The sequence below is a fragment of the Bombina bombina genome, chromosome 6 (genome assembly GCF_027579735.1).
Source record: "Bombina bombina isolate aBomBom1 chromosome 6, aBomBom1.pri, whole genome shotgun sequence".
Taxonomy (NCBI): domain Eukaryota; kingdom Metazoa; phylum Chordata; class Amphibia; order Anura; family Bombinatoridae; genus Bombina; species Bombina bombina.
In genome coordinates this window covers 316102944-316175032 of record NC_069504.1, presented here as the reverse complement: position 1 = coordinate 316175032, position 72089 = coordinate 316102944, and the positions used below count along the sequence as shown (strand labels likewise).

The window sequence follows — 72089 nt, the reverse complement described above, 5'->3', positions numbered from 1 at the left end:
GGAATGGGTATTAATGGGATTATCTTTCTTTTTAAACAATAACAAATCTGGAGTAGACTGTCCCTTTAAGGAATATGTACCAACAATGTTTTACTGTTCTGAGTTCAGTACAGCAAACTGTATCTCATTTCTTTTTTGCAATATGCATTTCTATGAATGACTTGCAAACTGTATCTAATCTTGTAATAATGGAGATGCACTTTCTTTTATTGCCAGTAAATATGTTTTTAGAATCCAAAACACCTGCATTCACTAAAGCTTGATTTTCCCACTTATTTAGTGAATATGCAGCTTACAATATAATAAAACTGGAGACATTTTACAGTGTGTTGCAGCCTTAGTGGACCATGAGATATGTACTAAAGGATGTGTGCAGGTTTCAGAAGGAAGTTCAGCATGGACTGTCATTACCATGGCTTTATGCCTAAATCTACAGAACAAATTGATTAGTCTTTTTTGGCTTTTAAAAGAAGTGGAATCATAGCTTTCCTTTGTGTAAGTGTGCAGTGGAACAAGTGGCAAACTTCTATGATGAATCTGTGAAATAGTTCAGGCACTCGTATGCCATAGTTCTCTAAACCCTGTAAGTGTGTTTAACAAAGAGCCTTACAAGGAGCCTTTATATAAAAAATAAAAATTTAGCAACAGCTGAAAGACAGATGACTGTTCCATACAAAAGGATAAAAAGAACAAGTGTCAAAGTGGACAGTTGGTGAACGTTCCAAAATATTTTAAAAGTTAGCAAAGGAGAAAGACTCTAAGATAATGTATATAAAATATATATATGTATTTTTCACCCCAATCGTAGCAATAAAATCTACCAAATGGCATGCACGTTTATGCTGCCTTAATGTTCTTTCTAAAAAAATTACTATGCATAAATATCTTTTGTGAAAGGTAAATTCAAAATTAACCTTGCATGATTCATATTGACAAACAGAAAGATAAGCAGTCTGCCAGGAACAGCAGCTCAATAGCTTGTTCTATGGCCCGGTTGCCACCTGGAAGTAGCTTCTTTCTCTCCAATTGGAGGAAAACTTTCCTGTAGTATATCAGTCTGATCCCTCTGACATGGTCAGTCCAGCCCCGAAATACCAGGCAATTCTCCTCTGCACAAGGAAAACTGCAACCCCAGATGATCGTTTCAACCTTCTCTGGGCCTCGTCAGTGAGATGCAGCCATATCCCTCTAAGCACATTGGGCAAGGAGTCCATGTCTGGTTTCCCCCATCACCTTAGGGAGACTATCCCCAGGGTCATATTACATATGCAAAACAGAAAGAGAAGCAGTCTGCCAAGAACGAACAGCAGCTCAATAGCTTGTTCTATGGCTTGATTGCCACCTGGACGTAGATTCATATTGAACATGCAGTTTCCAATTGACTTTGGTTATCAAACTTGCTTTGTACTCTTTGTATTGTTTGTTGAAGAGTAAACCAAGGTTGGCTCAGGAGCAGCAATTCACTACTGGGAGCTACCTGGTGTTTGGTGATTACACACATATCCCTCTTGTCATTGGCTCACTGGGGCCCTGATGATCGAAAGTGCCACAAGGCTGCAAGATATTCAACAGGGGTCCATCACTAGTGATGTCGCAAACCTAAAAATTTGGGTTTGCGAACTGCGAACGCGAACTCCCGCAAAAGTTTGCGAACCGGCGACCCGGGCGAACCCCCATTGACTTCAATGGGCAGGCGAATTTTAAAACCCACAGGGACTCTTTCTGGCCACAATAGTGATGGGAAAGTTGTTTCAAGGGTACTAACACCTGGAATGTGGCATGCCGGAGGGGGATCCATGGCAAAACTCCCACAGAAAATTACATAGTTGATGCAGAGTCTGGTTTTAATCCATAAAGGGCATAAATCACCTAACATTCCTAAATTGTTTGGAATAACGTGCTTTAAAACATCAGGTATGATGTTGTATCGATCAGGTAGTGTAAGGGTTACGCCCGCTTCACAGTGACAGACCAAACTCCCGCAGCGGGTACAACATCATCATCATCACACCGTACGTCCATGTGTGTAATGCTGCCTGACTGAGACATATCCCTGTTATCTACATCCTCTGGCAATAATGGTTGCGCATCACTCATTTCTTCCAACTGATGTGTAAATAACTCCTCTGACAGATCAAGTGAAGCGGCTGTGGTGCTAGTGTTGGTGGTGGCGGCAGGCGGGCGAGTGGTAACTTGAGAGGTGCTGCCCGAAGGTAAGCTGGAGGAGGATGGTGCGTCAAGGTTCGGAGCGGAAGCTATTGGGTGTCCTGTGTTAAAAAGTCAACTATGTCCTCAGAACTTTTTTGAGTTCATGGTACGTGGCCTCTGAACACTGGGCATTATTCTAGGGCCAAAGGGAATCACAGCACCACGACCACGACGGCACCTGCGGGTTGGCCTGCCTCTGTCTGTCATTTTTTTTTTTAAATGTACACTTACACTACTATTAAACAAGATATGAGTGGTGCCACTGGGCAAGTGGGCACAGTATACACTGTGAGCCTGACACAAAAAAGCAGACTGATGTTTCACAGTCCAAAAAGTTTTTTTGTTTTTAAATGTACACTTACACTACTATTAAACAAGATATGAGTGGTGGCACTGGGCAAGTGGGCCCAGTATAAGCTGTGAGCCTGACAGTCCAAAAAGTTTTTTTTGTTTTTAAATGTACACTTACACTACTATTAAACAAGATATGAGTGGTGGCACTGGGCAAGTGGGCCCAGTATAAGCTGTGAGCCTGACAGTCCAAAAAGTTTTTTTTGTTTTTAAATGTACACTTACACTACTATTAAACAAGATATGAGTGGTGGCACTGGGCAAGTGGGCACAGTATACGCTGTGAGCAGGAAACAAAAAATCAGACTGATGTTTCACAATCCAAAAAGTTTATTTTTTTTAAATGTACACTTACACTACTATTAAACAAGATATGAGTGGTGGCACTGGGCAAGTGGGCACAGTATAAGCTGTGAGCCTGAAACAAAAAAGCAGACTGATGTTTCACAATCCAAAACGTTTTTTTTTTTTTAAATGTACACTTACACTACTATTAAACAAGATATGAGTGGTGGCACTGGGCAAGTGGGCACAGTATAAGCTGTGAGCCTGACACAAAAAAGCAGACTGATGTTTCACAGTCCAAAAAGTTTATTTTTTTTAAATGTACACTTACACTACTATTAAACAAGATATGAGTGGTGGCACCGGGCAAGTGGGCACAGTATACGCTGTGAGCCTGACACAAAAAAGCAGACTGATGTTTCACAATCCAAAAAGTTTATTTTTTTTAAATGTACACTTACACTACTATTAAACAAGATATGAGTGGTGCCACTGGGCAAGTGGGCACAGTATACGCTGTGAGCAGGAAACAAAAAAGCAGACTGATGTTTCACAATCCAAAAAGTTATTTTTGTTTTTAAATGTACACTTACACTACTATTAAACAAGATATGAGTGGTGGCACTGGGCAAGTGGGCACAGTATACGCTGTGAGCAGGAAACAAAAAAGCAGACTGATGTTTCACAATCCAAAAAGTTTATTTTTTTAAAATGTACACTTACACTACTATTAAACAAGAAGATATGAGTGGTGGCACTGAGGATGGAAGTAGGCACAGTATATGCTGGGAGCCTGACACACAGGCTGGCACTAGGCTGACCTGGCAACTAAAATTCAATAACACTACCAGACTGATGTAAAAAAAAAAAAAAAAAAAAAAAAATTACACTAATGTTACAACAGATATGAGTGGTGGCACTGAGGAATTAATCACAGTATATGTTTGCTGTGGGCCTGGCACACAGGCCTGATGGGAAATTAAATTAGATTAAACTTGCAATTAGCAAACTAATGTAAAAGTTTTGTTTTTTAAATTTAAAATAATGTTACACCAGATATAAGTGGTGGGGGTGGCACAGAGCAATTAATAACAGTATATGCTGTGTGCCTGAGAGACCCATGCCTGATGGAAAATGAAATTAGATTACACTAACAAACTAATGTAAATTTGTTTTTGTTTTTAATTTACAATAATGTTCCGTTACACCACCAGATATGAGTGGTGGCACACAGCAATTAATCACAGTATATGGTTGCTGTGGGCCTGGCACACAGGCCTGATGGAAAATGAAATTAGATTAAACTTGCAATTAGCAAACTAATGTAAAAGTTTTAATTTTTAAATTTAAAATAATGTTACACCAGATATGAGTGGTGGGGGTGGCACAGAGCAATTAATAACAGTATATGCTGTGTGCCTGGGAGACCCAGGCCTGATGGAAAATGAAATTAGATTACACTAACAATCTAATGTAAATTTGTTTTTTTCTAAATTTACAATAATGTTCCGTTACACCACCAGATATGAGTGGTGGCACTGAGGAATTAATCACAGTATATGCTTGCTGGGTGCCTGGCACACAGGCCTGATGGAAAATGAAATTAGATTAAACTTGCAATTAGCAAACTAATGTAAAAGTTTTGTTTTTTAAATTTAAAATAATGTTACACCACCAGATATGAGTGGTGGGGGTGGCACAGAGCAATTAATAACAGTATATGCTGTGTGCCTGAGAGACCCAGGCCTGATGGAAAATGAAATTAGATTACACTAACAAACTAATTTAAATTTGTTTTTTTTTTAAATTTACAATAATGTTACACCACCAGATATGAGTGGTGGCACAGAGGAATTAATCACAAAATTAGATTAAACTTGCAATTAGCAAACTAATGTAAAAGTTTTTTGTTTTTTTTTAATTTAAAATAATGTTACACCAGATATGAGTGATGTCAGTGAGCAAGTTGGTACAATATATGCTGTGAGGCTCACACACAGGCTGGTGGCAGGCAGGCAAATGCCAAAAAAAAAAAAAATGACTGGGGTTCTAGCCCTATGCAAAAAAAAAAAAAAAGACTGAAAAAAAAGAAAAAAAAAAGACTGATGTAGCCCTAAAAAGGGCTTTTTGAGGTGCTGTCCTTACAGCAGAGATCAGATGAGTCCTTCAGGACTGTAGTGGAGACTGAATACACTAGCCTAGCTATCAATTTCCCATTAAAATCTGGAGCTGCAACACTAAACCTCTTCTCTATTCAAAAGCTGCATCACAATGATTCTAAAATGGCTGCTGCCCGTGACCTGGGAGGGTCTGGAAGGGAGTGTCTGCTGCTGATTGGCTGTAATGTGTCTGCAGACTGTGAGATACAGGGTCAAAGTTTCCTCAATGATGACGAATAGGGGGCGGATCGAACATTGCATATGTTCGCCTGCAGCGGGGAACGCGAACAAGCTAGGAATTGTTCTCCGGTGAACAGTTCGGGACATCACTATCCATCACAATGTTGAGAAAGCAGGCAAAGTATTCCAAAGGGATGACAATACTGTTTAAAGAGACAATGTACACTAGATTTTTCTTTGCATAAATGTTTTATAGAGGATCCATTTATATAACCCATCTGGTACTGTTTTTGTAATATTGTATAGTTTTGATTATTTTTAAATAACATTGTGCTGATTTGCAGACTGAAGGAGACTGAAGAGTCTACAGATTTTTGCTTGCTCCTGTTTGATTAATCTGTCTTTTCATATGCAGAAGAGGAGAGTCTGCTCTTCCTGCTTTACCAGCCCCTTTTACTGGGAAACTCAACCTCTTCAAGAGTGCTAAACTCAGAGCTACTAAGTAAGTTTTTAAAAGGTTTTATACTGGATTTTTAGATCAGTATCTGTGAATATTCTTCTTTATTGTTGAGTCTATTATATGCAGTTATATGAGAATTGGTGTATACAGTCCCAAGTTTAAAAGCAGCATTGCCGAGAGGCGTTTTACCACACATTTCAGTGGGTGCTGATACTTCTCTCATACTGCCAATAAATTCAAAGCAGCATTGCCACCTACATCGAAGGTGTAATGTAAATAATCCCTTTACACAGTACTGTATGACAATACAATTTACATGGGTTAATAGAAACTCAATCCCTGTTGATACAATACAATAGTAAATAAAACATATCAATAATACAGCTATAGGAGTAGGAGGATTGTGGGTATATGATATATATATATATATATATATATATATATATATATATATATATATATATATATATATATATATATACCAGTGATGTGTGGTGAGGTCAGTGGCTGATGAGGCACTGGCTAGTATCAGAGTCAGATAAACACACATATGAACCTGATAGAGATTCAACTGTTGGATACTTAAAAGTCTGCAGAAACACTCATGCACACACAAACAGACCATTCAAAGGCACATAAACACACACTTATAGACATATAAAAACAGAAACATTCAAAGGCACACACACACACACACACACACACTTAGAGACACACAGAAATACTCAGACACACAAAACATGTACTCACTAACAGGCACTCAGAAATACACACAAAACTCACAGAAACACTCATGAGACACTCATACACATTCAAAGGGGTACATTTATCATGGTGCGGACAGACATGATACGATATAGAGAATCATGTCCACCGCACATCTATAAATGCCAACAGCATATGCTGTTGGCATTTATCATTGCACCAGCAGTTCTTGTGAACTGCTGGTGCAATACCACCCCCTGCAGATTCACGGCCAATCGGCCGCTAGCAGAGGGTGTCAATCAACCTGATCCTATTCGATCGGGCTGATTGCTGTCCGCCACCTCAGAGGTGGCAGACGAGTTAAGGAGCAGCTGTCTTAGGACCGCTACTTCTTAACTTTCGCTTCAGGTGGAACTGAAGCGAAGTGGGTGGGAAGCAGCATCCGCTGCTTCATAAATCGACCCCAAAGACACAAAAACACTCACATAGAAAGACTCAGATACACAAACTTACACACAGAGGCACAAAGAAATACAGACTATTAAATAAAAAATAAAATAGCTATATTGTATTTATAGATGCACAATAATATGCCCTAATTGGATTTGTAGCAAAATAATAAATCAAATTTTGCTATTGTTTTTTTTTCTACAAATCCAGGAAGTGCATTTCATGCATCTGTACTATTATTTACAGTTTATCTATACTGCTTTTATAGTCTGTTGGGAGTACTGGATCAATTTGGAATATTTTATCACAAGCTTATAATGCTGTTGCTAAGCTTCTTTAAAACATATTTTTACCATTAAGCAACACTGCAGCAATATTTGTCAGTGCCCCTAGGCAACACACTGCTCCTTATGGTTCACAACACACAGCTGCCTAGGGATTTTGCGGAGAAGAAAAATCTGGTTATTTTTTAATTTATTTTTAAACTTCAGTGGAAAGTCTGATTCTGGATAAGGAATGTGATGTTTCATTATAAGTAACAAGGATTTCAGTTAGACAAATGGATTTTTATAGAGTAGAATTTATTTCTTGTGGAAATCGCTTTGTAAGTGATTAGAATAATTTAGGAGCCTCCTTTCTCTGGTAAAAATCCTTGGAGTTGCATTAAATGGATGCTCCTCTCTTTAATAAAATGACTCCACGCTGTGGAGTCATGTCCCTAATCACCATCACAGCTGTGGCAGTCGTCCTTTACAACCCCAGTGAACTATAAACCATCAGAAATCAGTTGGGCACAAACCTGTATTAATTTAAATTGTTTTGCTGAAACATGTTAGCATTGTTTAATGTGAAAAGGAAAATTCAGTTAATTTCTTTGCTTTATAGAACATTTTTTTTAAGTTTATCACCCTTTCAGTGAAACATATGGCTTAAGCTAATTCATTGGGGCATATCTATCAAGCTCCGGATAGAGCTTGAGGCCCCGTATTTCTGGTGAGCTTGCAGGCTCGCCAGAAACACCAGTTATGAAGCAGCGGTCTAAAGACAGCTGCTCCATAACCTGTCTGACTGCTCTGAGCAGTCGGACAGACATCGCCGCAATTCAACCCGATCGAGTACGATTGGATTGATTGACACCCCCTGCTGGCGCCTGATTGACCGCAATTCTGCAGGGGGTGGCGTTGCACCAGCAGCTCTTGTGAGCTGCTGGTGCAATGCTGAATACGGAGTGCGTATTGCCAGACTTTGATAAATAGAGGCCAATGTCTCCTATATCATTCCATTAGCAAGGGACATGATTTACTTTATTAACAAAAAGATGCAAGCACATTTTCTTTTCTGTTTTATAAATAATAAATAAACATGCTATGGTTAAAAAAAAAGTATTGTTCCTACACAATCAGTTAAATAAGTAAATAAATAGTAAATAATGTTCCTTAAGTAATTGTTAAAATACTATTAGTTACAAAATAGAGGCACATGGCTGTTTTAAGATAAGATGGAGAGAGATGGCTTAAAAAGATGACACATGCTATTTTTAAAATAATGCAGGTATTTTTTTAATGTTGTCAGTACACTCTGATTCCCTACCACAATGTTCTGCCACTCGGAAATCAAAAGTATAAATAAATATTGTGTTTAGTATAATTATATAACATTGTTTATGAAGACTTTTTAACACAAATGTTAAAAACAGCAAATACACTCTGAACATAAGGGGTTAAATGCTTGTAAAATAAATACTTTACCAAGGCTGTCCCTCCTTAGCACCTTCAAATGAGAGCTATCACAGCACCAGTGAGAGCTAAAAGCAGCACATCCCAGTAATGCACTGCCGATCTGTCTAGTGGAGGGAGGAAGTGAAAGGCTAACAGCTCTGCCCTATTAAGGCTACAGCTGCTGTTTGCTGCTTGCAGAACTTTTTAAAAAAGCACAGCCAGGCAGCCAGCAGCCAAAATAGAGCAAGGATTGCTGCTACCCTGCGTTGCACTCTCCAGCAGCCCTCTACATGGGGAACTGTATAAATGGAACCCAGCCCTGTCCACACAGGACACGCAGTGTAGGGCACAGAGAGGCACTAAGATATATACCTCTCCTACTGCTGATGCTGCAGACATTGCATTTAAAACAAAAATTGTTGTGCAACATTTTAAGTGGAAAGGCAGTTGCAGCACTATATTTCTGCCACCCAGATTTCCCTCTTCTATTAGTTCCCGCCCATAGCAAAGATTCTCAGTGCTTCTCTTACACTAATACTGTCACACCCTTCACAAGAGGCAGATATGAAACCTGAAATGTGACTCCTGATCTGACAGACAGTGGGTTGGTACTTCATACAGCACCTTCTAAGTTGTTGTGCAATTGAGGAAGGCTATTTTGGTCGCTGCCTCTCTCCATGTATTTGCAGCTAAGGTCAGACATTTTTTTTATTATTATTATTATTATTATTATTATTATTATTTTATTTTACTTTAACATTATTTTATTTTTTATATTCATGGCAGGTGAGGCTCTGCCTCCCCTGACTGGATGTCCCTGGAATATACATTTTTTAATGTATATGTATTGTATAATGTTAAAATATGTATTAAACTGTAAGAATGATTGTACTAATCGTCTATTATGTCCTTAGGTGTGTTTTAAGATTGCTATTGCGCAGTTTCAATATTTATATTTTACAATATTGTGATTGCAATTTTGCATTTGTAAAATTCATATTTCACAATATTGTGATCTGTAGCAAACGTGTTCTATATTAATATATACCCATATCCATATCTATTGATATATATTAATATACAACACATTTGCCACATCTATAGATATACATTAATATAGAATATGTTTGCCACATCTGATTCTGAGTCTTCATTTATAGAAGTAAACCCATTTGTATCCTCTTCCTCAGAGCAAGGGAATTCTGCAGTAGGTGAAGGAACTGGCAGTTGAGCTTTGATAGGTCACTCAGCACACTCAGCAGTAGCCACGTGGTCTGGTGAAACTGTCACAGGATTAGAAATACTGGAAACCCGCTGGAGACCAGGCTCCTTGATTTCTGAGATAATGCAGCACCAGCCTTACTCCAAGGATGATGCAAAAAGACAGTACTCACGCAGACTTCCATCTTAGGTGCATTTGTAGGAGCGTTAGAATTAATCTTCATCCCTCCTAACTTCACAGCCGGGCAACCAGAGGCACAGAAAGCAGTTGGTGATTTGTGGATAGGAGTCCGAGTAGAATTCTATGGAGGTCTCACAGGACAATAGGAGATGACATGACCATAGCCCCCACAAAAGTAGCACAATCCTTGAACTCTCCTCCTTGCCATCTCTGTAGCAGAAAGAGATGTTTTAGCAGCTTTGGGATTTCCCTCTGTAATTTTTTTAGATGTATAGGCCCCAAGTTATCAAGGTCTGTCGCACCTGATCCGACAGTGCGGATCAGGTCTGACAGACCTCGCTGAATACGGCGAGCAATACGCTCGCCGTATTCAGCATTGCACCAGCAGCTCACAAGAGCTGCTGGTGCAACGCCACCCCCTGCAGACTCGCGGCCAATAGGCCGCCAGCAAGGGGGTGTCAATCAACCCGACCGTACTCGGGTTGATTGCACCCAATCCAGGGCTGGAATCGAATGTAATGCCCACAATATGGCCAGGAACAGGAATGCCCACTCTTAGGCTAAGACTAGAAGGCCAACTTCAGACCCAGACTGGAATGCTCACTTGAGGCTGAAGACTGGAACAGAATACAGAAACTGGGTGGACACCCCTTTGCAGAACTTGGAAGCAGGAACTGGAGACTGGCACTTGGCAAATACCCTCTAAAGAGCTAGTGTACATTAAATATATACAGGAACTTGACAGACACCCTCTGCAGAGCTTGAGTGCAGTAGCTGGGGACTGTCACTTGGCAGATATCCTCTGTAGAGCTAGGGTATATGAACTGGATACAGGAACGTGACAGACACCCTCTGCAGAGTTTGAGTGCAGTAGCTGGGGACTGTCACTTGGCAAATATCCTCTGTAGAGCTAGGGTATATGAACTGGATACAGGAACTTGACAGACACCCTCTGCAGAGCTTGGGTTCAAGATTGGGATACAGGAACTTGACAGACACCCTCTGCAGAGCTTGAGTGCAGTAGCTGGAGACTGGAACTTGGAAAGTGCCCACTGCAGGCCTTGGGTACAGGAGCAGGATACCAGAGAAGACAGAACAGTGACACAGGATAACAGGTAGCAGTGGCAGGTTGGTAATGAGAGAATTTGTTTTACCATTGCACATCCAGTTGCGCACGCATTACAGATTGCAAGTAAAAATGTTGCGCTATCACAGTCACATCCTCATGCAGAAAAAAAGACTATGTGAAGTTGCGAAAGCAGGATCATATTCCCCCATAGACTTTAATGGAGCCTCCTTTTGAACAAAAAATATAACAGCCGCCAGGATTGCATTGAGATATATGAATATATTTCTATACATATGTATATTTTTATTTATATGTGAATATATGTATGTAAATATATATATATATACACATAAATATATATAGACATACATACATGTATATTTATAGACATACATATATTTATATGTGTGTTCCTATGGATGCCTATGTAAAACACTTTCGGACCATTTTTTTTTCTAATACCTGACATCTCATATTTTTGCGCTCTTATAACTTTTTAATGCAATATTTTTATGCAATTATTTTTATCAGACAGCGTTAATATGAATGTAACTGTACTGCTACACGTATGGTAGCTGTGTTCTAATTTGATCTTAGATAGGTTAAATAAACTTACCCAGGAGTTAAAATACAAGTAAAGTAAATATTGCTAAAACAGAAAGTAAAACAGGTTCTGAGGGTAGTTACTTAAAGGGCCATAATACCCAAATGATTAAACACTTGAAAGTGATGCAGCATAGCTGTAAAAAGCTGATTAGAAAATATCACCTGAACATCTCTATGTAAAAAAGAAAGATATTTTACCTCAAAAGTTCTTCAGAATACACATACCATTGTAAAGGATTTCTAAGCAGCATATTAGTGTGTCTGTCCTGGGACAACTGAAAGGATGAGCTTTGTGCACTCTCATATTATTTCACCAATCAGGTAAAGGAAGCTTACTATGAAATCTCATGAGAGTTAAGTCAAATCTCATGAGATCACAGTAAGAGTTCATGACCTCAGCACTGCTGATGCTGATTGGCTGCTGTTCATTTCTTAATTTTTTTTAATTTTTTTACCTGCAGCTGGGAGCAGCTGAGTATAACTTTTTACACAGAACTTTCTCTGGTGAGCTGAGGAAATTGTGAGGTAAAATATCTTCCTTTTTTACATAGAGATGCTCAGGTGATATTTTCTTGTCAGCTTTTTACAGTTATACTACATCAGTTTCAAATGATTTAGCATATGAGTATTATGTCCCTTTAAGTTTAGTTCATATCAAAGTCCTATAAACTGTAAACCATAGAACGTCATGCACTTCTAGTTGTGCTTTAAATATAGGCTTATAGAGAACACAGGGAAACACTAAGGCCTCTATTTATCAAGCTGTCAACCGCAAATACGCTGGAATTCCGCAGCGTATTTGTGGCCAGCTTGATTCGCCTTAGTTATCAAAGGCTAGAGACAGGCAAAAGTAGAATTTGGTGACGTAACATACGATCCGCTGGACTCAGTCCGACACAGATTGATGGTTACATCACTCCAGATGTTCCGAACGCAAGTTCTGCACAATCTGACTACTTTTGCTAGTTATCAAACAACTAGCAGGTACGCTCGCCACTTTTCCAGCCCAGCGTACCTGGTTTTCAATCTGCCGCCCTGGAGGCGGCAGATGCCATAGAAATCAATGAAAGTCTGACAGCAGCGAAAGCTCATGTTCGCTGCTGCCCGATATCCCATTGATTCCTATGGGAAATGTCTACACCTAACATCCTAACATGTACCCCGAGTCTAAACACCCCTAATCTGCTCCCCCCCTACACCGCCGCCACCTACATTATACTTATGAACCCCTAAACCGCCGCTCCCGGACCCCACCGCAACTAAATAAAGTTATTAACCCCTAAACCGCCGCTCCCGGACCCCACCGCCACCTACATTATATTTATTAACCCCTAATCTGCCCCCCCTACACCACCGCCACTATATTAATTTTATCCCTAAACCTAAGTCTAACCCTAACACCCCCGTAACTTAAATATTATTTAAATGAATCTAAATAAATTTACTATTATTAAATAAATTAATCCTGATTAAAACTAAATACTTACCTATAAAATAAACCCTAAGATAGCTACAATATAATTAATAATTACATTGTAGCTATTTTAGTTTTTTTTTTTTTAATTTTACAGGCAACTTTGTATTTATTTTAACTAGGTACAATAGTTATTAAATACTTATTAACTATTTAATAACTACCTAGTTAAAATAAATACAAAAGTATCTGTAAAATAAATCCTAACCTAAGTTACAATTACACCTAACACTACAATTAAATACATTAAATTAATTAACTACAATTACCTACAATTAAATACAATTAAATAAAATAAAATAAAGTACAAAAAAACCCCACTAAATTACAGAAAATAAAAAAAAATAATTACAAGAATTTTAAATTGATTTCACCTAATCTAAGCCCCCTAATAAAATAAAAAAGCCCCCCAAAATAATAAAAATCCCTACCCTATACTAAATTACAAATAGCCCTTAAAAGGGATTTTTGCGGGGCATTGCCCCAAAGTAATCAGCTCTTTTACCTGTAAAAAAAGAAATACAAACCCCCCAACATTAAAACCCACCACCCACACACCCAAACCTACTCTAAAACCCACTCAAACCCCCCTTTAAAAAACTCAACATTAACCCCCTTGAAGATCACCCTACCTTGAGCCGTCTTCACCCAGCCGGGCACAAGTGGACCTCCAGAGGGGCAGAAGTCTTCATCCGATCCGGGCAGAAGAGGACCTCCAGACAGGTAGAAGACTTCATCCAGGCGGCATCTTCTATCTTCATCCATCCGGAGCGGAGCGGGTCCATCTTCAATCCATCTGACGCAGAACATCCTCTTCCATCAACGTCCTAAAGAAGAATGATGATTCCTTTAAATGACGTCATCCAAGATGGTGTCCCTTGAATTCCGATTGGCTGATAAGATTCTATCAGCCAATCGGAATTAAGGTAGGAAAAATCCTATTGGCTGATGCAATCACCCAATAGGATTGAGCTTGCATTCTATTGGCTGATTGGAACAGCCAATAGAATGCGAGCTCAATCCTATTGGCTGATTGAATCAGCCAATAGGATTGAACTTCAATCGTATTGGCTGGTTGCATCAGCCAATATGATTTTTCCTACCTTAATTCCGATTGGCTGATAGAATCATATCAGCCAATCGGAATTCAAACGACGCCATCTTTGATTACGTCATTTAAAGGAACCCTCATTCTTTGTTAGGACGTCGATGGAAGAGGATGCTCCGCGTCGGATGGATTGAAGATGGACCTGCTCCACTCCGGATGGATGAAGATAGAAGATGCCCCCTAGATGAAGCCTTCTGCCCGTCTGGAGGTCCTCTTCTGCCCGGATCAGATGAAGACTTCTGCCCCTCTGGAGGTCCACTTGTGCCCGGCTGGGTGAAGACAGCTCAAGGTAGGGTGATCTTCAAGGGCGTTAGTGTTAGGTTTTTTTAAGGGGGGTTTGGGTGGGTTTTAGAGTAGGGTTGGGTGTGTGGGTAGTGGGTTTTAATGTTGGGGGGGTTGTATTTCTTTTTTTTGTTTTTTTTGTTTTAATATTTTTATTGAGGTTAAAACAGCAGGTTCATAACAGTCTCATCAAAAGGTAAGATTACATAAGACACATTCTACTGACATGACATGACATCTAAACACCTCATTTTTTGAGACTAATATATTCTCAAAGTCCTCAGATTAACAGGTCCAGTCAAGGGACCAGAAATTAAACAAGCATTTGAGGACATGTTGGCAGAGATAACAGTACAAATCACAGTTTCAGTGTATATGGGATAATACAAATTCTGGGCCAAATATACAACTTTCAAATAAAACAGACTTTAATTTCTATTCTGAATCTAACATCGGTTAACACTGAACCTGCATTAAAACATATGGAAGATTAGGACTATTATCTTAAATGGACTACAGAGGAGCAGGGAATTATAGCAAGGATGAATTACCTGTTTTGAAACCCCGAGAGCCGTTCTATGAGAATACAGGGAAAACTAAATCATGACTCTGCGGGTTGGACAGAGACTACCTAACTCTGTCAGAAAATGTGCGAGGAAGAAAGAAATCATCCCTAACCGCACGGGGGGGGGGGGGGGCGGAGGAATGCCGCAAATAATATGCTGTATTGTTATTGTGCACATCTAACAACTTTAATGTCTAGCCTAAATGACTGCTTCGAACCTATATGAAAGCTATGCTATGTGTAATGTGCTCAAACTACGGTAAAAACACATAGATATTTAATGAGGTACCTTAACAACAGTGAAACTGAGTGCAGGGAAGTAGTTAACGGAGATTCACAGTCCTAAGAGGTGAGAGCTGAATGTATTATGTTTACGTGCTATTTACAACTATTGGTAAGAAATCCCAGTTAAGGTCACTTACATCACTACACTATTAGCAGCTAGCACTGTATTTAGCTAAGAGAAGCAGACAACCCCTATTATACTCGCTGTTATCTCATATCAGGTTCATGAGGTATCATCTGACCTTTTCAGGCAAAGCAGCCCCTAAATATAATACTGATAGCTTAAAAGTATACATGTATTCAAGAGTTACTTGCAGAATATATAACCCACAACTGGAGTTCCCGGGCAAACAGACTCTAGCATACATTGCCTGTTAATGAGGCCATACCCCAATAGAGTTGTGCTAATCTGGTCTCTGAGCAGTATACATAAGAGAACGGATAGAAATATAATACAGCAGGGAATAAAATGCATATGACAAAAGGTAGCTCTCCCCTGTGTCACCAAAAGGTGTCAAACAGGGGACATAACATAGAAAATAGGGAGCAGTTCTTTTACATGAGTCCATGAGTGTTGTCGCAGAAACAACCCTAGGTGGGTCAATGAGTATGTATGTCAAAAAGTCCCCAACCGTTAAAACATGTAGCTTGTGTCCGTGAAAAAGGCCAGAGAGCAGGATCGCATGTCAGGCCCAGGGCCTTCATAGAGAGCCGCAGCAAGTGTGAGTAAGAGCAGAAGGTAATTCGGGGGAATAGCAATATAGCTCTAGAAGGGATATTGTGACCACAGCAGATCCGTAGACACCAGCATATCCTCAAAGACACAGTCCCTCTTTTAACCTATGCCGGTCCGAGGACCTCGGGAAACATGCCACCATAGCAGTAGTCCAAACAGCTGCACAGTAGAGTGGCAGCACTGTGGTTCCGGAGGATGGAGAGAAAGGACCCACCTGCTACGATAGTTTGCCTCTGGAGCTGCCGCCACCCGCACAGGCCCAGCCACAGGTTCTTCTCCAATCAATTCAATGACCACAGCAGCGGCACCTCTCTGAACCGCTGCCTCCTCCGACGAAAGACAGCAAGATGGATGCTCCTGGTTATCTTCTTTCGCATCCCGGCGGGTAACGGCTAAAATAAGGTGGTCCATCCTGCTCAGAAGTTTGTGATTATATTGCTCAAACAGGTCTAGAATAGCGTTGCGGGCTTCCGCCATGATCCTGTCACTTCGCAGCTAGGCTGCAACAAACTTCTCTGGGCACAGTCTGTTATATCGCTCCCGGGTCCTCCCCAAATCACAGAAGCTTCTCCGGATCTGATACAGGCCGCAACCGCAGTCTTTCCTAAATAAACTCTGGAAGTACCTGCACCATATGTCTGCGGTTCGGCTCTGACGCATATGACAGGCCAGATATCGACTAAGCCCATGTCCTGCTGCGGCTAGCTAGTAAATATTGCTGCTTGCTGGCAATTATATTAGGTTTAAAAAGGGTTTTATTTGCTTTTTATGCAGGAGCTCTAACCAGGCACAGCTTCTCTCTATGACGGCTAGCTCCGCCTGTATTTCTTTTTTTACAGGTAAAAGAGCTGATTAATTTGGGGCAATGCCCCGCATATTTGTAATTTAGTATAGGGTAGGGATTTTTAGTATTTTGGGGGGCTTTTTTTATTTTATTAGGGGACTTAGATTAGGAGTAATTAGTTTAAAATTCTTGTAATTATTTTTTATTTTCTGTAATTTAGTGTTGTTGTTTTTTTGTACTTTAGTTTATTTTATTTAATTGTAATTAATTGTAGGTAATTGTAGTAAATTAATTTAATTTATTTAATTGTAGTGTTAGGTGTAATTGTAACTTAGGTTAGGATTTATTTTACAGGTACTTTTGGATTTATTTTAGCTAGGTAGTTATTAAATAGTTAATAACTATTTAATAACTATTCTACCTAGTTAAAATAAATACAAACTGGCCTGCAAAATAAAAATAAACCCTAAGCTAGCTACAATATAACTATTAGTTATATTGTAGGTATCTTCGGGTTTATTTAATAGGTAAGTATTTAGTTTTAAATAGGAATTATTTATTTAATTAAAGTTATTTTATTTAGATGTATTTAAATTATATTTAATTTAGGGGGTGTTAGGGTTAGAGTTAGACTTAGGTTCAGGGGTTAATTTGTTTATTATAGTGGTGGCGGTGTAGGGGGGGCAGATTAGGGGTTAATAAATATATTGTAGGTGGCGGTGGGGTCCGGGAGCGGCAGTTTCGAAGTTAAACAATTTATTTAGGTGCAGCGGGATCCGGGGTCGGCAGGATAGGGGTTAATAACTTTATGTAGGTGGCAGCAGTATAGGGGGTGGCAGATTAGGGGTTAATAGGTATAATGTAGGTGGCAGCGGGGTCCGGGAGCGGCGGTTTAGCGGTTAATATATTTATTAGAGTTGCGGCGGGGTCCGGGAGCGGCGGTTTAGAGGTTAATAACTTTATTTAGTTGCAGGGGGCTCCGGGAGCGGGGGTATAAGGGGTAAACAGTATAGTATAGTGTAGGTGCTTATTGACAGGTTAGCAAGAAAGCTGCGAATAAGCTGAAGAGCAGCGAGATCGATGACTGTTAGTTAACAACAGTCCGCTGCTCATCGCTCCGTACTTGGTGCGCGGCTTTTTGACAGCTTTCTTGATAAATTTGGCGAACGTTTACAGGACCGTGGCAGCGATGTTAGACGATCTTAGGCGAGCGTATTGGGGCCGTCGAATGCAGGTAAGTAGACAGCTTGATAAATAGAGGCCTTTATACATTCATAAACATGTGCTGAAACTCCGATCCGTTTGTATAATAGAATTCCTCTGGATTGTGTAGAGATCTTCTCTAGTCCACGTCTGATCTACAGCCGGTCTGCATGCAACGGTAGGAATCCAATTTATCACATGTGGTGAAATAGAACCCCTACATCAACATATCAGATAGGTCTTCAGTTAACAGGGAAGGAAAGGTTCAGCCATCCAATTTCTCATCTCCCACTCCATATGTCTCCCATGTGAGAGGTAGGTACTCCCCTGTGCCCTGCCTCGGGAGTCGGCCGCACCTCCGCAGGACGTGCCCAGGGGTAAGTGATCAAGCTTCAGTCCAATCCAGGAGCACAGGCTGGGAAAGATAGAATGCTGTAGGGGCTGCCAGATGGAAATCGGAATAGATCTATCATCGGCATATCTTCAGTGAGGTATGGTGAGCTGTCGATGTTAAGTAGTGTCGTTTTGTTATGTACATCATTAGGTGCGGTGTGTACTGAAGTCCTTCTGGACATCTCCTCCTGTAGTGTTAGAGGGAGCTGTATGATGAACAGGTCCTCTATCAGCTTCGTAAGTTTAATTTCATTGCTCGTTAGTTGATCAGCGCCATTTTGTATATGCATATATTTTATAATGGTCCGGAGTTCATTAAACCTTCTTTCAGTTTTACATCCTAGTTCCTCTAGAAAAGTGGCTATGCTTTCATAACACTTTCATAACACTCCTCCATCATGGATCCAATGCAATCTAGATTGTAAGTTCCCACGGGAATAGGGTCCTCAGTCCCTTCTGTATGTGTTTGTAAATTTTTTCTTGTCTCTTACAAGTCTTGTATTGTTTTATTTAAATGAATTGTATCCATGGACAGCGCTGCGGAATATGTTGGCGCTTCATAAATAAAGTATAATAATAATAATAATAATAATACAGCTTTTACCCGGCTAGATATCAAACCGGGGGGGGGTTGTTTGTATGATGGACTAGGCCGTTAGCTTCTATCTCAGCCGGTTTGTGTCTTCTGGTGTCAGGATTACAGAGATATTAGTATCCTCTGACTCTAAATCCTCTCCTCAGTTAAGATTTAGAAGTGTGTTGTAGGATGGATATACCTATACTTATATATCTATTCTTTTTTCTATATAGGTATAAATATCTATTTTACATTAACATTATATATATATATATATATATATATATATATATATATATATATATATATATATATATATAATACAAATTACATTTTTTTCAATGTGAACATAGGAAAATGTATTTTTTATTATTAAATATATATTTCTAATTAAGTTAATGTAAAATATATATCTATACAGAGAGAGAGAGAGAGAGAGAGAGAGAGAGAGAGAGGGAGAAAAATATATTTACAATAAAAATAAAATGTTCCTGTATATGAAGAACATTGGAATGTTAAATATGTACAGTAAATATACAGTTACACACAAATACATGAAAACATATGCACACACATACATATATATATATATATATATGCATACATACACATATTTAGACATGTATATGTATATATATATATATATATATATATATATATATATACATATATATATATATATATATATATATACATATATATATAGCCCTTCTCAGTCATACACCTTGTCATATACCATATACCTTTTAACCCTTACAACTTTTTTATTAATATTTATGTGACTCATTTTTATCAGACAGTGTTTATATGAGAGTAACTGTAATTTTCAATGTATTATGTTGTGTTTGGTGTTAACGCACTACCCTTTATGCAAGGTTTTCAATCGCACTTACCTAACAAGCATAAAATGTGATTGCGCTCCCGCAATCACATGTATTTTGAACTTGTAATACGTGCGCTATTTCGGTTGCACACAAAAAGCTGATATTGCAGGCGCACAACAGTTAGTGCACCACTTGAAATCTAGCCCTATGGCTGTACTATCTTGGTTCCATATTATATGAAAGGGACGTTACATTTTGTAATTGAAAATGTTAAATTATATGTGGCAAAAAAGCTTTGAAATATATTTTTATTTTATTTTTTGTCCCCTTTTTCCTGAAAGTTGTGGAATTTTGTATTTCCTATTCCTGATAACAGTGGAAATGCAGACTTCAAACTTAAATGGACATGAAACCCAAAAATGTTCTTTCATGATTTAGGTAGAACATACAGTTTTAAATATTCCAGTTTACTTCTATTTTCAAATGTGTTTCATTCTCTTGGTATTATTTGTTGAAGGAGCAGCAATGTACTATTGGTTTCTAACTGAACACATGGGTGAGCCAATGACAATCGGTATATATATGCAGCCACCAATCAGCAGCTAGAACCTAGGTTCTTTGCTGCTCCTGAGCTTACCTAGATAAACCTTTCAGCAAATGATAACAAGAGAAGGAAGCAAATAAAATAATAGAAGTAAATTGTAAAGTTGTTTAAAATTGTATGATCTGTCTAAATCATGAGTCTAATTATGATTTTACTGTCCCTTTAAATATATTAAACAAAGTCATTAGTTGCCCATTTATAACTCTGCCTACAATTGGTTTAAGCAGAGACAGAAACTTAGGTTACAACATGGTGTTGCTCATTTCTTTATGTAAACTAAATCGTTATACTTATTGGTTATTCAATATTTAAACAACTAATCTAATTTTAAAAACACATCTCCAGAATTTGCAGGCTAATCTATGCTTTGAACATATAATTCTATTTTGTATTTATTTAGTATTTAATATTATTTAATAACAAATATCCTTAGTAAATAGCAAAGATTAAATTGTCATCTAAATGTGACAGGAAATTCTTAAACAGTACATTTTTAGGTGCACACTCTTAATCTATGGACCTCAATGTTACATCCAAGTACAACTACAGAGAATAACTATTTCTCCATGCTCAGAACAGCATTAGTTACAGCACAGCAGGATCAGAGCTATAGTAATTTCCTGGCTTTTGTATGTCTGAGTGAGAACTTAAACTCCACGGTTACATTTTTTTCTGCTTACATATAATATGCAAAGAAAATGTGAGCCAAGTAACTTAAAGGGACATGAAACCCAACAGTTTTTTTTTTCATTACTCAGATAAAGAAAACTATTTTAAAATGTTTTCCAATTTGCTTCTATTATCAAATTTGCTTCGTTCTCATGTTATTCTTTGTTGAAGAGATATCTAGATTGTTAGCGTGCACATGCCTGAAGCACTACATGATAGTGCTGACATCTAATGCTCTTGCTAATATATAACATTGTTGCAAAACTGCGTGCTGCAGACGTGCACACTCCTGGGGGTCACTTTCCTGCTTTTCAACAAAGGATAACAAGAGAGCAAATAAAATTGATAATAGAAGTAAATTGGAAAGTTGTTTAAAATTGTATGCTTTATCTGAATCATGAAAGCAATTTTTGGGATTTATGTCCCTTTAATAATAGATACACTGTACCCTATATGTACCACCACATGAGTTGTAGGTTTTTGTGCGTTTTGAACTTAATGTAATGCTCTATGCACTCAAGAATTGTTATTTGGTTTTGTTTTATCAAATCATAGCATATTTGTCTGCATCTGTGTTTATTTTCGTGGGACAGTCACAATGATTTTTGTCCTATTGTTCTGGGTAAAAGTGTCCCAGGAATCTGTTCCACAGAATACAAATCAGCCTTGAGGTGTGGTCTTGGAATTGATATCTGTGGTGTTGGAATGAGGTCCTGTTGGTGTGTGCTGTGGGTATTTCCTAGCGTGAAAGATAAAAAGCCCCAGACACAAGGGAATCTCTGCCCAACTGTAGTAGTTCCTTATCAATGATATACAACACAACATTTGACAGACAACATCTCAGTACACATTATTCATTTGAATATTGGGACATTTGAGCCTCCTATACGTTACATTTTTGTAGCAGAATAATAAAATAATATATCTAATTTGGTGAACTGGCGTCTGTGAATCACCATCCCTTAGGGTTCAGGATAAGAGGTATAAATCCTTTAAAGGGACACTGAACCCATTTTTTTTCTTTCATGATTCAGATAGCGCATGTAATTTTAAGCAACTTTCTAATTTACTTCTATTCTTAATTTTTCTTCGTTCTCTTGCTATCTTTATTTGAAAAAGAAGGCATCTAAGCTAAGGAGCCAGCAAATTTCTGGTTCAGAACCATGGACAGTACTTGTTTATTGGTGCTGTCCAATCAGCAAGGACAACCCAGGTTGTTCACCAAAAATGGGCCGGCATCTAAACTTACATTCTTGCTTTTTAAATAAACATACCAAGAGAATGAAGAAAGTTTGATAATAGGAGTAAATTAGAAAGTTGCATAAAATTGTATGCTCTATCTGAATCACGAATGAAAAAAAAATGGGATCAGTGTCCCTTTAAGGAAATGCTGATAACTTCAGGGTTGAACCTGCCAGGACAAGCCTTTTTTGTAGCTGTGCATCAGATTTCTAAGTAAAGTTCAGGCTCATGCCCTATATCTAGGAGTACAGTCTAACACATTCAGTACAGTGCACTATATATAGTGTTTGGTGCATATATTTTTGAATTGTAGTTTAAATGTCATCAGTGCTAATGTGGAGCAGTATCCTGAATATTAAAGGGAAATGTTTTTGTGATTCATACCATTTTTAAAAAGTTTCCAGTTTACTTCTATTCTCAAATTTGTTTTGTTCCCATGATATTCTGTGTTGAAGAGATACCTAGGTAGGCATCTGGAGCACTACATGGCAATAAATAGTGCTGCCATATAGTGCTCTTGCAAATGGATTACATTTTTGCAAAACTGCTGCCATATAGTGCTCCTAAGCATATGTCTGATTTTCAACAAAATATACCACCAAGAAAAATTGGTAATAGAAGTAAATTAGAAAGTTGTATAAAATATTCATCTGATTTATGAAACAAAAACGTTGTGTTTCATATCCCTTTAACACTGAATACATTGGGGTTGATTTCTCATTTGCCGAGTGGACATGATTCGCTATAGCATACGCTGTCAACAAGAGAATTTCATAATAGAAGTGGAAAGCTGTTTAAATGTAAATGTTCTATCTGAAACAATAGTTTAATTTTGACTTTACTGTCCCTTTAACTGCTTTACCTTAAAGGGACACTAAACCCAACATTTTTCTTTCATGATTCAGAAAGAGAATAAACTTTTAAACAATTTTCCAATTTACTTCTATTATCCAATTTGCTTCATTTTTTAGATATCCTTTGTTGAAGAAATAGCAATGCACATGGGTGAGCCAATCACACGAGGCATCTATGTGCAGAAACCAATCAGCAGCTACTGAGCCTATCTAGATATGCTTTTCAGCAAAGGATTTCAAGAAAATGAAGCAAATTAGATAATATAAGTAAATTAGAAAGTCGTTTAAAGTGTCAGCAAACCTTAAAAATAATGTTATATAATTCTGCACAAAGTACAGAATTATATAACATTATATTAGCGCAAACTTTGTAAAACATAATATACCCTTTGAATTTTTTTAAAAAACGGCTGTTTTACAGACCCGCTCTCTGTGCTCTTCTGAGCGGGTCTGTTTTTTTCACACAGCACATCGGGCCAGCTGTATAGTCACAGCCCGGCCCGACCGCACCATTATACACAGTGCAGCTTGCTCCTGCTGTCTGCTGTTATGGCGCGGTCGGGCCGGGCTGTGACTATACAGCTGGCCCGATGCGCTGTGTGAAAAAAACAGACCCGCTCAGAAGAGCACAGAGAGCGGGTCTGAAAGTTTGCGCTAATATAATGTTATATAATTCTGCACTATGTGAGACATTTGTCCCACACATATAAAAGCAGGCTTTCATATGACATTTTAAGATGCTGAACATTAACCATTGATACTGCTGACAATACTTCAGCAGCACAATGATTTGAGAACATCCCAATTGCACTGTTAGTTGATCAGAGCTATGTGTTAACCCGAGAAAAAAGGGTTACCACACAGCTTAAGTCAGATCCAGATCACCAGTCACAGCTAGTGATTGGCTGCTACCGTACATATATCCCCTGATTGGCTCAGCATCCATGTTCAGCTCTGGACCAGTAGTGCATTGCTGGTCCAGATCTAACTCAATTAAACACATACACCTAGATTTAGAGTTCTGCGTTAGCCGTCCAAACCAGCGTTTTGGTCGCTGCTTTTTACTGCCCGCTGGTATTTAGAGTCAGTCAGGAAAGGGTCTAACGCTCACTTTCCAGCCGCGACTTTTCCATACCGCAGATCCCCTTACGTCAATTGCGTATCCTATCTTTTCAATGAGATCTTTCTAACACCGGTATTTAGAGTCTTGGCTGAAGTGAGCATTAGAACTCTAACAATAAAACTCCAGCCGCAGAAAAAAGTCAGGAGTTAAGAGCTTTCTGGGCTAACGCCGGGTCATAAAGCTCTTAACTACTGTGCTCTAAAGTACACTAACACCCATAAACTACCTATGTACCCAATCAGATTGAGCTCGCATTCTATTGGCTGATCGGAACAGTCAATAGAATGCAAGCTCAATCTGATTGGCTGATTGGATCAGCCAATCGGATTGAACTTGAATCTGATTGGCTGATTCAATCAGCCAATCAGATTTTTCCTACCTTAATTCCGATTGGCTGATAGAATCCTATCAGCCAATCGGAATTCGAGAGACGCCATCTTGGATGACGTCACTTAAAGGAACCTTCATTCGTCGGGAGTCGCCGGAAGAAGAGGATAGATCCGCTTCGGCTGCTTCAAGATGGTCCAGCTCCGCGCCGGATGGATGAAGATAGAAGACGCCGCCTGGATGAACATGTCTACCGGTTCGGATGTCCTCTTCTTGCCGGATAGGATGAAGACTTCGGACCCTCTTCTGGACGGATCGGTGATACCCGGCGCGGTGAAGATAAGGTAGGAAGATCTTCAGGGGCTTAGTGTTAGGTTTTTTAAGGGGGGTTTGGGTTACATTAAAAGTATGTGGGTGGTTGGTTGTAATGTTGAGGGGGGTATTGTATGTTTTTTTTAAATGCAAATGCTGTTTACTTTTGGGCATGCCCCGCAAAAGGCCCTTTTAAGGGCTGGTAAGGGGAATCAGAAAGGAAGTAATTAAAGCGCCAAAGAACAAATGGCCGGGTCCAAGATTTATAAAAAATATATGTCAATTTATTCAAACAATATCATATAAAAATTAACATTCCATTAAACCAGTAAAATAATAATCAAGGATCCAAGATTTTACAATAAGTGAAAACCAATTTTCAGATAAAAACAATTCTTTACTTAGACAGTCTTTCCATATGACAGTAAAGGTTCAATCGTGTGGAATATCTGGCTGTGTGAGTTGTTTAGTAAAGATATTTATGCTTGAGAGACAATTATTGTGTAGTGGTCTGTCTGCTGTTGAATGAATGTATTTCGCATCATATGGTTAATGGATATGTGCAATATGAATGTGTTTATGTTGGCAGTTCGTGTCTTCAAATAAACTATATGTGAGTAAAAGTGCCAAAAGGTACCAAAAAGTAGTCGTGTCTTCAAATTGTGTTAAAAAAATTTTTGGAAAAATTGTTAAAAAACAAACCTTTCAAACGATAATCAAAGAACAGTGTGAACAACCTTAATACAACAATTGTAAATTAACGATCTTCAAATTTTGTGCAATAATCATCAAAGGATATAACAATCAATAGTGAAAAAATAAAACTTGCAAGTTAAAAGAAAAAGGAAAAAATAGTCCTGAATGAGTGTGAGCAATCACACAACCATAAGAAATGTCAGATTGAGATATAAGTGTATACTTGTTTTTCCTCCCAAATGAAGTGCAGTGGTTTTCTCCCAGTGTTTCTCTCGCCAGTGTAAAGTGCAATCTATCTCCTAAGTGGTGACCCAAATGGTCAATTCAATTTTCTGCAGTTTTTAGTCCTTTCTGCCAAAAAACAAAAAACAATAATAGTGCAGATATTTTAAACAAAATAATCCTACCAGAGTGTCACTTACCAGTCGACGCATTTCGGTCATACACTGACCTTTATCAAGACTTTTTTAACAATTTTTCCAAAAAATTTTTTAACACTTAATTTGAAGACACGACTACTTTTTGGTACCTTTTGGCACTTTTACTCACATATAGTTTATTTGAAGACACGAACTGCCAACATAAACACATTCATATTGCACATATCCATTAACCATATGATGCGAAATACATTCATTCAACAGCAGACAGAACACTACACAATAATTGTCTCTCAAGCATAAATATCTTTACTAAACAACTCACACAGCCAGATATTCCACACGATTGAACCTTTACTGTCATATGGAAAGACTGTCTAAGTAAAGAATTGTTTTTATCTGAAAATTGGTTTTCACTTATTGTAAAATCTTGGATCCTTGATTATTATTTTACTGGTTTAATGGAATGTTAATTTTTATATGATATTGTTTGAATAAATTGACATATATTTTTTATAAATCTTGGACCCGGCCATTTGTTCTTTGGCGCTTTAATTACTTCCTTTCTGATTATCCATTTGTTTGACCGCTAGGGGTCAATTTATTAAAGCAAAGGGTCCCATGGCATTAGGCGCTTAGTGTTAACTTATACATAAGGGCTGGTAAGGCAAAAGAGCTGTTAACTTTTTATTTTAGAATAGGGTAGGGCATTTTTTTATTTTGGGGGGCTTTGTTATTTTTTTAGGGGGCTTAGAGTAGGTGTAATTAGTTTAAAATTCTTGTAATCTTTTTTTATTTATTGTAATTTATTGTTTTTTTTTGTAATTTTGTTTAGTTGATTTAATTGTAGATAATTGTAGATAGTTTAGTTAATTAATTTATTGATAGTGTAGTGTTAGGTTTAATTGTAACTTAGGTTAGGATTTATTTTACAGGTAATTTTGTAATTATTTTAACTATTGTACCTAGTTAAAATAAATACAAAGTTGCCTGTAAAATAAATATAAATCCTAAAATAGCTACAATATAATTATTCGTTATATTGTAGCTATATTAGGGTTTATTTTACAGGTAAGTATTTAGCTTTAAATAGGATTAATTTATTTAATAAGATTTATTTTATTTCGTTAGATTTAAATTATATTTAACTTAGGGGGGTGTTAGGGTTAGGGTTAGACTTAGCTTTAGGGGTTAATACATTAATTAGAGTAGCGGCGAGGTCCGGTCGGCAGATTAGGGGTTAATACTTGAAGTTAGGTGGCGGCGATGTTAGGGAGGGCAGATTAGGGGTTAATACTATTTATTATAGGGTTTTTTAGGCGGGAGTGAGGCGGTTTAGGGGTTAATACATTTATTATAGTGGCGGCGAGGTCCGGTCGGCAGATTAGGGGTTAATAAGTGTAGTTAGGTAGCGGCGACGTTGGGGGGTGGCAGATTAGGGGTTAATAAATATTATGTAGGTGTCAGCGATGTTAGGGGCAGCAGATTAGGGGTACATAGGGATAATGTAGGCTGCGGCGGTGTGCGGTTGGCAGATTAGGGGTTAATAATAAAATGCAGGGGTCAGCGATAGCGGGAGCGGCAGATTAGGGGTTAATAAGTGTAAGGTTAGGGGTGTTTAGACTCGGGGTACATGTTAGGGTGTTAAGTGCAGACTTAGGAAGTGTTTCCCCGTAGGAAACAATGGGGCTGCGTTAGGAGCTGTACACTGCTTTTTTGCAGGTGTTAGGGTTTTTTTCAGCTCAAACTGCCCCATTGTTTCCTATGGGGATATCGTGCACGAGCACGTTTTTGAAGCTGGCCACGTCCGTAAGCAACGCTGGTATTTAGAGTTGAAGTGGCGGTAAATTATGCTCTACGCTCCCTTTTTGGAGCCTAACGCAGCCCTTCAGAGAACTCTAAATACCAGCGTTGTTTAAAAGGTGCGGGCCTGCGGGGGGAAAAAAACATGTGTAGCTAACGCACCCCTTTGGCCGCAAAACTCTAAATCTAGCGGATAGTTCTATTCAACCAATAGTGCAACAATAAAACATTGTTTTATGACCCTATAAAAACGTTAGGGTTTGGTGCAATTACTAGCACTTGCACAAAGCAAACATCCTTAAATGTGACATTAAATTACTTATTTGCATGAATTCAGCACATTTGGTGCAAGGTGATGTCACCTTGAAGAAAATCTTAGAAGAGACAAACTGTGATTTATTCAGGAAACATTTGGTACCATAAACTTGCTCAGCAGATCACAGGATGTACTGGGGAAGTCTGAATGTGTTACAGACAGACACTAATCCTCTCCCTGGTTACATGCTGATATAATGCAACAAAGATTTTCTACCATAGCTATTTGACATCTCAATTTTACTTATGCATAGCATTGCAAAGGTAATCATTTAGTGGAGGAACGAAAATCATTTACACTGGTAACTAAATAACTTGTAGAGAAGATAAACTTATTCTTCAAATTTGTATGAGATTAAATAATGAGTCATCCCTATTGCAGCAGCATAACAGGATCGTTTATTGTATATCAGAAGATGCCAAACAGACCTTTTGTGATTTAATAGGAAATATGGGAATAAAATAGAAAAAAAGAACATTTATTTAATATTTACTTAAAAAAAGGAAACTATATTGTTTCTTAAGAAATTAATTCTCCTGCAACATCTATAGTTTGTTGAGAATTAATAGAAAACATCTTTATTTTTAAAGTAAACTAAGACAGTTTTACTGCCAATTAAATAAACATGTTTATTACAATAGAAAGAATTGTCATCCTCAAAATTTATATTTAATATTTAACGTCATGTGAGAAAACGGTTTTAGTAAATAATATTGAAAATGGCGAGAAGACCACTTTTGTTACTGCAATCACCTTAATAAATTGTCATCAAGCGTAGGCAGCCATGTTTTAAATAAGGTCTCATACAGACTTTTGGGGGGTTTAATATAAACTAAAGAGAACAATTTGTGCCAATATGTTTTCTATTAATCCGCATTAAACTAAAGATTTAAAGGGACACTCAATCAAAATTAAACTTTCATTATTCAGATAGAGCATGACATTTTAAACAACTTTCCAATTTACTTCCATTAACTAAATGTGCACACTCTTTTTTTATATTTAAACTTTTTGAGTCACCAGCTCCTACTGAGCATGTGCAAGAATAAGTGTGTATGCATTTGTGAATGACTGATGGCTGTCACATGGTACGTGTATGCATTTGTGATTGGCTGATGGCAGTTACATGGTACAGGGAAGTGGAAAAAGACATAACTTTTAAAATGGTCAGAAAAAAAATCTACTACTCATTTGAAGTTCAGACTAAGGGCTCGATGATATATTGTTCGCCATCCCAAACCTTCTTTTTCTCGCTGACACTCGCAGGGCTGCCCCGGTGCAATGATCGTAAAAAAGGAGCAGTCGCTGCGAGTTGCGAGATGGCTCCTATTAAAAGTAATGGAGCTCGCTGGATAGGGAAACTTCGCTCCTTGGTGCGAAGTTAGCAGAGAGCAGGGGGAGCACTTTAAAATTAAAATCCTGCAGCCAATATAATTCACATTACGCTGCTTTCTGCTTATAGCATCTTACATTCGCCTATATGTTCGTATGCATTTGTTTTTCTATTGGGGTTATAAGTGTTCGTATTGTTTTGACAAAAGCTCGCCACCTTTTAGTTGCCGAGAAAAAACTGTGATATCTGCAGTGCGAAAATCTTTATAGAATTACGCTGGGATTAGTGAGACATTTTCATATACGCCCATGGAACGCCCATGTTCAGCCCATTTTATGAAAAAACAACAATTACGCTTTGCATTTTGTATTTATAAATTCAAATTTCTGTGTGATTTTTGCACATTCAGTGTACTTCAATTACGATTTACGCTGTGAATATTTAATTTGATTTATTCCTGTGTAAATTAGATACTAATTTTACGTTTTTGTTAACATACAATTTTTGGTGAAGAATTTTGTTTTCGATTTTTGATGCACCTTAACAATACAATTTTTCCCTGCTTATTTTTGTGTGAATGATTCAAATATTTGTTTTGTATAATGTTTAAAATACGAACTTTGTTATGCACATTTTATATGAAAATGCAGTATACGCCCCTTAGCGAGACACCCTGTTTTCAGGTAAAAAATGGCTTTAGATCATTCCACAAGGGAAATAGAAGGACTGGCGAGCATTCTTTAATAATCTCGCCAGCCCAGAGAGCTTTCAATCATCGAGCCATAAGTGCTATTGCATTGTCTTGTTATCTTGCATTTGTTGATTATGCAAATCTACTGTGTTGACTGGTTCTTTAAGAATTATTTTCTTAAAGTGACAGTAAATTCAAATGTAAACTTTCATTATTCAGGTAGAGCAGGCAACTTTAAACAAATTTTCAATTTATTTTTATTATTTTAATCTTGGTATCCTTTTTTGAAGAGCATATGCACTACTCAGAGCTAGCTTCTTATGGGTGGCTGTACATATATCCACCTGTCACTGGCTCACCTGATGTGTTCAGCTAGCGCCAAAGTGTATTGCTGCTCTTCAACAAAGGATACAAAGAGAATAAAGCATATTTAATGAAATAAATAAATTGGACAGTTGTTTAAAATTGGATGCTCTATCTCAATTAGTAAAATAAACATTTGGTGTTTAATGTCCTTTGTATAGAATGTCCCTTGTATATAATATATGTAATAATATTTGCTTTTTCAGTGAGTCCTATCTGCTCCTTTTTTTTTCCCCTTTGTTCCTGTTTCAAGTTTAACTGCACCCTACACCCTCTAGTAGACATAGTAATAACTGAGTATTTGTCATTGGTATACAAGTGGTTTTGTATTATAGGAATAATGCTCTTAAAGGGACAGTCTAGTAAAAAAATAAAATGTCATGATTCAGATAGCGCATGTAATTTTAAACAACTTTCCAATTTACTTTTATCGTCACTTTTGCTTTGCTCTCTTGGTATTCTTTGTTGAAGGCTTAACCTAGGTAGGCTCATATGCTCATTTCTTAGCCCTTGAAGGCCACCTCTAATCTGAATGCATTTTGACATTTTTTCACAACGAGAGGGCGTTAGTTCATGTGTGCCATATAGATAACATTGTGCTCACGCCCATGGAGTTACCTAGGAGTCAGCACTGATTGGCTAAAATGCAAGTCTGTCAAAAGAACTGAAAAAGGGGGTAGTCTGCAGAGGCTTAGATACAAGATAATCACACAGGTAAAAAGTATATTATTATAACTGTGTTGGTTAAGCAAAACTGGGGAATGGGTAATAAAGGGATTATCTACCTTTATAAACAACAACAATTCTGGTGTTTACTGTCCCTTTAATATAACAGTGTTGGTTATGCAAAACTGGGGAATGGGTAATAAAGGGATTATCTATCTTTTTAAACAATAAACAATCTGGTGTAGACTGTCCCTTTAATTTGGGAAGAATAAAGGAGGTTTCCCAAGTTTTTCTCTTGAAATAATGGCTGATGAAAGAGGGGAAGCATGCATGGCAATGTGCATAGATGTACAATTACTCTGTTCAGTTATTCAGGTAAATATATATATATATTAATAAATGCCTGTATTCTCCTTAACAATTGCAATTATGTGCACAAATCTTTGTAGCTCTTGGCATAAACAATGAAACAGAATGCTCCCAGATTGCTCAAATGTTTGAAATGACAATGTAGTGCAAAAATGGCATCCATCTTTTTGTTACAGCATGGGCTAGATTAAAAGTGGCACGCTAACTTTAACATGCACAATATAAAAATATAGCAGAAGCATTAATTTGTGTGCATATTACAAGTTGAAAGTAAACGTGTTCGCTCGAGTGAAGTGAATGAAAAACCTCATGTAAAGGGTTAGTGATGAAAAAATGTTGCACTGAACACAACATAAATAAATACATTAGAATAAATAGTTACACTCCTATATACACTATCTGATAAATAAATATTAATATAAAAAGTTCTAAGGCACCAAAGGTATATGGTATATGGCCATGCATCTGATGCTGAGGTTTATATATATATCTAAATAATAATTATATAATAATATTTAATTATGTATTTTACTGTGTATTTACTGTAAAGTTCTTTATATGGGAGAAAATGTTATTTTTATTTTAACTACACACACATGTGTATATGTATGTGTATATATATATATATATATTTATATATTTATAGTATATATATATATATATATATATATATATATATATATATATATATATAGTATAATATTATATACCTATACCTGTATAAATATATTCCTATAGATATATAGGTATAGATATATATTTTACATTAACATTATAATATATATACAGTCGTATGCAAAAGTTTAGGCACCCCTGACAATCTCCATGATTTTCATTTATAAATAATTGGGTGTTTGGATCAACAATTTCATTTTGATCTATCAAATAACTGAAGGACACAGTAATATTTCAGTAGTGAAATGAGGTTTATTGGATTAACAGAAAATGAAATTAGACATTAGGTGCATAAATTTGGGCACCCCAACATAAATATTGCATCAATATTTAGTAGAGCCTTCTTTAGCAAAAATAACAGCCTCTAGATGCTTCATATAGCCTGCAATGAGTGTCTGGATTCTGGATGAAGGTATTTTGGAACATTCCTCCTTGCAAAACATCTCCAGTTCAGTTAAGTTGCCGAGCATGGACAGCACCCTTCAAATCATCCATGTGCAAAGTTTGCTGAGTTGTTGAACGATGCACAGTGACACCATCTGCAGCAAGATGATGTTGTAGGTCTTTGGAGGTGGTCTGTGGGCTGTTTTTGACCGTTCTCACCATCCTTTGCCTTTGCCTCTTTGATATTTTACTTGGCCTGCCACTTCTGGCCTTAACAAGAACTGTGCCTGTGGTCTTCCATTTCCTCACTATGTTCCTCACAGTGGACACTGACAGCTTAAATCCCTGCAACAGCTTTTTATAGCCTTCTCCTAAACCATAATGTTGAACAATATTTGTTTTCAGGTAATTTGAGAGTTGTTTTGAGGCCCCCATGTTGCCACTCTTCAGAGGAGAGTCAAAGAGAACAACAACTTGGAATTGGCCACCTTAAATACCTTTTCTCATGATTGGATGCCCCTGTCTATGAAGTTCAAGGCTTAATGGGTTCACCAAACTAATTGTGTGTTCCAATTAATCAGTGCTAGGTAGTTACAGGTATTCAAATCAACAAAATGACAAGGGTGCCCAAATGTATGCACCTGTCTAATTTTCTGTTAATCCAATAAACCTAATTTCACTATTGAAATATTACTGTGATCAAAATGAAATTGCTGATCCAAACACCCAATTATTTATAAATGAAAATCATGGAAATTGTCAGGGGTGCCTAAAATTTTACATTTTTAGCTATCCATGTTAGCATATTAGGATTATATGTATGTGCTTTAGAAATGTACATATGCCTCTTAATTGCACCTTTTTATGCTAATACATACCAATAGAATTCTTCATATATATAACAATTTAAGTTACTTTTCTACTCAAAATTATTTTTGTGTTGAGTATTTGCATGTCCAGCCGGCTTGGACAACCAAATATACAAGACTTGTAACTGATTTTTACTGTATTACTTCCAATTTACTAAGGTGCACATCAAAATGCATATCTACTTATCCATACCATTTGATATTAACAAACTTCTTAAATTCATAGGTACAGTTACATTATTTTTTATGCGGTCTCATTTTTTAAAAAATATTGCTAATCAATATCTGACAGGTTTTTCATGTCAAATAACCATATTTTTCATGTAAATAACCATTTCAAAGTTTTTTTCAGACATACAATATTTATGGTAAAGATGAAAATTTTACATATTTCTCACGTTCATATATACAATTAAGTTCTTTTCTGTTTTTTTGTGTGGTCTCATTGTTTTATCTACTACTAATCAATGTATAACATATTTCCATTTTTACAAATTGAACCTAACAGCCATTTAAACTATTTTCAGACATATATTATTTATAAGAAAGACACCAATTCAAAGTTCTCATTTAGTCCCTTCGATTGAAGGGTATCCAAGTACAAGATCCATAATGTTTCTTTCTGGTTTAGTCTTCTTTCTCTGTCACCTCTTCTCCTATCTATCTGTATATGCTCTATTCCAAGGAATTCCAAATACTTAGGGTCTCTATTGTGCACCTGATTGAAATGACGAGAAACAGAATGTTTAGCAAAACCTGTTTTTATATTATATAAATGTTCATACATTCTTTTTCTGAAAGAGTGTGTGGTACGCCCAATGTAATACAAATTACAGCTACATTTCAACATATAGATCATGTAGGAAGGAATAACAATTTATGAAATTCTTTATTTTAAATTCTTTCCCATCAAAGTTAAAGAATAATTTTTTATTTTGACAATGTGTGCAATAATCATACCTTCCACACCTATGCCAACCCAAAATAGTCTGTTTATTACCATTGATATTTTCTGCTCTAAGTTAGAATTAGTTTCTTGTTGTTTCTTATCCCATTCTACAAACTTCGGTGTAAGGTTACAGGGAGACAGTATAGTTTTCAAATTTCTTTATTTTTTACAGATAGTCTTATTTGTTTTGGGTACAATTGGACCCAATAAAGGATCTTTACATACCAGGTGCCAATGTTTGTTGATGGCCTGTTCTATTTGGTTTTTATCTTGATTATATGTAGTTAACCGGCAGATTATATTCATTGATCTTATTTATACAATGTTTCTTTATTTTCATTTTAGTACTCGCTGATTCACTATTTTTCCGTAGCATATCTTCCCGGTTCATGGCACTTACTTCGATCAGATTTTCTTCCAATGTTGTCAATTTAAAGCCCTTTTTCTATAAATCTGTTTTCTTTAAATTTCATTCGCCAGTACAGTTTTTCTTAACTCTAATAAATTGTCCCTTAGGGATATTTTCTAGCCATTTCCTATCATGACAGCTATTATTATTCAGAGAAGTATTTTGATCTACCGATTTAAAGAAGGTTTTTGTTTTTACTTTGGTATTTTGTATTTCTATACATAGGTCCAAAAACTCACATTTTGATTTGTCTATTTTATATTAAAAAATTTGTCCTAGATTATTTTTATTTAGATGTTCTAAAAAAGATATTAGTGATCTCGCGAATAGTTCACCGGCGAAAAGTTCCTGGCGAACATAGCATGTTCGCGTTCGCTGCGGCGGGTGAACATATGCGATGTTAGATCCGCCCCCTATTCGTCATCATTGAGTAAAACTTTGACCCTGTACCTCACAGTCAGCAGGCACATTCCAGCCAATCAGCAGCAGACCTTCCCTCCCAGACCCTCCTACCTCCTGGACAGCATCCATTTTAGATTCATTCGGAAGCTGCATTCTTAGTGAGAGGAGGGACAGTGTAGCTGCTGCTGATTTAATAGGGAAATCGATAGCTAGGCTAGTGTATTCAGTGTCCACTACAGTCCTGAAGGACTCATCTGATCTCTGCTGTAAGGACAGCACCCTAAAAAGCCCTTTTTAGGGCTAGAACATCAGTCTGCTTTTTTTTTTTTTTCCTGTGTAATCTAATTGCAGTTGCCTGCCTGCCAGGGTGTGTGTCAGGCTCACAGTGTATACTGTGCCCACTTGCCCAGTGCCACCACTCATATCTGGTGTAACAGTAGTGTAAATTTAAAAAAAACAACACTTTTTTGACTGTGTTAAATAATAGCAGTCAGTTTCCTTCACACGTGTGCGTTTCAGTGCCTGCCAGGGCACAGTGTCACCCCAGTGCAACTCATATCTGGTGTAACAGTAGTGTACATTTTAAAAAAAAAACAACACTTTTTTGACTGTGTTAAATAATAGCAGTCAGTTTCCTTCACACGTGTGCGTTTCAGTGCCTGCTAGGGCACAGTGTCACCCCAGTGAAACTCATATCTGGTGTAACAGTAGTGTAAATTTAAAAAAAAACAACACTTTTTTGACTGTGTTAAATAATAGCAGTCAGTTTCCTTCACACGTGTGCGTTTCAGTGCCTGCCAGGGCACAGTGTCACCCCAGTGCAACTCATATCTGGTGTAACAGTAGTGTACATTTAAAAAAAAAACAACACTTTTTTGACTGTGTTAAATAATAGCAGTCAGTTTCCTTCACACGTGTGCGTTTCAGTGCCTGCCAGGGCACAGTGTCACCCCAGTGCAACTCATATCTGGTGTAACAGTAGTGTACATTTAAAAAAACAACACTTTTTTGACGGTGATAAATAATAGCAGTCAGTTTCCTTCACACGTGTGTGTTTCAGTGCCTGCCTGCCAGGGCACAGTGTCACCCCAGTGCAACTCATATCTGGTGTAACAGTAGTGTACATTTAAAAAAAAAAAAAACACTTTTTTGACGGTGTTAAATAATAGCAGTCAATTTCCTTCACTTGTGTGCGTTTCAGTGCCTACCAGGGCACAGTGTCACCCCAGTGCAACTCATATGTGGTGTAACAGTAGTGTACATTTAAAAAAACAACACTTTTTTAACTGTGTTAAATAATAGCAGTCAGTTTCCTTTACACGTGTGCGTTTCAGTGCCTGCCAGGGCACAGTGTCACCCCAGTGCATCTCATATCTGGTGTAACAGTAGTGTACATTTAAAAAAAACAACACTTTTTTGACTGTGTTAAATAATAGCAGTCAGTTTCCTTCACACGTGTGCATTTCAGTGCCTGCCAGGGCACAGTGTCAACCCAGTGCAACTCATATCTGGTGTAACAGTAGTGTACATTTAAAAAAACACAACACTTTTTTGACAGTGTTAAATAATAGCAGTCAGTTTCCTTCACACGTGTGTGTTTCAGTGCCTGCCTGCCAGGGCACAGTGTCACCCCAGTGCAACTCATATCTGGTGTAACAGTAGTGTACATTTAAAAAAAACAACACTTTTTTGACGGTGTTAAATAATAGCAGTCAGTTTCCTTCACACGTGTGCGTTTCAGTGCCTGCCAGGGCACAGTGTCACCCCAGTGCAACTCATATCTGGTGTAACAGTAGTGTACATTTAAAAAAACAACACTTTTTTGACTGTGTTAAATAATAGCACTCAGTTTCCTTCACACGTGTGCGTTTCAGTGCCTGCCAGGGCACAGTGTCACCCCAGTGCAACTCATATCTGGTGTAACAGTAGTGTACATTTAAAAAAAACAACACTTTTTTGACTGTGTTAAATAATAGCAGTCAGTTTCCTTCACACGTGTGCGTTTCAGTGCCTGCCAGGGCACAGTGTCACACCAGTGCAACTCATATCTGGTGTAACAGTAGTGTACATTTAAAAAAAACAACACTTTTTTGACTGTGTTAAATAATAGCAGTCAGTTTCCTTCACACGTGTGCGTTTCAGTGCATGCCAGGGCACAGTGTTACCCCAGTGCAACTCATATCTGGTGTAACAGTAGTGTACATTTAAAAAAAAAACAACACTTTTTTGACTGTGTTAAATAATAGCAGTCAGTTTCCTTCACACGTGTGCGTTTCAATGCCTGCCAGGGCACAGTGTCACCCCAGTGCAACTTATATCTGGTGTAACAGTAGTGTACATTTAAAAAAACCAACACTTTTTTGACTGTGTTAAATAATAGCAGTCAGTTTCCTTCACACATGTGCGTTTCAGTGCCTGCCAGGGCACAGTGTCACCCCAGTGCAACTCATATCTGGTGTAACAGTAGTGTACATTTTGAAAAAAATAATACAATTTTGACTGTAATAGATTGAATCGCAGTTAGTTGTCTGCAAGCGTGTGTCAGGCCTACAGCGTCTACTCTGCCAACTTCTGCCAGTGCACAGTGCCACTCATATCTGTTGTCACAGTAGCTTGCACGCATAGTACCACTAATCGAAAAAAAAATGACAGGCAGAGGCAGGCCACCCCACAGGGGCTGTTGTGTTCGTGGTGCTGTGATTCCCTTTGGCCCTAGAATAATGCCCAGTGTTCAGAGGCCATGTACCCTGAACTCGAACAGTTCTGAGGACATAGTTGACTGGCTAACACAGGACACCCAATCTTCTACAGCTTCCGCTCGGAACCTTGACGCACCATCCTCCTCCAGCTTAGCTTCGGGCACCTCTCAAGTTACCACTCGCCCACCTGCCGCCACCACCAACACTAGCACCACAGCCTCTTCACTTGATCTGTCAGAGGAGTTATTTACACATCAGTTGGAAGAAATGAGTGATAGTGATGCGCAACCATTATTGCCAGAGGATGTAGATAACAGGGATATGTCTCAGTCAGGCAGCATTACACACATGGACGTACGGTGTGATGATGATGATGTTGTACCCGCTGCTGCTTCCTTTGCTGAGTTGTCAGATACAAGTTAAGCGGTTGATGATGACGATGCGTCCGTGGATGTCACGTGGGTGCCCGCTAGAAGAGAAGAAGAAGAGGGGGAAAGTTCAGATGGGGAGACAGAGAGGAGGAGGAGACGAGTTGGAAGCAGGGGGAGGTCGTCTCAAGGAGCTAGTGGCACAGTCAGACAGCATGCATCGGCACCCGGGGTCAGCCAGACAGCACGCCAATCAAAGCATGCTCTTGCCACCACCAGAATGCCGTCATTGCAGAGCTCAGCAGTGTGGCATTTTTTTTGTGTGTCTGTCTCTGACAACAGCGATGCCATTTGCAACCTGTGCCAAAAGAAACTGAGTCGTGGAAAGTCTAACACCCACCTAGGTACAACTGCTTTGCGAAGGCACATGATCGCACATCACAAACGGTTATGGGATCAACACATGAGTACAAGCCGCACACAAACTCAAAGCGCCATCCTCCTCCTGGTCCAGCATCTTCAGCCACCTCGACCACTGCTGTCCTCCTTGCCCCCTCTCAACCATCCGCCACTACATGTCTCGCCTTGAGCAGTTCCTGCTCATCTGCCCACAGTCAGGTGTCTGTCAAGGACATGTTTGAGCATAAGAAGCCAATGTCACAAAGTCACCCCCTTGCCCGGCATCTGACAGCTGGCTTGTCTGAACTCTTAGCCCGCCAGCTTTTACCATACAAGCTGGTGGAGTCTGAGGCGTTCAAAAAATTTGTAGCTATTGGGACACCGCAGTGGAAGGTACCCGGCCAAAAATTCTTTGCACAAAAGGCAATCCCCAACCTGTACTCGATTGTGCAAAAGGAAGTAATTGCATGTCTGGCACACAGTGTTGGGGCAAGGGTCCATCTAACCACTGATACCTGGTCTGCAAAGCATGGTCAGGGCAGGTATATCACCTACACTGTGCATTGGGTAAACCTGCTGACGGCTGCCAAGCATGGAATGCGTGGCTCTGCAGAGCAGTTGGTGACAACGCCACGACTTGCAGGCAGGTCTGCTGCCACCTCCTCTACTCCTCCTACTCCATCCTCTTACATAACCTCCTCGGCTGAGTCCTCTTCTGCTGCTGCATCTTGCTCCACATGAACGGCACCCACCCAGCTCCCCAGGTACTATTCCACATCCTGGATACGGCAGTGTCATGCCGTCTTGGGGTTGACTTGCCTGAAAGCAGAGAGTCACACCGGACCAGCACTCCTGTCTGCCCTGAACGCACAGGTGGATCAGTGGCTGACTCCGCACCAACTGGAGATCGGCAAAGTGGTTTGTGACAACGGAAGAAATTTGGTGGCGGCATTGAATTTGGGCAAGTTGACACATGTGCCGTGCATGGCACATGTGTGTAATCTGATCGTACAACGCTTTGTGCATAAGTACCCAGGCTTACAGGACATCCTGAAGCAGACCAGGAAGGTGTGTGGCCATTTCAGGCGTTCCTACACAGCCATGGTGCACTTTTCAGATATCCAGCGGCGAAACAACATGCCAGTGAGGCGCTTGATTTGCAACAGCCCGACACGTTGGAATTCAACACTCCTAATGTTCGACCGCCTGATCCAACAAGAAAAAGCCGTTAACGACTATTTGTATGACCGGGGTGCTAGGACAGCCTCTGCGGAGCTGGGAATTTTTTTGCCATGTTACTGGACGCTCATGCGTAATGCCTGTAGGCTCATGCGTCCTTTTGAGGAGGTGACAAACCTAGTCAGTCGCACCGAAGGCACCATCAGCGACATCATACTATTTGATTTCTTCCTGGAGCGTGCCCTGCGAAGAGTGCTGGATCAGGCCGTAGATGAGCATGAAGAGGAAGAGTTGTGGTCACCATCACCACCAGACACAGCCTTATCAGCATCGCTTGCTGGACCTGCGGCAACGCTGGAAGAGGATTGTGAGGAAGAGGAGTCAGAGGAGGAATGTGGCTTTGAGGAGGAGGAGGAAGACCAACCACAACAGGCATCCCAGGTTGCTCATTGTCACCTATCTGTTACCCGTGGTGTTGTACGTGGCTGTGGGGAAGAAAATACCTTCAGTGAGATAACTGAGGATGAGGAACGGGACATGAGTAGCTCGGCACCCAACCTTGTGCAAATGGGGTCTTTCATGCTGTCGTGCCTGTTGAGGGACCCTCGTATAAAAAGGCTGAAGGAGAACGACCTGTGTGTGAGGTGAAAGTAATCCTCCTCCTCCCACGACCACGCCGGCAAGGACAGGACGCTTTACAGACGTGTTGTTGATGGAGGACATGCAGAGCTTTTTAAGTCCTACACATCGCCACAGTCCTTAGGGGTCCACCCTCAGAGAATGACTTGACCGACAGGTAGCAGACTACCTCGCCTTAACTGCAGATATCGACACTCTGAGGAGCGATGAACCTCTTGACTACTGGGTGTGCAGGCTTGACCTGTGGCCTGAGCTATCCCAATTTGCGATAGAACTTCTGGCTTGCCCCGCTTCAAGTGTCCTGTCAGAAAGGACCTTCAGTGCAGCAGGAGGCATTGTCACTGAGAAGAGAAGTCGCCTAGGCCAAAAAGTCTAGATTACCTCACCTTTATTAAGATGAATGAGGGATGGATCCCGAAGGGACTGACAGTGGGCGATACATAAAAAAGGCCTGATGAGATGAGCTGCCTTGAGCTAAAAATGGTCCACACGCTGCTGTATTTTATCTCTGAATGCCGGATGACTTGTGTGACTTATCCGCCACCAACTAGGGTTCAAGCCGCAATGTTTTAGGGCACTTTCTGCCTGGGAAACAAACATCAATTTTTCTGTCCGCTGCTACAGCAGCGGCTGCAACAATACCTAATTTTTCAGGCATGTGTACATGCCTAATTTTTCTGGCCTCTGGTGCTGCACTGTGGCTTCAAAAACCAAACAAAAAAAAAGCACATAACAGGGATTAAACTGATAGGAGTAGTACTACTTAACACACCACTCCTATCTGGTGGCACATTAGATTGCACGCGCAGTGCCCCAAATTTGAAGTAGGAGGTCCGACCAAGCATCTTTTTCCATCTCCCAGTTCCTAAAATCAATGCCATATACACGTCCCTTTATAGGGGACGTAACAGGGATTAAACTGATAAGAATAGAACTACTTAACACACCACTCCTATCTGGTGGCATATTAGATTGCACGCTCAGTGCCCCAAATTTGAAGTAGGAGGACCGACCAAGAATCTTTTTCCATCTCCCGGGTTCCTAAAATCGATGCCATATACACGTCTCCTGATAGGGGACGTAACAGGGATTAAACTGATAAGAATAGTACTACTTAACACACCACTCCTATCTGGTTGCACATTAGATTGCATGCGCAGTGCCCCAAATTTGAAGTAGGAGGACCGACCAAGCATCTTTTTCCATCTCCCGGTTCCTAAAATCGATGCCATATACACGTCCCCTGATAGGGGACGTAAAAGGGATTAAACTGATAAGAATAGTATTACTTAACACACCACTCCTATCTGGTGGCACATTAGATTGCACGTGCAGTGCCCCAAATTTGAAGTAGGAGGACCGACCAAGCATCTCTTTCCATCTCCCGGTTCCTAAAATCCATGCCATATACACGTCCCCTGATAGGGGACATAACAGGGATTAAACTGATAAGAATAGTACTACTTAACACACCACTCCTATCTGGTGGCACATTAGATTGCACGCGCAGTGCCCCAAAATTGAAGTAGGAGGACCGACCAAGCATCTTTTTCCTTCTCCCGGGTTCCTAAAATCGATGCCATATACACGTCCCCTGATAGGAGATGTAACAGGGATTAAACTGATAAGAATAGTACTACTTAACACACCACTCCTATCTGGTGGCACATTAGATTGCACGCGCAGTGCCCCAAATTTGAAGTAGGAGGACCGACCAAGCATCTTTTTCCATCTTCCGGTTCCTAAAATTGATGCCATATACACGTCCCCTGATAGGGGAGGTAACAGGGATTAAACTGATAGGAATAGTACTACTTAACACACCTTATAATAATGCAGAGAGAGGCAATGCAGAGAGAGGAGTCTGAAGAAGAGGAGTCAGAGGAGGAAGGTGGCTTTGAGGAGGTGGAAGACCAAACACAGCAGGCGTCCCAGGGGGCTTGTTGTTACCTTTCGGGGACCCTTGGTGTTGTATGTGGCTGGGTGGAGGAAGAGATCTTCAATGACATCAGTGAGGACAAGGAACGGTACATGGCTAGCTTGGTATCCAACCTTGTGCAAATGGGAAGTTTGCGGTTGTGCAAATGGACTGTTTGCGGTTGTTTGCGGTGCGTTAAACGGGGAGTTTGGTCTGTCACTGTGAAGCCGGCGTAACCCTTACACTACCTGATCGATACAACATCATACCTGATGTTTTAAAGCACGTTATTCCAAACAATTTAGGAATGTTAGGTGATTTATGCCCTTTATGGATTAAAACCAGACTCTGCATCAACTATGTAATTTTACATGGGAGTTTTGCCATGGATCCCCCTCCGGCATGCCACAGTCCAGGTGTTAGTCCCCTTGAAACAACTTTTCCATCACTATTGTGGCCAGAAAGAGTCCCTGTGGGTTTTAAAGTTCGCCTGCCTATTGAAGTCTATGGCGGTTCGCCCGTTCGCGAACAGTTGTGGAAGTTCGCGTTCGACATTCGCGAACTCAAATTTTTATGTTCGTGACATCACTATTGATATATCTTTTATATATCTTTATACCTTCCATATATTTATCTTTACTCCATATATATTCATTTTCCCAATTTGATAATACCAAATTGACATATCTTGGGGCAGAGCGTGTCCCCATTGCGGTCCCTTGTATTTGCCTGTAATATTTTCCGTTGAAACAGAAATAGTTATTTTCTAGTAATATACCCTTTAACAAAAACTCTCGTTGTATTTGGTTTGGAAAATCATATTCATTAAATGTGTTCTGGATTCTTTTGATGCCTTCTGTATTATCAATTACCGTGTAAAGTGACTTGATATCTGCTGTCACTAGATACCAGTTAGGTCCCAATCTATTGTTTCAAGTATATTAATAAGTGCAGTCTATCTTTTAAACATGATTTCGTTCTAGGAACCAAAATCTGTAGAAATAAATCTACATATAGAGATAAATTGGATGTTAAACTATCTATTCCGGAAATGATGGGTCTTCCGGGTAGGTTAATGATACTTTTATGGATTTTTGGTATATGATAAAATATAGGAACTCTAGGTTCCTTTACTAATAAAAATTAAAATTCTTGTTTATTCAACACTTGTGTTCTAACCCCAACATCTAATAATTTAGAAAGCTATTCAATTAACATTTTTGTTGGATCTTGTCTAAATTTTAGATAACTTATATTGTCTGACAAAAGCCTAAGGGCCTCTTTTTTTATACTCGTCTGTGTCTTGAATTACCACTCCTCCTCCCTTATTGGCTTGGTGAATTACGATATCTAAATTATTTTTAAGTTTTTTCATAGCCTGTAACTCATATATGCTTAAGTTTTTTCTACTTTTATTTCTATTTTTTTCAATCTGTCTCAGTTCTTGTGTTGACAATATATTAAATGATTCTAAATAATCACCCCTATTTTGTACAGGATTGAATTTGGAAGGTTTCTTTAGGTTTGTATTTAATGTAACCATACTTGATTGACCTGCACTTTCTTTATTTAATCCCTCTAGGGTGTATAAATCAAATATATCTACAGTATACGTTTATTTCCTTTTGTATCCCAAATTTTAATATTCTCCATATTGGAATTTTTCTTTTTTTGGATTTCTATATATCTATCTATTGATAATTTTCTTATACATTTTTGGAAATTCACTAGAACATCAGTAGTCTTGGAATATGCAGTGGGAGCAAAGTAGAGACCTTTCCTTAACAGATTTATTTGACTTACTGTTAGGCAATCAGAGGATACATTGACTATAACAAACTGCTTTAACTCCTCATTATTTAGTTCTCTAATCATTCTGTTGTATTCTCTAGAGTTTTCCCTTCTTCCTCCTTGCTTACCTCTGAATCTGCAATTGTTTCTAGCGAGAATTTTCCTTTCTCTTTTAAATATAATACTTCTGTCCTCTTTCTTTTTGAATTCCCTGGGTTGCCGAACCAGTTTTTTGATCCAATTCCTTCATTTTGTAATTCTAATGGACTATTTCCTCCTTCCGCTCCTAAAATAGGAGGATCAACATTAGTAAGATCTTCTAAGATTTTTTATCGATTAACCATATTTGTACTATCTTGTTTTTTGGAATTTGTCTAGATGAAATCATGTTTTGTGACCCTTTGGTGCCTATATTTAAGTGTGTATTTGTCGGTTGTATTCTTTTGTGTTCTTTCTTTTTCTGGTATACTATTTCCCACTCACTATCTGAGTCTACCGCTGGGGAATCAAATATATTACCATTTTTTTATGTGAATATGTGTTTGTCCAATTGTGCTCATCAGGGTGTTTCTTTATACCCTTTGTGTGACCTACAGTATCTTTTGTTTCATATGAGAATTCTTTTTAACATGTGTCATTTTTTTATGTTGGTTCCATTCTTTTTGTGCATTTTGTGCCTTATTTTTATAAGTGTGTTCTTGATTAGACCAATTCTTTTTTGTGAAAGAAATGTTGTTAGTGAAGTTATTTCTATTTTTATTGTATGTGCCATCATGTCTTTTCCAATAGTTTTTTTTGTTTTCATTATAGTCTCTAATATCTCTATTATATTTAGACTGTTTTTTTACCATGATTTTATCTTCAAATTCATCCATTTTTTCAATGTGTTTTATATAGAGTATTGAATTCATCTTTGTCTTTAAAATTCTCAAATTATTTATCCAATGATTCCAGTTTATTTTCCAATTCGCATAGATAAAGTTTTCCTTTTCTTAATTAATATATCCATTAATTTAAATGAGCATCCATCTAAACTTTCCTCCCATTCTTTCAAGAATTCCTCATCTTCTATACCATAAGTCGGTTGTTTTAGAAGTCTTAAACCTCTTGGTATAATTTTGTTTTTTTATATACCTCTCTAATAAATATATATCCCATGATGTTCTTATCTCTTTATTTTTAACATTTTCATACTCTCTAAATAATTAATGTAAATTCATAGACCTATTTTGAGTTTCACTCTCAGACTGATCTATTTTCCCAAATACTTTGTCTATATATTTAGACCTATCTGCTTTCCTTTTGGAAAAATATTCCATGTAGGCTGCTAGCTCTTTAACTGAAAAAAAGATTTTAGGTTAAAAGGGAGAGCGCCACACACTGAAAAATAATTGCTTACTTTGTTGCAATCAATTATAAATATTTATTTTTTATATATTGTATGTCGCTTTATATACGCTTAGTATCTTATTGCTTGATTTATGCTGAACTGCAGCTGTTTTCAGAAACGAAAAAGGTTGTTTGAAAGTTTTTAAACAGCGCTGTATACAGCAGATAAAAACTTGAAATGCACAATGTATATAAAAAAAACACTTTATTTTACTGACAGATCATGTCTCAGAACATTTTACAAAATATAAAAATAGTTCTAACAAATACCTATTCACAAAGCAATTGTATCAACGATGCTCTTGTGTGTAGTTGTTGCTTTAATTCTAGCACATTTGCTCAAAAAACGCCTATTTGCGTGCCTGTAAACAAATACCCATTGTATAAGGTATACCAGAGCACTAATGTACTCGTAATCACACAATTTGTTAAGTCACAACATAAGTATATGTGGTATTAAAACACAAGTTTAAAAAACATTTAAAACCTCATAATACTCTGTGAAATATAGAGCGAAAGAAACTACAAACACTTGCCTGGCCAGACTCTGTGTATATGTAACACTACGCGTTTCAGGGTCACGCCCCTTCCTCAGGTGTAACTAACAGAATCAGTCACTCCTATTTAACCGAGACCACTAGCCAGAACAACCAATAGGCTTCTAATTAATGAGATTGTCATTCTCTCCAATCTTAAGTGCTTATGTGGTCTTTAGTACTATTAAAGGTATAGCTCTATTTGGTACATATTATTCTAAAAATAAACATTAAAATATATCTCAAAGCAAGAAAAGTAAAATCAATTTAATAAAACATTAATAATAAAAATAAAAATAAAAAACACATGAAAAGAAAAAGAAAAAACATATATATTGTTACATGTATAAAGCGTATCTGTTGCATTTTTAGTTATCCATGTTAGCATATTAGGAATATATATATATATATATATATATATATATATATATATATATATATATATATATGTGCTAAATTGTTATATATATGAAGAATTCTATTGGTATGTATTAGCATAAAAAAGGTGCAATTAAGAGGCATATGTACATTTCTAAAGCGCATATATATATGGTATCACAAGTTGAAAGTAAACTGTTTTTTCTCTAGCGGTAACCAAAATAGCGAATAAGAAAAGTTAAAAGAAACCTAACACTTCAGTATCGCGAAAACAACATGGCATATTCTCAGTAGCGCTAACCTGACATGAATATAGGAATATGAGTGTAACTGTACTGTAATGTATTTTTTAAGTGTTTTCTGACACTTTTTAGTTTCGGAAAACAGTTAACCACAGCTCCGAGATCGCAGTAGGAATTGAAGCTTAAATCACTCAACTTGTAATATCTGCGCAATTCATGCTTGCAGAAACACAATATTGTTTGCGAAAAAACATTTGCGCCTCACTTGTAATCGCCTTCTATGGTTTTTTAGAATTTTTTAGAACGTCTATAATAATAAATATTATAATTATAAGTCTATATTTTCAGAGCCATCAATGTGTGTGATTTTAATTCACAGTATGTGGAACATTTTGTTTCCTTAGCTAGATTTGTCTAATGCATTACAAAATTTAAACATATTCATAACTAATACAATTTGTATGTGCAGCTTGCCACAAATAAGACAAAATACTGAATATAGCCAAATGTTGTTACAGTAAATATTCTACACAATATTCTCTAAATATCTGAAGCATGGGGTTTCAGGGGCATTACTCCATACAAGCAAAAAAGGAAACAAGAGTCTGTCTTCTTTAAATATATCACAGAAATCCTTAGCAGGCAAAACTAATTTAAGCGCTAACCTTCTGGAAGATGATATTCGAAATGGCAGGCAAATAATCTGCTGTAGTGTGAGTGTAAATCAATTTATTTTTTCTTTATAAATTGTTTTATTATTGGAATGTAGAGTGCGTAACAAACAGGTAAAACAAATCAATGGCATAATAAAATAGAGATTTATATGTTGAAACTTAGTACAAAGGTTATTCAGTATTACACATTTTACAGAAACTATATGGCACCCAATTAATTATTGAGTTCAGGTGATAATAATTGCATAAAATCCAGCATATTGCTATATAATATACATAGACAACCATTGGCAGTAGAATGGGTTGTACTGATGAGCTCAGTGACTGTAACATGGCACTGTCATAGGTTGCCACCTCTACCATAATTCAGTTTCTGAAATTTGTGCCCTACTAGAACTGTCCCCATCAACTGTAACTGCTATTTTTGTGAAGTGGAAGTTTCTAGGAGCAACAACAGTCTAGCACATAATGGTAAACCAAACTGACAGTGTGAAGCTGGAACACATAGCAAAAATCACCTTTTGCATCACTCACTACAGAGTTCTAAACTGTCTCTGAAAGCAATATCAGCACAAAAACTGTGCATCAGGAGCTTCATGAAATGGGTTTTCATGGCTGAGTAGCTGTATAGTTGCTGAGGCACTAGCTCCTACTGAGCATGTGCAAGAACTCAGAATATGCGTATAAGCATTTTGTCATTGGCTGGTGGCTGTCACGATGCAGGAGGAAAGAAAATTTAAAGGGACACTGAACCCAACTTTTTTCATTCGTGATTCAGATAGAGCATGCAATTTTAAGCAACTTTCTAATTTACTCCTATTATCAAATGTTCTTCATTCTCTTGGTATCTTTATTTGAAATGTAAAAAATGTAAGTTTAGATGCCGGCCCATTTTTGGTGAACAACTTGGGTTGTTCTTGCTGATTGGTGGATAAATTCATCCACCAATAAAAAAGTGCTGTCCACAGTCCTGAACCAAAAAAAAGCTTAGATGCATTCTTTTTCAAATAAAGATAGCAAGAGAATGAAGAAAAATTGATAAAATGAGTAAATTAGAAAGTTGCTTAAAATTGCATGCTCTATCTGAATCATGAAAGAAAAAATTTGGGTTCAGTGTCCCTTAAACTAACTTTGAAAGTTGATATTTTAAATTCATACTAAGGGGCATATTTATCAAGCTCCGTACGGAACTTGATGCCCCGTGTTTTCAGGCTCGCCGGAAACAGAAGCTCTGAGGCTGCGGACAGACATTGCCAGAAATCAACCCGATCGAATACGATCGGGTTGATTGACACCCCCTGCTAGCGGTCGATTGGCCGCGAATCTGCAGGGGGCGGTAATGCACCAGCATTTCACAAGAGCTGCTGGTACAATGATAAATGCCGAAAGCGTATGCTGTTTGCATTTATCGATGTGCAGAGGACATGATCCGCAATATCGGATCATGTCTGCTCGCACTATAATAAATAGGCCCCAAAGTGCTTTGAATTGTCTTTTTATAATGTATTTGTTGATTATGTAATTCTACTTTGTTTATTGGTCCTTTAAAGCTACAAAATGCAAAGACATTTAAGATAATATGGTGCTTTTAAGTTTGTGACATACTCTTTTGGCAGAATGGGCACAAATTCCCACAGACACAGTCCAAAATACATACATAAAAACATAGTAGATGAGGTTGAAAGAAAACAGAAGTCTGTTTTGTTCAACCTATACAGATCCTACTGGATTTACAATAAAGATGCTCCAATTAAGCTTAAATTTAAAAAGGTGACCCATTTAACATATGGAATTCTGTTTCTAGTCAGAAATATATCTAAGCCATTTTTAAATATATATAAGGTACTGGCATTCACTACCTCCTTTGGCAATGAGTTCCATATTTTGACTGCTTTTACAGTGAAAAAAACGTTTAAGTTGCTGGAGATTAAATATCCTTTCCTCCAGCCTTAAATTGTGACCTATTGTCACAAACAATTTCCTTGAAATAAACAGAGCTTCTGCCAGCTCTGTATATGGGCCTTGAATATATTTAAATAAAGTAATCATATCATCACCTCTCAAGGAAACAGACCCAGTTTGGCTAACCTCTCCTCATAGTTTACATTCTTTATTCCCCTTATTATTTTTGTGGCCCTTCTCTGAACTTTTTCTAACACTGCAATGTCTTTTTTTTAGATTGGCCCCCAGAACTGCACTCCATACTCAAGGTGAAGTATTATCACTGATTTATATAGTGACATAATTATGCTTTAATGCCTCATGTAATACATGCTAGTATCTTATTAGCCTTAAAATCTACTGCCCTGCATTGTGCACCCATTTTTAGCTTTTTATCTATAAGTACGTTCAAATCCCTTTCATCCTCTGTTTTGCTAAGTCTAGTCCCATTTAAATAATAGGTTGCCTGTTATTTATTTCCAAACTGTAGAAACCTGTATTAAATCTCATTTTCCATTTACCTGCCCATTCTTTCAATTTTTGCAAATCCTTTTGAAAAGCAATTTTATCCTGCCCTGATGACCTTACACAACTTTGTACCAATTCCAAAAATAGAAATGTTGCTATTTAATCCTTGCTCCAAGTAATTAATAAAAATATTGAAAATGTCATATGGATATTAGTCTTATTTTTGCTTCAATTTATTATACTACCATATTGCCTTTAAGGTCAATAAAATAAAAGAAAGAAATAAGTAAAAAATATTAAAAAGAGCCAGGCCCAATACTGATCCCTGATAAACTCCACTAGTTACCTTTGTCCAATCTGAGTATGATTCATTTAATACTACTCATTGCTTCCTGTCTTTTATCCATTTGTTTATCCATGAGCTAACATTTTCAGCTTTTTCTAGTCTCTTAATTTTGTACAATAGTCAGTCATGTGGCACTGTATCAAACGGCATTGCAAAATCCGAGTATATGACATCAACTAGTTTACAATCGCCAAAACCACTTCCTTGCTTGACCCCCTGCAATCTTGATTCCACCCCAAACACTCAACTGAGACTGCCCTTACCAAGGTTACTAAGGATCTTCTTTCTGCTAAATGTAATGGCCACTACTCCATACTTATCTTACTCGACCTCTCAGCTGTCTTCGACACAGTTGATCACCCCCTCCTCCTACAGACCCTTAGGTCTTTTGGCATCTGTGACACTGCTCTTTTTTGGATTCACTCTTATCTTTCTCACAGGTCTTTTTCTGTGTCATTTGCTGGTGACTCCTACTCTTAAATGCCTCTGTCTGTTGGAGTACCTCAAGGATCTGTTCTGGGTCCTCTACTCTTCTCCATCTATACTTCTTCACTGGGTAAACTTATCAACAGTTATAGCTCCAAATATCACCTCTATGCTAATGACACCCAGATCTACCTCTCCACTACGCTTTCTCTCCCTCTGTCCTTTCTCATGTCAGCTACTGCTTATCTGGTATTTCTTCCTGGGTTGCCTCTCACCACCTAAGGATTAACATGTCCAAGTCTGAGCTCCTTCTAATCGCCCCTCAAGCTCTACACCAACTTCTGACTTTTCTATCTCTGTCAACGGCATCACCATCTCTCCATCGCACCATCGCCCCATATCCGCTGCCTCGGAGTTACACGACTCAAATCTATCCTTCGTCCCCCACATCCAATCGCTTTCTTCATCCTGCCCTAACCACCTACGCAATATTTTCAAGATTCGCCCTTTTCTGAGTGCTAACACCATAAAGCAAATAATCCACTCCCTTGTTATTTTCTGACTTGACTACTTATTGGCCTTCCTCTTTCCCACCCCCTCCCCCTTCAATCCATCCTAAATGTCTCTGCCAAGCTAATCCACCTTTTCTGTCTCTCTGTATCTGCTGCACCTCTCTGTGAGTCCCTTCATTGACTCCCCATTCACAGCAGAATTAAATTCAAAATGCTCACCCTTACATACAAAGCTCTCACCAACGCCACTCCCCACTACCTATCCTCTCTAATCAACAAGTATACTACAGCCCGCCCACTAAGATCCAATAATGACCTGCTCCTTGCATCTTCGATTATCACCTCTTCCCATGCTAGACTGCAGGACTTCTGTTGTGCAGCGCCTACCCTCTGGAACACTCTCCCTCATCCTGTCAAGCTTTCCCCTAATCTTTTCTTCTATTAAATGCTCCCTGAAGACTTTCTTCTTCAGAGAAGCCTACCACCCAACTCAATAATAAATTAATTTCACTTACCTAACATTTACCTCATCTAACTCTGCATTAACATCTTTCTCAATCTTGCAGTCCTCACCTCCTGTTTCTCAACCTCCTACCCTTCTAGATTGTAAATTTCCATGGGAATATGACCCTTAATTCCTCCTGTATGTGTCTGTAAAATCATGTCTTGTCTCTTACAAGTTTTATATAATTGTTTTAGTTAAATGAATTGTACCCATGGACAGCGATGCAGAATATATTGGTGCTTTATAAATAAAGTATAATAATAATCAACTGATACTTCTCTTTATATATTTTTTACTTCCTTCCTCATAGAATCTAATTAGATTAGTTTGACATGATTTATTCCTCATAAAGCCATGCTGATTTCAAATCACAATCTTGTTTACACAAATATATACTCATGAATATAATCCTTTATAATCCCTTCAAGTATCTTGCACACTACCAATGTCAGACTAACTGGTCTATAGCTTTGTGGGTCAGCCCTCCTTCCGTTTTTAAAAAGTGTCACCACATCAGCTTTATGCCACTCCTGGGGTACGGTGCCTGAGGATAATAAGTCTTGGCACAGGATTGGAATGATGAGCCTATATAGACATATTCACACGCTTTACATTGGGTGTTCCCACATCTGTATGTGCCTCCATGCCTAAGCCAAGAGGATTGTATAGCTGAAGCAGGTTTTTTAAGCTGTGAGGGAGACAAAATGCTACCCACAGATTTATTTCTTTGATATGAAAATCTGCAGCCCTTACTGACTGCATCAGCTAGACCATCATCAGCTGCCAATAATTTGAAATGTCCCTGGATTATATTACAGATAGTATGGTATTGTTCTGAATAATCCGTAACAAATGTCAATTTGCGCTCTGAGTGACTATTAGATTTTATACGGTCTACCAAAAGGGAATCTCTTTTTAGTTTGTCTACTTCATTTCTGGCTTTCTTGAGAACTCTGATGCTATATGCCCTTTCCTTCAATCTATCCTGCAATGCTTCAGCATGACGTTCATAGTCTTTTTCTCGCGTGCAGTTCCTTTTAAGGCGAATGAACTGTCCCTTGGCCACAGAATATGGCACTTGTCGGGGATGGCAACTCTGGGCATGCAATATACTATTTCCTGAAATGGGCTTTCTGTACACTTCTGATGTAATCTCACCTGATTGCCACCCCCTGAGCTCCACATCCAAATAGTACATTTTCTGTTTGTTTGTTTCATATGTGAAATGCAGATTGAATTCATTCTGACCCAAGTATTTCACAAATTCATCTACCGGGTGGCTCTCACTGTCCCAGACAAACAGCAAATCGTCTATGAAACGATGGTACATCCTAATCGCAGGTCGGAAAGGTGTTACTATCTGGATAAATGTGGGACCGCTCCCACCAACCCATGTATAGGTTGGCACAAGTGGGGGCGAACTTGGCGCCCATAGCGGTCCCACATTTCTGCAGATAGTAATCACCCTCAAATTGGAAATAGTTGTGTGAGAGGAGGAATTCCGTGACCTCCAACACAAAGGCTCTGAAGGGCTCACCATAAGTTGTCTCATTGATTAGAAAGTATTCAATAGCCTTTAATCCTAAATGGTGGGGAATTGAGGAATACAATGCTGTGACATCCACAGTAAGCCACACGGAATTTTGCGTCCATGTAATTTGATCAATCAGATTCAAAACATGTTTTGTGTCTTTGATATAGCTAGGGAGGGCTAAGACCAGAGGTTGTAATAAATCATCTAGTCACTCTGAAAGGTGCTCAAGCATGGACCCTATTCCGCTAACTATCGGCCTACCCTGCACTTTCTCCGTTGTTTTATGCACCTTTGGTAGGTGGTGAAAAATTGGGATAATAGGGTGATTGACATACAAAGTGTCATTGTCAATAAAACCCTCTTCCGCAGCCCCATCCAAAAGGTGCATAAGCTGTCTCTGAAACACATTCGTCGGGTCTCCCCTGAGTTTAGTGTAGCTGTTGGTATCTCCCAATTGTCTCAAGGCCTCAGCTATGTAGTATGACCTGTTCATAACAACTACGGAGCCCCCCTTATCCGCCTGCTTTATGACAATATTCATATTGTCACTTAATGATCTCATAGCTTGTTGTTCACGTACACTTAGATTACTTTTCACTGTTTTTTTCTCGTGATTATGTGCTCTTAAATCAGCCTCAACTCTTCTGTAAAAGGTCTCTATGGTGTTCCCCCTGCTCTGAATGGTGTAGAAAGTGGAGGGATTTTTGTATTTCTTATGCAATGTAGTTTGAATATTAGCAATATCAGTTCCTGTCTCCTGTTCCAACCCCCTCAGAGCTATGAGGTCACACATATCCTGGAATCGAAACCCTTGGTATATATTAGAGTTTATTTGCCCCTGGGGTTGTTCTGTGGGAATTTCTAAATCGTCAGTTTTGAAGTGTTTGCAGAGTATTAGATTGCGCACAAATTTGTTAAGGTCTAACATTGTGTTAAACAAATTAAAGTTTACAGTGGGTACAAAACCCAGGCCCAAACCTAACACTCTGTACTCTTCCTTTGTCAAAACATGGTCAGATAAATTTATGACGGTTTGTATTTTGATGGCATCCTGGTTTGTCTTACTGGGCACCTTCCTTGTTTGGGTTGCATAACTGCCGTCCCACCTCCCCTGGAGCGCTGACCCATCTGAAAAACCTGTTCCATCTGTGAGAACTCTTCATCTCTACCTGTTATCTCATTCATAGGTTGTTGTTCCAAAGAAGGAACAGGATTTACAGATGGTTGATATCTTCTCTGGTGCTGTGTGTTCTGTTGTTGGAACCTAGGTTTACCAGAGTGTTGAACTGCATATACACTGTTAGGGCCCTGTCTCATATCCATTCTAGTGTGCATATTCCCCCATCCAGAGAACCTATTGTAATTAGTATTCCTATTTACCGTGTCCTGGAGGGTTTCCTCCTCAGCTGAATATGTGCTGTCATCCCCAGAATCTGCCTCAAAAGTAACAGTTTTATTACCCCTACCTCTCTGTCTCCTACCTCTTCCTCTCCTATGTCCCCTGTTCTGACTCCTCCTGTATTGAAATCTTTGGCCTCTATTCCAAATGTAAATTTTATTATTATCATAGTCTGATTTATCCCTTAAAAATTTGTTGTGCTTCATGCTAACAATCTCCTCCTTAACTTCTCTGATTGTTTTTTGCAATACTACATCAAATTTGGGAAAATCAATACTAGCACAAAAATTATTTAAAAGTGTTTGTACATCACAAATATCAACCCTGATCGCATTCAACATTTCAGTTTTATAGCTTATCAGTAATTTCATCAGTCGGCCAGAACAGTCACTTAGAATGAGGTTCCACATATCAATGAACTCCTGGTCATCAGTTTCGAAAGTTGGAAATGTATTGATTCGCAAGCCCCTGGGTATCATATTGAGGGCTAAGTACTTCTCTAAAGTCCAAATATCCCATTTAATTTTCTTTTCCTTAATCAAAAGGCATTCCATTTCATCAAAAAAGCATAGGAAGATCAACGATCATGTGAAAATATATGCTCTATCTCAACATTGTCAATGTCCCTCTCATTTACTTCTTTTAGTGAGTAGTAGGTGATCACAGCTGATCCCTCTTGGTTCATATCTTGCTGCATAGTGTTGCAATATAAAACCTGGTGTTTTGCCCAAACACCCAAAAATACCAATAACAAAAAGAGGAATGGTTCAATGCAACAGAACAAGGTAACTGCTTTGGAGTAATGTCCAGACAAGCTTTAAGCTATAAATTCCTTATTAATTCTGATAGCAATTAAATTGCAGTGATATAAAATAATACAATATAATATGCCCCCCTCTCAAACAAGCGCTACCATTAGTAACTTTTGCTTTTGTATACTGCACTGTTCATATAACCCTGTATAACGTGTTCCCAAGTATCAACATGTAACCAATAGCATTTGTGAAGGTAGTGCAAACATAGCAAAGTTTAGGCAGGTTTTTAAAAGTCCCGGTCAGCAGACAAATGTCTATTACTCATGTATACCTTGTATGCCTCCGCTCCCTTCCGTGCCCCGGTACCTCTGACCTGAATACTCCTCGGTCTTGCTGTGTGCTGTTCCGGACCCCCGTCCGTCCACACCATGCGGATTCAGCGTCTTCCGTATCACCCCACGTGTGGCGTGATGTCACTTCCTGGATTCCATTGTCAGCTTGCGGTACACCTTGGATATACTGGGCTTGGAGCCTAATGGAGCTTGAGCCAATCAGCGGACTTATCTGGATTTTCTGCCGTAGGGCTCCTGCTGTCTGTGTAGATCGATATAGCCGTAAACAGGTATTCCCAAAATCTTTTCAAATGCCATTTGCTGTATCCTCAGGGAACAAGAAAAAGGGGTATCATCCAGAGAGAGGGTTAAAGGCAAGTCCGGACTGCAGTGCAGCTTCAGTGAAAAAACAGTAACTGACTTGGGCAAAAAATAAAGCTAAAAAATAAACAAGATGTCAGTTGCTGTAGTTAGAATAAAAAGTCTCTTTATTTAGAAATAGTTAAAACATGGAGGGTACATACCCTACTGGAAAAAAAAATATAGACTAACATGTTTCGGCTTGCGTCGTACACATAGGCCTAGATTTAGAGTTGGGCGGTAGCCGTCAAAACCAGCTTTAGAGGCTCCTAACGCTGGTTTTTACCGCCCTCTGGTATTTGGAGCCAGTCATTAAAGGGTCTAACGCTCACTTTCCAGCCGCGACTTTTCCATACCGCAGATCCCCTTACGTCAATTGCGTATCCTATCTTTTCAATGGGATCTTTCTAATGCCGGTATTTAGAGTCTTGGCTAAAGTGAGCGTTAGAAATTTAACGACAAAACTCCAGCCGCAGAAAAAAGTCAGTAGTTAAGAGCTTTCTGGGCTAACGCCGGTTTATAAAACTCTTAACTACTGTGCTCTAAAGTACACTAACACCCATAAACTACCTATATACCCCTAAACCGAGGTCCCCCCACATCGCCGCCACTCTATTAAAATGTTTTAACCCCTAATCTGCCGACCGCACGCCGCTGCCACCTACGTTATCCCTATGAACCCCTAATCTGCTGCCCCTAACACCGCCGACCCCTATATTATATTTATTAACCCCTAATCTGCCCCCCTCACCGTCGCCTCCACCTGCCTACACTTATTAACCCCTAATCTGCCGAGCGGACCGCACCGCTACTATAATAAAGTTAATAAACACCTAATCCGCCTCACTCCCGCCTCAATAACCCTAAAATAAATAGTATTAACCCCTAATCTGCCCTCCCTAACATCGCTGACACCTAACTTCAATTATTAACCCCTAATCTGCCGACCGAATCTCGCCGCTACTGTAATAAATGGATTAACCCCTAAAGCTAAGTCTAACCCTAACACTAACACCCCCCTAAGTTAAATATAATTTTTATCTATCTAAATAAATTAACTCTTATTAAATAAATTATTCCTATTTAAAGCTAAATACTTACCTGTAAAATAAACCCTAATATAGCTACAATATAAATTATAATTATATTGTAGCTATTTTAGGATTAATATTTATTTTACAGGCAACTTTGTATTTATTTTAACCAGGTACAATAGCTATTAAATAGTTAAGAACTATTTAATAGCTACCTAGTTAAAATAATTACAAAATTACCTGTAAAATAAATCCTAACCTAAGTTACAATTAAACCTAACACTACACTATCAATAAATAAATTAAATAAACTACCTACAATTATCTACAATTAAACCTAACACTACACTATCAATAAATAAATTAAATACAATTCCTACAAATAAATACAATTAAATAAACTAACTAAAGTACAAAAAATTAAAAAAGAACTAAGTTACAAAAAATAAAAAAATATTTACAAACATTAGAAAAAATTTACAACAATTTTAAACTAATTACACCTACTCTAAGCCCCCTAATAAAATAACAAAGACCCCCAAAATAAAAAAATGCCCTACCCTATTCTAAATTACAAAAGTTCAAAGCTCTTTTACCTTACCAGCCCTTAAAAGGGCCCTTTGCGGGGCATGCCCCAAAGAATTCAGCTCTTTTGCCTGTAAAAAAAACCATACAATACCCCCCCAACATTACAACCCACCAACCACATACCCCTAATCTAACCCAAACCCCCCTTAAATAAACCTAACACTAAGCCCCTGAAGATGGAATCAGCCAATCAGAATCAAGTTCACTCCGATTGGCTGATCCGATCAGCCAATCAGATTGAGCTCGCATTCTATTGGCTGATCGGAACAGCCAATAGAATGCGAGCTCAATCTGATTGGCTGATCAGAATTTTCCTACCTTAATTCCGATTGGCTGATAGAATCCTATCAGCCAATCGGAATTCGAGGGACGCCATCTTGGATGACGTCCCTTAAAGGAACCGTTATTCGTCGGGAAGTCGTCGGAAGAAGAAGATGGGTCCGCGGTGGAGGTCTTCAAGATGGAGCCGGTCGTCATTGGATGAAGATAGAAGATGCCGCTTGGATCAAGATGGTTGCCGGTCCAGATCGCCTCTTCTTCCCGGATAGGATGAAGACTTTGGAGCCTCTTCTGGACCTCTTCAGCCGCCGGATGATGGATGTCTAGCCCCCGCTTGGGCTTGGATGAAGATTTCGGAGCCTGGAACGATCGTTGATACCTGGCATGGTGAAGACAAGGTAGGAAGATCTTCAGGGGCTTAGTGTTAGGTTTATTTAAGGGGGGTTTGGGTTAGATTAGGGGTATGTGGGTGGTGGGTTGTAATGTTGGGGGGGGTATTGTATGTTTTTTTTTACAGGCAAAAGAGCTGAATTCTTTGGGGCATGCCCCGCAAAGGGCCCTTTTAAGGGCTGGTAAGGTAAAAGAGCTTTGAACTTTTGTAATTTAGAATAGGGTAGGGCATTTTTTTATTTTGGGGGTCTTTGTTATTTTATTAGGGGGCTTAGAGTAGGTGTAATTAGTTTAAAATTGTTGTAAATTTTTTCTAATGTTTGTAAATATTTTTTTATTTTTTGTAACTTAGTTCTTTTTTAATTTTTTGTACTTTAGTTAGTTTATTTAATTGTATTTATTTGTAGGAATTGTATTTAATTTATTTATTGATAGTGTAATGTTAGGTTTAATTGTAGATAATTGTAGGTAGTTTATTTAATTTATTTATTGATAGTGTAGTGTTAGGTTTAATTGTAACTTAGGTTAGGATTTATTTTACAGGTAATTTTGTAATTATTTTAACTAGGTAGCTATTAAATAGTTCTTAACTATTTAATAGCTATTGTACCTGGTTAAAATAAATACAAAGTTGCCTGTAAAATAAATATTAATCCTAAAATAGCTACAATATAATTATAATTTATATTGTAGCTATATTAGGGTTTATTTTACAGGTAAGTATTTAGCTTTAAATAGGAATAATTTATTTAATAAGAGTTAATTTATTTCGTTAGATAAAAATTATATTTAACTTAGGGGGGTGTTAGTGTTAGGGTTAGACTTAGCTTTAGGGGTTAATCCATTTTCTACAGTAGTGGCGACATTCGGTCAGCAGATTAGGGGTTAATAATTGAAGTTAGGTGTCTGCGATGTTAGGGAGGGCAGATTAGGAGTTAATACTATTTATTATAGGGTTTTTGAGGCGGGAGTGAGGCGGATTAGGGGTTAATAACTTTATTATAGTAGCGGTGCGGTCCGCTTGGCAGATTAGGGGTTAATAAGTGTAGGCAGGTGGAGGCGACGTTGTGGGGGGCAGATTAGGGGTTAATAAATATAATATAGGGTTCGGCGATGCTAGGGCAGCAGATTAGGGGTACATAGAGATAACGTAGGTGGCGGCAGTATACGGAGCGGCAGATTAGGGGTTAAAAAAAATATGCAGTGGTCAGCGATAACGGGGGCGGCAGATTAGGGGTTAATAAGTGTAAGGTTAGGGGTGTTTAGACTCGGGGTACATGTTAGAGTGTTAGGTGCAGACGTAGGAAGTGTTTACCCATAGAAAACAATGGGGCTGCGTTAAGAGCTGAACGCTGCTTTTTTGCAGGTTTTTTCAGCTCAAACTGCCCCATTGTTTCCTATGGGGGAATCGTGCACGAGCACTTTTTTTAAGCTGGCCGCGTCCGTAAGCACCGCTGGTATCTAGAGTTGCAGTGGCGTTAAATTATGCTCTACGCTCCCTTTTTGGAGCCTAACGCAGTGAAAGCCCAGCCATTCCGTGAACTCTAAATACCAGCAGTATTTAAAAGGTGCGGGAGAAAAAAAGCACGCGTAGCTAACGCACCCCTTTGGCCGCCATACTCTAAATCTAGCCGATAGTCTTAAAACACCATACAAACACTCTAGTTTAAAAACCCCACACTGGGATTTGATTGGTGGAAATCTTAAACATCAAATAGGGCTTTAAAGGTACAGTGCATGATACGCTTTTTTTGACAATGTGATAGATTATATATATATTAATTCTTACAATGTAAAATGTGCACTTCAACAATATCATAAATTCTATGTGTTCAACATTACCTTCTATCCTTGTTATTCCATTACATTGTTACTACCCTCATGGGTTATTTGAGATGGCCTATACTGATAGATAAATGGATATAAAAATAGATATAAAGCTAACAGAAGAGATACTTCCAAATTCGCGTAGATTCCCTCTTAAAGGAGCTAAGGTGCTTTGTTTAATTCTTATAGTATTTACCTCTGAGTGTACAACATGTATACCCTGTAATGCCTTGAATAAGAGAGTTGGAAACTAAATAAAATAAAATATATACTTCTTTATATAACTAAGCATGGGGTTTTATTATCAAGTATAGGTAAGGGTACTTATCAATCCTACGCACACATAAGTGCTATGGGTTAATATGAAGCAGATATGTAAGGGTGACGATTATTTGCTTTTAAAGGGACCCAGGGGATAGGTGGATGACAGGATCAATTCCAATGATTGATAAAGTCGTATTCAGAGTTCAGACCAAAAGGTACCTTGGTCTGAAGTCTGAATATCCAGTACATCTCCTGCCTGGATAAAATCTGGAACTTGACTCCACCCCTTCCCCGGGCCTGAACTTTCTCAGATATCATCCATCTGAGGCTTGCGCAATCTTTGTTGTGTGTGTTAACAAAATGATTAACTATGGGGGTGCTGTTTTTACCCACTCTAATGGTTGATAAATGCTCACGTATCCGTGAGCGTACCTCCCTTGTTGTTAAACCTATGCATTGGAGGTTGCAAACTGTACACCACACAAGGTAGATGCAATAAGTAGATCTACAGTTCACACAGGCTGCTACTTCAAATCTTTCCCCTGTGGTACAGGATTGGAATGATGAGCCTATATGGACATATTCACACGCTTTACATTGGGTGTTCCCACATCTGTATGTGCCCCTATGCCTAAGCCAAGAGGATTGTATAGCTGAAGCAGGTTTTTTAAGCTGTGAGGGAGACAAAATGCTACCCACAGATTTATTTCTTCGATACGAAAATCTGCAGCCCTTACTGACTGCATCAGCTAGACCATCATCAGCTGCCAATAATTTGAAATATCCCCGGATTATATTACAGATAGTATGGTATTGTTCTGAATAATCCGTAACAAATGTCATTTTGCGCTCTGAGTGACCATTAGATTTTATACGGTCTACCAAAAGGGAATCTCTTTTTAGTTTGTCTACTTCATTTCTGGCTTTCTTGAGAACTCTGATGCTATATCCCCTTTCCTTCAATCTATCCTGCAATGCTTCAGCATGACGTTCATAGTCTTTTTCTCGCGTGCAGTTCCTTTTAAGGCGAATGAACTGTCCCTTGGCCACAGAATATGGCACTTGTTGGGGATGGTAACTCTGGGCATGCAATATACTATTTCCTGAAATGGGCTTTCTGTACACTTCTGATGTAATCTCACCTGATTGCCACCCCCTGAGCCCCACATCCAAATAGTGAATTTTCTGTTTGTTTGTTTCATATGTGAAACGCAGATTGAATTCATTCTGACCCAAGTATTTCACAAATTCATCTACCGGGTGGCTCTCACTGTCCCAGACAAACAGCAAATCGTCTATGAAATGATGGTACATCCTAATCGCAGGTCGGAAGGTGTTACTATCTGCATAAATGTGGGACCGCTCCCACCAACCCATGTATAGGTTGGCATAAGTGGGGGCGAACTTGGCGCCCATAGCGGTCCCACATTTCTGCAGATAGTAATCACCCTTGGCACTAAGCATATCTTGAACTCTTTTGGGGAGACTGTCCTGAAGTTTTTTGAATTAATCTTCTGGTACATTATACCCGGCTTTTTTCATCCCTCCCTAGAGTTCTTCTTTAGATTTATTTTGTTTTATATTTTTTTCTGTGTCCAAGTGATCCCATACTGCCTCTATAATATTCAGGTCTGGACTCTGTGGAAGCCAGTTCCTGACGGTCAGTGTTTTATCAGCTGTTTTTCTCTCCAAATATGATTTCACTGCATTAGCAGTGTGCCTGGGATCGTTATCATGCTGAAAAATTAAACCATTCCCAATCCGGCACTTTCCAGAAGGAATGGCATGATAAATGAAAACCTGTCTGTGCATTTCAGCATACATGATCCCATCAATTCTGACAATATCGCCAACACCACAGGCAGAAATGCAGCCCCAAAAAAGGACAGACCCTCCATATTTCACTGAAGGCCACAAACACTAATTTTTCCATCTCATTCCAACTTTTCTTCTCACGTATTGTCAATGATTGGACCCAAAAATGTCAAACTTGGATTTTTCACTCCATAATACCCTTTTCCACTGATCTTCATTCCAATGTTTGTGAGTTTTAGCATATCTTAGCCTTATTACCCTGTTCTCCTTCCAAAAAAATGGTTTCTTAGCTGCTACCCTTCCTGAAAGACCATTCCTGATCAAGCTTCTTCGGAATGTAGAAGGGTCAACTTGGAATCTGCCAGATGCCGAGTCAGGTCCTTGCTGGACTTCTTCCGGTCTCTTAAAGAAAGAGAACTCTGAGAAACTTCTCATCATATTTTGAAAGTTTTCTTGGCCTTACAGTCCTTTTTTGTCCTTGACCTCTCCTCATTTTTTTAAATTTCTTTATAACAGCTTGAATACCACATCTTTAGTATCCAGTTTGTTTGCTGATTTCCCTTTGAGAGTGGCCTTGCTGATGATTTTTTTAAGTATGATTTTATTTCTGTCAAATTCTGGGATCTTTGACATTTTGAATAAAATGATGTGATTGAAAGTTGGTCTTATTAGCAAGCTTCCAACAAATTAAACTCATACCACATGTGTATGTAATGCTCAAGCATATCTTGCACAAACCTGGTTTTATAGACGTTATTCACAGCAGTCATTTTGACATGAAATAGTAGGACAAATACAAGTGTTAGTAATGACATTAATTAGGGTTCCATTCCATTTATGTTTATGAGAGCCAGGTTCCTGCTATTACTCAAGTGTAAGGGGAGGTCACACTAAATACATTAGTCTATAAAATCATTTTTTTCTGTTTTTTTTTTTTTTTGTAAACAAATTTTTTATTGAAGCTGAAGTAAAGATTAACAAACAAGATTCACCCTTGAGGCAAAATTACATCAAAGAGAGTATTGCATTGTCTATAAGCTAATATTGGTGACAAAACAAAATGTACATGTAGAACAGAAAAATCACATTTCAAATCTTAACATGGTGATAGACAAAAGTTTAGGCGAAATAAAATAGAGCTTCATTTTATGTTATATTACTGACGGATGAACTCCACAATGTAATAGACAACTTTCCTGAACTTATCTGAATCAAAGATATCAACCTGTGGAGAATTAGCATATGTGTCGGTCACTCTTGGGCCGAAGTATATAGGGGGGGAGGGAAGTTCAGCGGACAAGAGCCGCTCAGATATAAGGAGGGAAATGGAGGGGCGGAGCCTTCCAATCAATGCGGTGGAGCTTATAATATCATTAAGTATGAGTGGGCTTCCTCGACTGTTAGATAAATACTGAAGATAATATTAGGGTTATTAGGTTCCTATTTCGCATCCTCTGTCTTCACATGCCTGTTCTCAGCACTGAAGCAGGGATCCAGTCTCTCCACCATGGCTGTGTGCTGCAGAGATGAAATGTCCCCTAATGAGGTGGGTTGGTGAGAGACCATTAGTGAGCGGTCAAAGTCACTTTTAGCACCAGGCTTTTGTATTGGAGATGAGGAGGAGGCGGCTGGGATATGATCTATATACTGTAGATCCCTTAAGCTGGGTCCAAACTCCTCTCCCATATGGCGCTGCTGAGGATTAAGTTCTCCACACAGTGAGAGGAAGTGATAGTCCATTTTAGCCTCTAGTTGTTGCAAAGATTGTAGAATCGCCGCCATGTTAGATAGGGAGCCCATCTATATTGATTCAGTGAATCTCCTTATGGCTGCCCCCAAGAATTCGTTATCACATGTTATGTTGCTGTTTCTGGCAGTAGAAATGCTCTTTGATCAGGCTACTATTATATATGGGCTGCGGTGGTGTTAGACTCTACAGTCAATAATATGTAGAGCATCTTTATGTCTCCATCTGTCCCCCAGCTCAGTAGATACTGCTCTTCTCTCTAGTATATAAGCCTTGAATCCCTTGGTGTTAATTTATAGGGATAAGAGCTGCGATATGGTATATAAGGCCAGGAGCTTCATAGAGACACGTCCTGCTCCCTTGATGGCTAGCTCCGCCCCCCCCCCACCTTTTTTCTGTTTTTTTAATAGTGCATACAAATATCCTGTTTTTTTCTGGTTGCATTCTAATAAAAAAGACTAAGAAATAATTATATATGGTCATTATACCATTGCTAAAACAACAAATCTAATGGTGGCTTAAGACTTTTGCACAGCACTGTACGTCCATTGAACGCCCATGTTCAGCCTATTTTATGTAAAAAACAACAATTATGTTTTGTACTTTGTACTTATAAGTACAAATTTCTAACCGATTTTTCATCCAGTGTAATCAAATTACCATTTATATTGTGAATTTTTAATATGAGTTATTCAGGAGTAATTTACAAACAAATTTTACATTTATGATAAAATACTCTTTTTTGTGAAGAATTTTGCTACGATTTTTGATGCACCTTAACAACACAATTTTTGCTACATATTTTTGAGCGAATAGTTCAGTTATCTGTTTTCTAAGATTAACATTTTTGTAATGTCCACTTCTCCTCCCCGTAAGACAATGCAGTCTTCGCCCCTTAGTGAGACACCCTTTAGATCATTCCACCAGGGAAGTACTGGTAAGCATTCTTTAATATGCCCAGAGACCTTTAGATCATTTGATCCATTGTCTTTCTAGCAGTTTAATTGTCACTGGCAAGTGCTGTTGTGGATAGCCACAATGAATGTATAATAGTCCTCAGGACACTTATTTGGGTTGTCCATCTTAAACAATAACCTGTGGTAACTAACTGTAATAATGCAAGTTGAAACAGTAATTTAAATAAAAAAGGGAGGGTTTTACTAGCCAGAAAGACATTTTGTTAGCTTTATGCCCATGTATAACCTCTTATCAGAAAATGTGTCTGTATTTTTCTTTATGTCGACTATATGGTATAGCAAAGGTCAAATGCAAAACACTTGCATCCCCTATTAAACCACCTATTTGCCTAAGTGAAATTTCAGATTAGATGCATTGCCCCTTCAGCCACATTATACAAGCTATATGCCCATGTTAGACTACACGGCCCCTACATCAGCTATATACACAACTGAGACCTCAGATCCAATTATGCCAGCTATATACAAAAGTAAGACATCAGATTAGACAAATGACTCCTGCAGCTCCCATTATACAAGCATTAAACAAGCCAATGGAGACCTCAGCTCAGAAGCGAAACCCCTGCCGCCCTAATTATATGAAAGATATGCCCAAGTGTGATCTCAGTCAGCTACATGGCCACTGCTGCCCCATTATACTAGCTACATGCCTACATGAGACCACAGATCAGATGCATGGCCCTTGCCACGGCCATTGTCCCTGCTATATGCCCAAATTTAACATAGCTAAAGGAGGTATACTCACATGCTCTGGATACTGTGCCTATTCAATAACCAGATGGATGTTTTAAAAATATCTTCCAATTTATTGTACCAATAATTTTACAACTAAAAATAATAAGGTAAAAAGTCACTCAGAGGCCCATATTTAACAAAGTCTGGCGGACCTGATCCGCCAGTGCGGATCAGGTTCGCCAGACCTCGCTGAATACGGAGAGCAATACGCTCTCCATATTCAGCATTGCACCAGCAGCTCACAAGAGCTGCTGGTGCAACGCCGCCCCCTGCAGACTTGCGGCCAATCGGCCGCCAGCAGGGAGGTGTCAATCAACCCGATTGTACTCGATCGGGTTGATTTCTGGCGATGTCTGTCCGCCTGCTCAGAGCAAGCGGACAGGTTATGGAGCCGCGGTCTTTGTGACCACTGCTTCATAACTGCTGTTTCTGGCGAGCCTGCAGGCTCGCCAGAAACACGGGGCGTCAAGCTCCATTCGGAGCTTGATAGATAGGCTCCAGAGTGCAAAGCACTGTAGCAAAAACACATATACTGTATTGCATACTGAGTCTGAACTAAGCAGACCATTAAACAAACAAATGTACTGTCATGAAGTGACCGACCCTCTAAATCTGTGACTTGCATTTCACTGTGCAATTATGGTCTTTTAAAGCCTTTTTACTAATACTCCAAAGATTTTGAATGCTTTTCTCAGAGCAGTCTCTCTGCTATTGATAGCAGCAGAGCTGTTAGACAGGCAGACAGACAGACAGATAGACAGACAGACAGACAGACAGACAGACAGACAGACAGATAGATAGATAGATAGATAGATAGATAGATATAGATATACAAATGACATATCAAGAATTAAGTATCTCATTGCAAAATAAATTATTTCAAACTTTTATGTTGGCAAAAATCAATCTAGGATATAACCTTTAGAAAGCCTCTTGAATGTATTTATTTTATTTCCTCTACTTTGGCCAGTTAGAGGCTAATGTAAAGAGCTAATGCACTGATCTAAGCAATTACTATGTAGCATTTAACAGTGTCATCAGGCAAAACAGCAACTTTTGAGATGCAAATTACATGAACAGCAATCAAAATAAATATTACATTGCATAATTTCTTTACTATGCTTAATTAAACATTTCATTGGGTTTGAATTTTCAATGTAATATCTTTTTTATAAATTACAAAACAGCAATTCATAGCAACACATTAAAATATCTATAAAGTATTGTAAAAAAAAGTCCAACTTGTAATACTCAAAATGTCCATAGGGCTTCCCTAAGGATTTATTTTTAGATAGATATTATACAGCAATATAGTGCACATTATAAATATATACACATATAGACACATTTACACAATAACCATGATAATTCAATGACTGGGGACCTCTTAAATGGGAAAATAAAGTAAAAACTGCGGTCCCCATATATAATTAAATAAATTGATTACATTATTAAAATTAAACAATATTGTAACGTTATGTGATTATTATAGCTGTAAAATGTGCTTGTTCATGTTCCAAATGGAGTCTGGAAGTCAAACTCTTTAAAGTAGGTATGCAGTAAAAAACTACATTCTAAACAATGATTGCTTAGAACAATACATAAACATATTTATAGCTAATTCTATTTGGTCACAGTCAAGGGGGATAAGATCAATATTACCATTTACCAGGTTTTTCATGTAGATTGTTAGCACAATGTGCAAAGTTTTTCCAATAATTAAGAAAGTAACAGTTTTTTTGAATGCTTTTAAAAGATTCATTCTGTATGTAGATGTTCAGCAATACAGTAAGTAATTGCTGTTATATACTGTGCACATACAAAACAAAAATAAAATGTCCTATTAAGAGCAATATTTTCCCTCTACTAAAGAAAAAATAAATAAAAGTGATGCCAGCATTCCAGACATCTTGCTCAGAGTTTTGGCACCACTCGTCCAATTCTGACAGGCCTCCAAAATTTCCATTATTCTAGAATGGTCTAAATGTTGTTAGCTACAAATCACAATTTTGTATCTATGTGTTTTACTCTATGGACATTATTAACCATACTTTATTCTACTCCTACATAAACATTTTAACTAACCAACAATAGTTAAAATTCAAAATATGAGTTCTGTTAAATATAAAGACAGACATTCAGTGGTAAACGGTTTTAGTTTTTCCAGATGGCTCCTGTTCTGCTTCAGTAAACATTTACTATGTTGCTGCCACCTGTGTTTTTAGTTTAACAATCCTTCCCACCATTAAATAATAATAATCCTGAAAATTGAATAGATCAAAATTGCACTTTATCATCTTCCAGTACTCACAGGGGACTGTTTACTAAGACTGAAAAATGATGCCAAGTAGCAAAACTCTGACAAATCATTGTACATTTGCATGCATTTGACAAATACCATTTACTAAAGGCATTCCGATCGTGTTTTTCATTCATGGTCTGAATACTGTTCTTCTGTTCAAAAGTTCTTTAAGATGTATAGAAAAATAGCAGAGGGTTTATATAGTAATGAAAAGGTCTAAGCCAGGGGTGTCAAACTCATTTGAGTCGCAGGCCATTTTCCATACAAGTGCAAATCACGTGGGCTGCATATTACCTACATATCTTGCCATTGCTAAACAAAGCAGTGACGTTTGCTTTAACTGTAAATGTTTCAAAAGATTGTGTTCTGTCACTCCTAAGTAACTTACTCTGGCTTCATGAAAAGCGCTCTAATGATTTTAAGACGATGTCACACACGTTGCATCTGGTTGCTTTCCCACAGAGTCCTTTCATTTTTTTTTTCTAACAGTCATGTTCCGTACGAGCTCCCAGTTTAGCATATGCATGCACATAGTATACCATTTCCTCTGCATTATAAACAGCGGGTCACAATGCTGTCTGCATTACTAGCCACTGTTTATATAGTTATAGACATACACCTTTTGTGATAGTTGTTGAGAATCTATTTACCACAAGTCTAAGGGATTTTAATGATCTTGCTACTGTATCGCAGCTGCTTACTATACAAGTGAATTGCAATGCTAGAACAAAGTGATACAGTTATTGTAATGGATAGATAAATGGAAGTTGCACAAATGTGCAACCCTAACAATAAGCCCACTCGCTCTTTAAGTAATAAGCATATTGTAATTATTATTTTTCATACCCTTTGACACCCTGGTCTAAGCCATATAAAACCTAGTTATGCTGACCAGTTAAACTATTATAGGTTCCATGAACTAAATTTTGAGGGTTCAGATGTGGTTTTTCTCACCGACCCTAGCAGGGGCTACCCTGGTGGAATGATCATAAAAAAGGGGACAGTCCCTGCGAGTGGCGAAATGGCTCCTATTGAAAGTAATGGAGCTTGCTGGATAGTGACACTTTGCTTTAGCAGTGAGCAGGGGGCTACCTACAGAAAAAAAAATGTTTGGTGAGTGAGTGGGAGGGATGGGTTTCCCCAACACTGGAAAAGGGTGATGGAGGGTGAAGTGTTTTGTTTTTTTCAGCAATCGGTTGGGGGGATGAGGGAGATTGCTACACTACAAATAAGCATATTTAAAAAAAAAAGTTAAAAAAAATACATTAAAAATACAAATTGGGTACTGGCAGACAGCTGCCAGTACCTAAGATGGCGGCACCTAGTGAGGAGGGGAGGGTTAGAGAGCTGTTTGAGGGGGATTAGGGAGGTGGGTGAATGAGAAGGGTTCCATTAACTAAATAAATTAAAAAAAAATATATTAAAAAGCAAACAAACAATTCTCCCTAAACCGCTTACTAGCAGACTGTCTGCCAGTACCTAATATGGTGGTGACCAGTGGGGGGGGGGGGGGGGGGTGAGGGAGGGAAGAGAGCTGTTTGGGAGGGATCAGGTAGGGATTAAGGGGAAGGAGCTGTCAGGTGGGAGGGTTATCTCTACACTATAGCTAAAATTAACCTTACAAGCTACCTGATTAACACTTTCTCTAGCAGGAATTTCAGAACTGTGGTGCGCAGCTGCAATTAGGGGACTTCTAATTGCCAAAAACAATGGCAAAGCCATGCATGTCTGCTATTTCTGAACAAAGGGGACCCCAGAGAAGCTTTCACAACCATTAATTTTATGACCTCAGTAGTTGTGTGTAAATAATTTCAGTAAGAACCCCAAAGATTGTGAAAATGTTTACAAAAGTTTTTAATATGATCGCATTTGGTGGTGAAACAGTTGCATGAAATATACTAAAATGAGCCTAAATCAAGATCTTGGGTTGTCTACTAAAATAAATGTAGGGCTAGATTATGAGTGATAAGGGGCTTACCGCTCGTATTATGAGTTGAAAGTAAACACGATTTACACTAGAATGATTATCGCGACTTCAGAGCTCTGGTTAACTGTTTTGCAAAACATAAAAGTATCACAAAACACATCAAAAATACATTACAAAGTATAGTTACACTCAGAATAACACTATCTAATAAAAATTATTAAGAAAAAAATGCACACTAAAGTTATAAAGGCGTGAAGATTTGAGGTCTCAGGTGTCAAGAAAAAAAAAGTGCATTTGAGTCCTTTGCCGTTAAGTAGATGAAAACATATAAAAGCATATTTATGCAATATTCATATTTAATAATGGTTTTAAATACAGTATGTTGTTAGTTAAAAATTTCCCATTCCAATGTTCTATACATAGCGGAATATGTTCTATGTATATATAAATAGATATTCTATATATATATGTATATATCTATACCTATATATAATCATGTATACATCTATATGTATAGATATATATTGCGTCCAAAATACCATCAGATATATGTATTTATAAATAAATAGAACTTATTCTGCTATGTGAAGAACGTTGGAATGTGAAATATTCATATTTTTATGTCGAGTTAGAGCAAATTAGAATATGCAATTGGGTTTACGGGACAGTGGGATTTTTATTTCCATTTGTTTTTTTTCTATTTAATTCTATGGGGGGATGTGAATAGGCACGAAATATACTAGCTTCTGATTTTTGCGCTTGCCAGGTTAGCACAAGAGCGAAAACTGTTTACTTTAAACTCCTGACGAGCGCAGAAAGCAGGCCCATAGTGTTAATAGGTAAATTATAAAAACAAGACTCTATTTCTGTTTAAATGGAGTAATAGCAACAATGCTAAAAATTCTCTGGTACTTTAGACAAGTTTTTCTCTAAAATTACCAGTCCTTAAGGTAAGGGGTTAAAAAACTTTCCAATTTTATTCTATATTTTGTGAACTTTGTTGAAAATGAGCTGCTGATTGTTGGTTGCCCATATACCTCATGTTATTGGCTCACCTGAAGTGATCAGCTTACCCTCAGTAGAACATTGCTGCTGCTTCAATTGCAAAACTGTTTAAAATAGTATTCTCAATCTGAATCATGAAAATTACATTTTGGGCTTCATGGTCCTTTAAACTGTGTGATTTTAGTTTGACATTTCTCCTTGTCTTAAGGAAAGTAAAATTACACTTGAAAAATTGTAGGTTTCAGAGTGGAACTGATGAAGTCTTGACCACACATACAAGGACCACATTTGTACATGAATAAAAATTATAATGACTGAAGCTATTAAAGGGACAGTCTACAATAGAATTGTTATTGTTTTAAAAGACAGATAATCCTTTATCCCCCCCCCTCCCCAGTTTTGCATAACCAACACTGTTATATTAATACATTTTTTACCTCTGTGATTACCTTGTATCTAAGAACCTTCTTCCAGCCCCCTGATCACATGACTGTGACTATATAAAATCTATTGAGTTGCATTTAGTACTGTGTTGTGCTAAATCTTAAATAACTCCCTGTGCCTGAACACAGTGTTTTCTATATGGCCCACAGTCTCTTGTTGTTTAAAGCATTTTAAAAAACATGTGATAAGAGGCAGCCCTCAAGTGCTTAGAAATTAGCATATGAGCCTACCTAGGTTTAGTTTCAACTAAGAATAACAAGAAAACAAATCAAATTTGATAATAAAAGTAAATAGGAAAGTTGATTAAAATTACATCTTCTATCTGAATAATAAATGTTTAATTTTGACTAGACTGTCCCTTTAAAGCCTTCCAATTAAGTATTATGGATGACTGTTTCTGCCATTGTGCACAGCAGCATTACTGAGACATCATTGTGCCCCTAAAGAAGCTCCCCTAAATGTAATCTATTGTGGTAAATGTTAAAAAAAAACTTTTCTCCACTGTACACAAATTTTGATAATTATAATTTGATTTATTGTGATTTAAGCACTCACTATCACTGTAATAATGTAGCTTGTAGCTTTTTTCTTTTTTTTTACGTTTCAATTTTATCTGATACAAAGTAAAACAGAAGAGCCCATATAAAACATATGACAGGCCACATATTATAAAGAGAGAGAGAGAGATGCACTCAGCTGAGACAG

The 72089-nt window shown here is 38.2% G+C and overlaps 1 long non-coding RNA gene across 1 annotated transcript; it reads right to left on the bottom strand.

The window, feature by feature from the left end:
- Window positions 1-33874: 33874 nt before the first annotated feature.
- On the bottom strand, window positions 33875-68475 carry LOC128665056 (uncharacterized). Its single transcript, XR_008402983.1, has 3 exons — window positions 68397-68475; window positions 44382-44539; window positions 33875-34218 (listed from the first exon to the last, which is right to left on the bottom strand). It is a non-coding gene; the product is annotated as an uncharacterized LOC128665056 (long non-coding RNA).
- Between the last annotated feature and the right edge of the window lie 3614 nt (window positions 68476-72089).